Below are 72089 nucleotides of genomic sequence, written 5' to 3'. Positions count from 1 at the left end.
GGGGCAGATATTTTTAGCCAGGGGGGGCCAATAACCATGGACCCTCTCCAGGCTATTAATATCTGCCATCAGTCACTGGCTTTACTACTCTGGCGGAGAAAATTGCGCGGGAGCCCACGCCAATTTTTTCCGCCATTTAACCCTTTAATTTAGTAGATAGAACGGCCAAATTTTGCAGATACACACTACTGACATTAGTAGTGTGGAATCTGCAAAAAAAATGGAGAGAAGACATGGTTTACTGTATGTAAACCATGTCTCAAATCATGTCGGGTTTAGGAAGGAGAAAGAAAAAGCCGGTAATTGAATTACCGGCTTTCAAGCTGTATAGCGCTATATATATATACCTATTCCATGTGTACACATTTATTCTACCTATTCTATTGTAAGCTGTCAGTGTGATTTTACTGTACACCGCACTGAATTGCCGGTTTTTCTCTCTAACACCGCTGTGTATTTCTCGCAAGTCACACTGCTGGTCCGTGTGTAATCCGTATTTTTCACGCTTCCATAGACTTTCATTGGCGTATTTCTTGCGCAGTACGGTGACAAACGCAGCATGCTGCGATTTTGTACGGCCGTAGAAAGCCGTATAATACTGATCAGTTTAATACGGCAGATAGGAGCAGGGGCATAGAGAATAATTGTGCCGTATGTTTTGCGAGTTTTACGGACGTAGTTTCTGCGCTCTTATGTCCGTAAAACTCGCAAGTGTGACGCCGGCCTTAGGGTGCGTCGCCGAGTTGTAATCAAGGTTACCTGATTAGGGGCCCACTCAGAAGTGTCGCCCCCCCGAACCAAAACCCCAGCTACACCTCTGATCTGTGCCCATCATTGTTCCTCAGCCGGTGTAAAGAAGAGACTTCAATATTGTCGATCACGCTTGTTTAATGGCCTGAACTCAGCGCTGGTAAATTCAACCGAAATGTTGCTGTGTGATGGTGCAATATGTTCAAATTTGGGGCCCCACTTTGTGTAAAAGCGGTCCTGCTTGGGGCCTCCGTTCAATGCCCACACATTTTACAGCGCACATTTGAGATCTGGCTGCAAATACGCTCTGCAATTACTGTATATTCTGGTCACTATCATTATTTACTTTAACTCTAAAAATAGGGGACATGGGACACCTCTCAACACCTCACACACACGCACACTCTGACTGGCTGAGCGTGCATGCGTTAAGACCTAGGGGAAAGGAGTTAGGCTATGTTCACATGTCTGGTAATCATCAGCAGTCTGCTCAAAAAAAGGAGTGTAGAGACAGCTTTTTTGTATGCCTGAAAAAAAACAACCTGATTTCAATTTGATCCTTTTTTTAACATTGAAGTCTATGGAGAACGGATCCGTTAAATAGCAATCTGTTTTTATCCCATTTGAAAAGGATCCATTTTATTATTCTAATGTGTGTTATATCAGATCACATATTTCTTTTATAGAGCTGTTGCCAGATCCTGCAGCCTAATAACCTCTCCAACGATACTGAACGCTCATTTCGCCAATCGCGTCACTAAATGATCCACCTCCGTCCTGGCAATCATCGGAGCAGAACATTCTGATCGTTCACTCTTAGAGATTAAGTGCTCTTCATTTACAGCATATCCCACCGATCATCATTCAGGGACCAATTACTGAGTGGATAAACCACAGAGGTGGCACTGGGGGGCTACAATTCACATACATTATAACCGTACTCCCACTGCACACATTACCTCTAGCAGTATTGATCCGTGGTACAGTCAGCGCGGTTATGTACACCGGAGAGGTCAAGTGGTTGCAGTTTATTATTATGTTTCCTTGCCTGTTAGTAGTATCGCTTCTGAATCAATCAATAAAACCGCCATCTATCTCAAGTAACGTAAAACTGTTCTAATCTGATTACAGAGGACTTGTCACTATTAGGCCGGGATCACACACAGCGAGATACGGCCGAGTCCCGCTGGCTAAAAACAAGCTCTGGTAGCGGCACTCCGGAGCGGAGCGTGCGGCCGCATAGCAATACATGGAGCTGCACGCTCCGCTCCGGAGTGCCGCTGCCAGAGCTTGTTTTTAGCCAGCGGGACTCGGCCGTATCTCGCTGTAGTGTGACTCCGGCCTTAAATGGGCTGTCCACTACTAGGACAACCCCTTCTTGATCTAAATGTTTGGCCCCGATAAAAAAGAAAAACCTATACTCACCTCCTGTGCCGGCACCATTCCAGTGGTGTTGGCACTCGCGGTCCATCAGTGCTGGCGTCACTGTCTCCGCCTTGGTACGGATTGAACATGAAGAGATATCCCTGACTTCCTCTTCCTCATTCCGTACGAAAGCGGAGACAGTGATGTCAGTGCTGATTGGGCACCGGGGTCACGTGACACAGCACCACGCAAGAGCCCTGAGACCGCGAGTGCTGACACCACTGGAACTGCGCCGGCACGGGAGGGGAGTATAGGTCTTTTATTTTATCGGAGCCAAACCTTTTGTTCAAGAAGGGGTTGTCCTAGTAGTGGATAGCGTCTTTAACACGTGATGATTCATGGGAAAACAGAGAATCCTGTGAGCAACAACCACATGTAAAGAACATAAAATTAGCACTAATACTATAGAGTTTGGAGGATTAAAAAACAAACAAACTGATTAGTCAGGAAAATAAGAGCCAGAACTGTCCTCTTTGGACCTGGGCACAGGTCCTCTAGTATGTGGATGAACTTGCGTTTTTGGTGCAGATTTTTCCCTTCTCGTTACTATGGGTGAAATCTGGAGCAAAAATCCTGAAAGAGTTAATATGCTGTAGATTTAATTCTGCACGTCACAAATAAGCAACGTGCGCACGAGACCTCAGGATTCTCATCCACTTTGCTGGCACCAGGAAACGCTTCAGTTTTTGTGACAAATTGGCACTGAAAAAAAATGCAGCAAAACGCCACATGTGCACACAGCCGTAATGTTATGTGTGCACGACCTCTTTTACACACTGGCGTACCAGGTGGTTTTCTAAGAAGAACACATAAAAATTGCTCAATGGTATTGTTAGATATTAACTAATATTTTAAATCCAATAGTGAAAGGCCAAAAAATAATCCCATATTAACCGATCCCAAATAAAATATAACTTTTAAATGAATCAGACACCTGCTGCCCAATCCATGGCTACCGTGTATCATGCAGTGGCTCCATGATCTCAGCCAGGTACGTTTTATTTGGAAACATTGCGGGGTCTGAGAGGTGGTCCCCGGCTGCTTCTCCACGTCTGCTGCCAGTGACTGGCAGGTGTTTGCCAATGTGTCTGTATGGGCAGAGACCGATCAGTCACAGGCAGTGGGCAGGGAGAACCTGACGGCGCCGTCTACATTATGTATATATCTGAAGCGCCACACCAGGAATAGCTGATCGGCAGGGGTGTCGGGTGTTACCTAGACCATCAATGTAAAAGTCATGGGCAACTCCTTCAATGTTGGTTAATTCATAGTGAAATTAGTTTCTTTCTAATTAACATCTAAATCTATTTAAAAATAATCAACATATTCAACATATTCTTCTGCAGATGAGAGCAGTCTGAGCTGCACCTGACGCCAGGATCACGTTACACATTTGTAGCGCATTTTCCATGCATGAAATCTGCAGAGTTTTACGGTACTTTTTTTGTTTAGGTGTGAAATCTGCACAAAAAAGTGACTATTTTGTAGTTTTTTTTTAAATCCATTTTTTTTTTGTGAATTTTAATTAATTTCAATGGGGAACCTTCTAAACTGTGTATTTATGAAGGTAGGTGAAAGAAAGTTGAATAAAACGATTCTTTGATATCTGATATCTTATCCCAGAGAAGTTCACATTTTTGTAATATGTAAATGAGCTGTTAAGATCTATGGGCCAGACATAGATCTCCCTGAAAATCTGCCTCCAGAGCTTATTACAAATGAAGGCAGAGCTGCCATCAGGGCATTACTGATATTACTGATTTATGGGGCCCTGCAAGGAGAAGTATAGAGGGAGGCCTGGACTGGGTGAGGCAGCACAGCCGAGCCACTGTATATATGAGCTGGTAGACTGCGTGGCACGCTGGAGCATGGGCTAATTATTTTGCTTTATTAAGCTCCAGGGACCCAGTCACTCACAGCAGCAGTTACATTCTACGGCCGCAGCAGAAGGTGCCGGCCGCATCTGACATCAGTGATGCCAGACACTGCCTGCCCACTCTCTGTTCCTAAGCTGCTGGCGCACCCTGGGCCCTTGCGGCATTTTATATGCAGAAGTTGAGGGCCCGAAGGTGATGATGTTGCGTGCTCACCCACCCACTCGTCCTTCTGACCTCCTATTCTCCCATCTGACCTCCCATTCGCCCACCCGCTGGCCCATCCACCTGTTACTCTTCTTGTGCCCCTCTCCCTGCTCGTGTAGTGTGAATTTGGAGGCTGTCTATGTCTGCTGCCTGTCATTTTTAATAGGTTAGAGTAGAGCAGGGCCCTCCATAATAGTCTACCTTGTCGTGGTGGCAGCTTAAAAAATCTTATAGTCAAAAGAAAAGCTGATGGCTATGTGTGTGATCTGGTGTTTGATGGGAACTGTTAATGTTTGATTGGTGAGAAAGAGGTGCAGAAGTGGAGGTTTTCCAAGAGTGGGCGGTGGGACTGTGGAAAGTTTGAGGGGTGATGGTGGAGCTGGGGTGGATCCTGGGCGGAGTCTCAAGAGGGATCGAAAATTTTGCCAGTACGGGGCCCTGAAATTCCTGGTGGCAGCCCTGAATGAATGAGATAGTTACCAGTGTGAGGCATGTAATGTAGATCAGGAGCGCAGACTGTCAGTCATTACATGTCTCATACTGGTAACGCCCCATTTCCTTTAAAATAATCTCTGGCAGAGTCTTGTAATGACCAGAGGTCCGACTAAGATCCAGTGAGTCACAAACTGTGACAGAGACAGAAATAACAACACTTACTGGAATAGGAGTTGAAGTGAAATTCAATATTGTATGATGTATTGTAACAGCCTGAGATTCCCCTATTATTTACAATCATTCAGCCAGGGCTGAAATCAATGTGCCAATCCCAAAGTTCCCGTTTTAAGTGTATTACACTGAGGTTTTTAGAAGAAATTTACCTAATGAAAGGTCAAACAAGGTACTAAGAAAACAGGTGTAAATCGAATGAGGTGGTATTATGGGACGCCCTGGGATGGTACACTGAGTATAAATTGATCAAAACCTACAATAACAATACATATAGCTATAACAGAAGCTCTTTTAACACTTAATCTGGGGATACCCAGGTATCTGTTAATACGGTACCATTAACCTGAGGGAAGTCTCTACTCGGGAATATCATTTGCATTGGCTGCAGCCAGTCACAAATTCTTCTGAGCCAAAACAGCTAGATCAAAACAAGGCTCCGCGTCATGTCGGCCGATGCCGAGCCCACACACCGGGGACTTACAGTTCTGTAGAATCAGGATACGGTACGGGATAGCACTTCAACGGGGCTTGTTGGGATCCCTCTCAATACGGATGGTACAGGATACCGTCTCTCTTCCAGCAGTCACTCACAACTTCTCTGAAAGCAACCCGCCTGGGTCTGCACAGGATCAATGTCTTCTGTTGCTTTTCAGTTCAGCACAGCAGGGATTCCACAGAGCTCTGAAGTCACACCGCTCTCATGGTTAACACGCCGTCTCCTACAAACACACTGGCAGCAAACAGTCCTTACAAACTCCCCACATCTTATCAGCTGCCTCACAGTGCGTCTCACATGGCAGTCTCTCTGCTTCCAGCAGCATCACTTCTCAGCATCCTAAACAGCAGACACTAGGCCCCACTCCCCAGCACACACACTTTCATGGCTTTTGCTCTCAGCTCACAGCTCGCGTGATGTTATCACAGTTCACCCTCTTCTCAGGGAGATGTATGTCTGGACCATAGACCTTAATAGCTGTTAAAAAAAATGTAAGTTAAAACTTATTTACTTTGCCGATACTATAAAGTGCTGTGGATTTTACATGTGGAAAATGTTCGCATAAAATCTGCCCAAAATACATAATGTGTGATCCTAGCTTCGCTGAAGGTGTTACTGGTTGGCGCTTCAACATAGTAGACAAGAACCACAACGGACTACTGCTAGCTTTATTACCTTCACACATAGCACAGCAAGTCACATTGCAAAAAAACAATAACTACCTCAGCCATCTGTCCACAAACCTAACTTTACTGTAAGCCCAAGAGTGTAATAATCGCGGTCGTGGAGAGTGAGACTGGGTCCGTGCAGGAGGGCGGCCCATCAACGCACAGCTGGAATATGCATCACCGGTCTATCAGCAGCTGCCCATCACAGCAGTGACATTATGCTTCAACAGTGTCTGGCACACTGGAGTCACCTTCTGACCTGCCCCGGCTAAGGAATGGGACGCTGCACAATGTGGGTGTGGGGGAAGGTGAGAAGAGTTGTTAATTTTTTTAATGTATTGAAAAAGAGCAGCAGAACGTGGGACAATATGATAGGAAAGGCCCAGAATGGGGGACATTAAACAAAGAAGGGGCCCAAAATGGGGGACATTATACCAAGAAAGGGCCCAGAATGGGGTACCTTATACCAGGAAGCAGCCCTGGATGTGAGTGACATTATACTAGGAAGGGGCCCAGGATGGAAGACATTATTACAGGAAGGGGCCCAGAATGGAGGACATTATTACAGGAAGGGGCCCAGGATGGAGGACATTATTACAGGAAGGGGCCCAGGATGGAGGACTTTATTACGAGAAGGGGCCCAGGATGGAGGAGATTCTTACATGAAGGGTCCCAGGATGGAGGACATTGTTACATGAAGGGGTCCAGGATGGAGGACTTTATTACAGGAAGGGGCCCAGGATGGAGGACTTTATTACAGGAAGGGACCCAGGATGGAGGACTTTATTGCAGAAAGGGGTCCAGGATGGAGGACATTATTACATGAAGGGGCCCAGGCTGGAAGATCTTATTACCGGAAGGGGCCCAGGATGGAGGACATTACTACAGGAAGGGGCCCAGGAATGGGGGACATCATTACATTTAGGGCAAGTACATACAGTATGTCTTTATAGGATATAGAATGCTGCAAGGGCCTCTGCATTTGACTAGCATGCAGATGGGGGCGCAGGTCCAATTGTTGCACAGGGGTCCACTGGCCTATAGTTATGCCACTGTTAAGACAACAGAAGCAGAGGTCAATTCAAAATCTGGAGCAGGCTCCCTCTTACCTTTTAAAACTTCCAATTCATCAAGTGGGGCAATAGGCGTCTTCGGATCCCAGGTCAAACTTCTGACTCGGCTACATCTACAGTACGCCTGCTGATCAGATTAATACTAACAGGCTGTATTTGGATAGTGGGATGTAATGGTTGAATAGTCTTTATCAGACAACCATAGATGTTGGATAATTGCCAACCAAAACGAACAATTTTGGATATGACGTTTTGCCTGGCTTCTGCTCCTGTGCCAGACACTGTGTTGCAGGGTCACCAACCATCCAGAATTTCCAGGACAGTCCGGAAGAATAGGACAATTTTTACCCTTTCCATTAAAAAAAAAAATTGAAGGTGTCAGTGATTTTTTTTTAAGCTGAAGAAACTAACTCAGATTATTTTACTTGTAATTATCATAATTTTACAGTTAACAGTGAATGCGCCTGATGCCCTCATATGAGAATTATGGGCTGTAGACGTGTATTGCTGATAATCATAATGATTTCTTATAGGTTTTCCGATGTGTCCATAAAATATATTGTCTGTCCCAGACATTTTTGTTAAGCTGGCCAGAGAAAATAAAACCTGTTTTTGATAGCATGGCCAGTCACCTGTTTTTGATAGCATGGTCAGTCACCTGTTTTTGATAGCATGGCCAGTCACCTGTTTTCATGGCATGGCCAGTCACCTGTTTTTGATAGCATGGCCAGTCACCTGTTTCTTTTTATAGCATGGCCAGTCACCTGTTTTTTATAGCATGGCCAGTCACCTGTTTTTGATAGCATGTCCAGTCACCTGTTTTTGATAGCAAGACTAGTCACCTGTTTTTGATAGCATGGCCAGTCACCTGTTTTTGATAGCATGGCCAGTCACCTGTTTTTGATAGCATGGCCAGTCACCTGTTTTTGATAGCATGGCGGCTGTTGTGAATTCTGTTGTCGGGCTCCCTCCTGTGGTCATGAATGGTACTTCGGCTGGTTCTGTCCATGGACTTCCTCTCGTGGGTGTTTCTGAGTTTCCTTCCACAGGTGACGAGGTTAATTCGTTAGCTGGCTGCTCTATTTAACTCCACTTAGATCTTTGCTCCATGCCACCTGTCAATGTTCCAGTATTGGTCTAGTTCCCTCCTGGATCGTTCTTGTGACCTGTCTTCCCAGCAGAAGCTAAGTTCCTGCTTGTATTTTCTTTGGTTTGCTATTTTTCTGTCCAGATTGCTATTTTTATTGTTGTCTTGCTTGCTGGAAGCTCTGGGACGCAGAGGGAGCGCCTCCGCACCGTGAGTCGGAATGACCTGATAGTTACTGATAATAAAGGACGAGCTCTGGGACGTGGGAACTCTGCTGACCGCAATCCCTAATCCTATTACACACACTAGAAATAGCCGTGGATTGCTCCTAACGCTCCCTATGCAACTTGGCACAGCCTAAGGAACTAGCTAGCCCTGAAGATAGAAAAATAAAGCCTACCTTGCCTCAGAGAAATTCCCCAAAGGAAAAGGCAGCCCCCCACATATAATGACTGTAAGTAAAGATGAAAATACAAATACAGAGATGAAATAGATTTAGCAAAGTGAGGCCCGACTTACTGAACAGACTGAGGATAGGAAAGGTTGCTTTGCGGTCAGCACAAAAACCTACAAAAAGACCATGCAGAGGGCGCAAAAAGACCCTCCGCACCGACGCACGGTGCGGAGGCGCTCCCTCTGCGTGCCAGAGCTTCCAGCAAGCAAGACAACAATAAAAATAGCAAGCTGGACAGAAAAATAGCAAACCAAAGAAAATACAAGCAGGAACTTAGCTTCTGCTGGGAAGACAGGTCACAAGAACGATCCAGGAGTGAACTAGACCAATACTGGAACATTGACAGGTGGCATGGAGCAAAGATCTAAGTGGAGTTAAATAGAGCAGCCAGCTAACGAATTAACCTCGTCACCTGTGGAAGGAAACTCAGAAACACCCACCAGAGGAAGTCCATGGATAGAACCAGCCGAAGTACCATTCATGATCACAGGAGGGAGCCCGACAACAGAATTTACAACAGTACCCCCCCTTGAGGAGGGGTCACCGATCCCTCACCAGAGCCCCCAGGCCGACCAGGATGAGCCAAATGAAAGGCACGAACCAGATCGCCAGCATGAACATCAAAGGCAAAAACCCAGGAATTATCTTCCTGACCATAACCCTTCCACTTGACCAGGTACTGGAGTTTCCGTTTCGAAATACGAGAATCCAAAATCTTCTCCACCACATACTCCAACTCCCCCTCAACCAACACCGGGGCAGGAGGATCAACGGATGGAACCACAGGCGCCACGTATCTCCGCAATAACGACCTATGGAACACATTATGGATGGCAAAAGAAGCAGGAAGGGCCAAACGAAATGACACAGGATTGATAACCTCAGAAATTTTATACGGACCAATGAAACGAGGCTTAAACTTAGGAGAGGAAACCTTCATAGGAACATAACGAGACGACAACCAAACCAAATCCCCAACACGAAGTCGGGGACCCACACAGCGCTGGCGGTTAGCGAAATGTTGAGCCTTCTCCTGGGACAATGTCAAATTGTCCACCACATGAGTCCAAATCTGCTGCAACCTATCCACCACAGTATCTACACCAGGACAGTCCGAAGACTCAACCTGCCCTGAAGAGAAACGAAGATGGAAACCAGAATTGCAGAAAAACGGCGAAACCAAAGTAGCCGAGCTGGCCCGATTATTAAGGGCGAACTCAGCCAACGGCAAAAAGGACACCCAATCATCCTGATCAGCAGAAACAAAGCATCTCAGATATGTTTCCAAAGTTTGATTAGTTCGTTCGGTTTGGCCATTTGTCTGAGGATGGAAAGCCGAGGAAAAAGACAAATCAATGCCCATCCTAGCACAAAAGGATCGCCAAAACCTCGAAACAAACTGGGAACCTCTGTCAGAAACGATGTTCTCCGGGATACCATGTAAACGAACCACATGCTGGAAAAATAATGGCACCAAATCAGAGGAGGAAGGCAATTTAGACAAAGGTACCAAATGGACCATCTTAGAAAAGCGATCACAAACCACCCAAATGACCGACATCTTTTGAGAGATGGGGAGATCCGAAATAAAATCCATAGAAATATGCGTCCAGGGCCTCTTCGGGACCGGCTGTTGTGAATTCTGTGGCCAAGCTCCCTCCTGTGGTCGTGAGTGGTACTTCGGCTGGTTCTGTCTATGAGCTTCCTTTGGTGGATGAGAGTGGTACTGCGGCTTCTGAGTTTCCTTCCTCAGGTGATGAGGTTAAGTCGTTAGGTGCTGCTCTATTTAACTCCACCTAGTGCTTTGATCCTGGCCTCCAGTCAATGTTCTAGTATTGGTCTTGCTTCCTCCAGGATCGATCCTGTGGCCTGTCTATCCTGCATAAGCTAAGTTTTGCTTGTGTCATTTTTGTTTGCTATTTTTTCTGTCCAGCTTGCTATATTGGTTTTTCTTGCTTGCTGGAAGCTCTGGGACGCAGAGGGAGCACCTCCGTACCATTAGTCGGTGCGGAGGGTCTTTTTGCCCCCTCTGCGTGGTTGTTTGTAGGGTTTTGTGTTGACCGCAAAGCAATCTTTCCTATCTTCGGTCTGTTCAGTAAGTTGGGCCTCACTTTGCTAAATCTATTTAATCTCTGCGTTTGTATTTTCATCTCAACTCACAGTCATTATATGTGGGGGGCTGCCTTTTCCTTTGGGGTATTTCTCTGAGGCAAGGTAGGCTTATTTTTCTTTCTTAGGGCTAGCTAGTTTCTCAGGCTGTGCTCGAGGCGCATAGGACTGGTCAGGAGCGCTCCACGGCTACCTTTAGTGTGGTTGGATAGGATTAGGGATTGCGGTCAGCAGAGTTCCCACGTCTCAGAGCTCGTCCTATGTTTTTGGTAATTGTCAGGTCACTTTGTGTGCTCTGAACTTCAAGGTCCATTGTGGTTCTGAATTACCTGTTCATAACAGTACTGGAGGCCCAAAGTACTAATGCTTCTCAATAGAGGGAAAAGAGAAATTCTGAGACCATTTTTTTTTCTTTGCACTGTGTTCTGTCTTTCTTTTCCCCTTTACATCAGGGTGGTTCAGAACACAGGTGTGGACATGGACATTCAGGGTCTGTTCTCTTTGATGGATAATCTCGCTATAAATGTACAGAATATTCAAGATTTAGTGGTTCAGAATCCTATGTTAGAACCTAAGATTCCTATTCCTGAGTTATTTTCTGGAGATAGAGCTAAGTTTTTGAATTTTAAAAATAATTGTAAACTATTTCTGGCTTTGAAACCCCGCTCCTCTGGTGACCCAGTTCAACAAGTTAAGATCATTATTTCTTTATTACGTGGCGACCCTCAAGACTGGGCATTTTCCCTTGCGCCAGGAGATCCTGCATTATGTAATATTGATGCGTTTTTTCTGGCGCTCGGATTGCTGTACGATGAACCTAATTCAGTGGATCAGGCAGAGAAAAATTTGCTGGCTCTGTGTCAGGGTCAGGATGAGATAGAGATTTATTGTCAGAAGTTTAGAAAGTGGTCCGTGCTCACTCAATGGAATGAATGTGCGCTGGCAGCTATTTTCAGAAAGGGTCTCTCTGAAGCCCTTAAGGATGTCATGGTGGGATTTCCTATGCCTGCTGGTCTGAATGAGTCTATGTCTTTGGCCATTCAAATCGGTCGACGCTTGCGTGAGCGTAAATTTGTGCACCATTTGGCGGTATTATCTGAGCATAAACCTGAGCCTATGCAGTGCGATAGAACTTTGACCAGAGCTGAAAGGCAAGAACACAGACGTCAGAATGGGCTGTGTTTCTACTGTGGTGATTCCACTCATGCTATCTCCGATTGTCCTAAGCGTACTAAGCGGTTCGCTAGGTCTGCCACCATTGGTACGGTACAGTCGAAATTTCTTTTGTCCGTTACTTTGATCTGCTCTTTGTCTTCCTATTATGTCATGGCATTTGTGGATTCAGGCGCTGCCCTGAATTTGATGGACTTGGAGTTTGCTAGGCGCTGTGGGTTTGTCTTGGAGCCCTTGCAGTGTCCTATTCCATTGAGAGGAATTGATGCTACGCCTTTGGCCAAGAATAAGCCTCAGTATTGGACCCAGCTGACCATGTGCATGGCTCCTGCGCACCAGGAGGATATTCGCTTTCTGGTGTTGCATAATCTGCATGATGTGGTCGTGTTTGGGTTGCCATGGCTACAAGTCCACAACCCAGTATTAGATTGGAAATCAATGTCTGTGTCCAGCTGGGGTTGTCAGGGGGTACATGGTGATGTTCCATTTCTGTCTATCTCATCATCCACCCCTTCTGAGGTCCCAGAGTTCTTGTCTGATTACCGGGATGTATTCGATGAGCCCAAGTCCAATGCCCTACCTCCGCATAGGGATTGTGATTGTGCTATCGATTTGATTCCTGGTAGTAAGTTTCCTAAGGGTCGACTGTTTAATTTATCTGTACCTGAGCACGCCGCTATGCGGAGTTACGTGAAGGAGTCTTTGGAGAAGGGTCATATTCGCCCGTCATCGTCGCCATTGGGAGCGGGGTTCTTTTTTGTGGCCAAGAAGGATGGTTCGCTGAGACCTTGTATTGATTACCGCCTTCTAAATAAAATTACGGTCAAATTTCAGTACCCCTTGCCGCTGCTGTCTGATTTGTTTGCTCGGATTAAGGGGGCTTGTTGGTTCACCAAGATAGATCTTCGTGGTGCATATAATCTTGTGCGTATTAAACGGGGCGATGAATGGAAAACAGCATTTAATACGCCCGAAGGCCATTTTGAGTACCTGGTTATGCCATTTGGGCTTTGTAATGCTCCATCAGTGTTTCAGTCCTTTATGCATGACATCTTCCGAGAGTACCTGGATAAATTCCTGATTGTATACTTGGATGATATTTTGGTCTTCTCGGATGATTGGGAGTCTCATGTGAAGCAGGTCAGAATGGTGTTCCAGGTTCTGCGTGCTAATTCTTTGTTTGTGAAGGGGTCAAAGTGTCTCTTTGGTGTTCAGAAGGTTTCATTTTTGGGGTTCATTTTTTCTCCTTCTACTATCGAGATGGACCCTGTTAAAGTTCAGGCCATTTATGATTGGACTCAGCCAACATCTCTGAAGAGTCTGCAGAAGTTCCTGGGCTTTGCTAATTTTTATCGTCGCTTCATCAATAATTTTTCTAGTGTTGCTAAACCGTTGACTGATTTGACCAAGAAGGGTGCTGATGTGGTCAATTGGTCTTCTGCTGCTGTGGAAGCTTTTCAGGAGTTGAAGCGTCGTTTTTCTTCTGCCCCTGTGTTGTGCCAACCAGATGTTTCGCTTCCGTTCCAGGTCGAGGTTGATGCTTCTGAAATTGGAGCAGGGGCTGTTTTGTCGCAGAGAAGTTCTGATTGCTCGGTGATGAAACCATGCGCCTTCTTTTCCAGGAAATTTTCGCCTGCTGAGCGAAATTATGATGTTGGCAATCGAGAGTTGCTAGCCATGAAGTGGGCATTCGAGGAGTGGCGTCATTGGCTTGAAGGAGCTAAGCATCGCGTGGTGGTCTTGACTGATCACAAGAACTTGACTTATCTCGAGTCTGCCAAACGGTTGAATCCTAGACAGGCTCGTTGGTCGCTGTTTTTCTCCCGTTTTGACTTTGTGGTTTCGTACCTTCCGGGCTCTAAAAATGTGAAGGCGGATGCCCTGTCTAGGAGTTTTGTGCCCGATTCTCCGGGTTTGCCTGAGCCGGCGGGTATTCTCAAAGAGGGGGTAATTTTGTCTGCCATCTCCCCTGATTTGCGGCGGGTGCTGCAAAAAGTTCAGGCTAATAGACCTGACCGTTGCCCAGCGGAGAAACTGTTTGTCCCTGATAGGTGGACGAATAAAGTTATCTCTGAGGTTCATTGTTCGGTGTTGGCTGGTCATCCTGGAATCTTTGGTAGCAGAGATTTGGTGGCTAGATCCTTTTGGTGGCCGTCTCTGTCGCGGGATGTGCGTTCTTTTGTGCAGTCCTGTGGGATTTGTGCTCGGGCTAAGCCCCGCTGTTCTCGTGCCAGTGGGTTGCTTTTGCCCTTGCCGGTCCCGAAGAGGCCTTGGACACATATCTCTATGGATTTTATTTTGGATCTCCCCGTCTCTCAAAGAATGTCGGTCATTTGGGTGGTTTGTGATCGCTTCTCTAAGATGGTCCATTTGGTACCCTTTTCTAAATTGCCTTCCTCCTCTGATTTGGTGCCATTGTTTTTCCAGCATGTGGTTCGTTTACATGGCATTCCAGAGAACATCGTTTCTGACAGAGGTTCCCAGTTTGTTTCGAGGTTTTGGCGAGCCTTTTGTGTTAGGATGGGCATTGATTTGTCATTTTCCTCGGCTTTCCATCCTCAGACAAATGGCCAGACTGAAAGAACCAATCAGACCTTGGAAACATATCTGAGATGTTTTGTTTCTGCTGATCAGGATGATTGGGTGTCCTTTTCGCCTTTGGCTGAGTTCGCCCTTTATAATCGGGCCTGCTCGGCTACTTTGGTTTCGCCGTTTTTCTGCAATTCTGGGTTCCACCCTCGTTTCTCTTCAGGGCAGGTTGAGTCTTCGGACTGTCCTGGTGTGGATACTGTGGTGGATAGGTTGCAGCAGATTTGGACTCATGTAGTGGACAATTTGACTTTGTCCCAGGAGAAGGCTCAACGTTTCGCTAACCGCAGGTGCTGTGTGGGTCCCCGACTTCGTGTTGGGGATTTGGTTTGGTTGTCATCTCGTTATATTCCTATGAAGGTTTCCTCTCCTAAGTTTAAGCCTCGTTTCATTGGTCCATATAGGATTTCTGAGGTTCTTAATCCTGTGTCTTTTCGTTTGACTCTTCCAGCTTCTTTTTCCATCCATAACGTGTTCCATAGGTCATTGTTGCGGAGGTACGTGGCACCTGTGGTTCCATCTATTGATCCTCCTGCTCCGGTTTTGGTTGAAGGGGAGTTGGAGTATATAGTGAAGATTTTGGATTCTCGTGTTTCGAGACGGAAACTCCAGTATCTGGTTAAGTAGAAAGGTTATGGTCAGGAAGATAATTCCTGGGTCTTTGCCTCTGATGTCCATGCTGCCGATCTGGTTCGTGCCTTTCATGTGGCTCATCCTGGTCGGCCTGGGGGCTCTGGTGAGGGTTCGGTGACCCCTCCTCAAGGGGGGGGGTACTGTTGTGAATTCTGTGGCCAAGCTCCCTCCTGTGGTCGTGAGTGGTACTTCGGCTGGTTCTGTCTATGAGCTTCCTTTGGTGGATGAGAGTGGTACTGCGGCTTCTGAGTTTCCTTCCTCAGGTGATGAGGTTAAGTCGTTAGGTGCTGCTCTATTTAACTCCACCTAGTGCTTTGATCCTGGCCTCCAGTCAATGTTCTAGTATTGGTCTTGCTTCCTCCTGGATCGTTCCTGTGGCCTGTCTATCCTGCATGAGCTAGGTTTTGCTTGTGTCATTTTTGTTTGCTATTTTTTCTGTCCAGCTTGCTATATTGGTTTTTCTTGCTTGCTGGAAGCTCTGGGACGCAGAGGGAGCACCTCCGTACCGTTAGTCGGTGCGGAGGGTCTTTTTGCCCCCTCTGCGTGGTTGTTTGTAGGGTTTTGTGTTGACCGCAAAGCAATCTTTCCTATCTTCGGTCTGTTCAGTAAGTTGGGCCTCACTTTGCTAAATCTATTTCATCTCTGCGTTTGTATTTTCATCTCAACTCACAGTCATTATATGTGGGGGGCTGCCTTTTCCTTTGGGGTATTTCTCTGAGGCAAGGTAGGCTTATTTTTCTTTCTTAGGGCTAGCTAGTTTCTCAGGCTGTGCTCGAGGCGCATAGGACTGGTCAGGAGCGCTCCACGGCTACCTTTAGTGTGGTTGGATAGGATTAGGGATTGCGGTCAGCAGAGTTCCCACGTCTCAGAGCTCGTCCTATGTTTTTGGTAATTGTCAGGTCACTTTGTGTGCTCTGAACTTCAAGGTCCATTGTGGTTCTGAATTACCTGTTCATAACAACTGGCAAGGGCAAAAGCAACCCACTGGCACGAGAACAGCAGGGCTTAGCCCGAGCACAAGTCCCACAGGACTGCACAAAAGAACGCACATCCCGTGACAAAGACAGCCACCAAAAGGATCTAACCACCAAATCTCTGCTACCAAAGATTCCAGGATGCCCAGCCAACACTGAACAATGAATCTCAGAGATAACTCTACTAGTCCATCTATCAGGGACAAACAGTTTCTCCGCTGGGCAACGGTCAGGTCTATCAGCCTGAAATTTTTGCAGCACCCGCCGCAAATCAGGGGAGATGGCAGACAAAATGACCCCCTCTTTGAGAATACCCGCCGGCTCAGGAACACCCGGAGAGTCAGGCACAAAACTCCTTGACAGGGCATCAGCCTTCACATTCTTAGAGCCCGGAAGGTACGAAACCACAAAATCAAAACGGGAGAAAAATAACGACCATCGAGCCTGTCTCGGATTCAACCGTTTGGCAGACTCAAGATAAGTCAATTTCTTGTGATCTGTCAAGACCACCACGCGATGCTTGGCTCCTTCAAGCCAATGACGCCACTCCTCGAATGCCCACTTCATGGCCAACAACTCTCTATTACCAACATCATAATTACGCTCAGCAGGCGAAAACTTTCTAGAAAAGAAAGCACATGGCTTCATCACCGATCCATCAGAACTTCTTTGCGACAAAGCAGCCCCTGCTCCAATCTCAGAAGCATCAACCTCAACCTGAAACGGGAGCGAAACATCTGGCTGGCACAACACAGGGGCAGAAGAAAAACAACGCTTCAACTCCTGAAAAGCCTCTACAGCTGCAGAAGACCAATTGACCACATCAGCACCCTTCTTGGTCAAATCAGTCAACGGTTTAGCAACACTAGAAAAATTAGCGATGAAGCGCCGATAAAAATTAGCAAAGCCCAGGAACTTTTGCAGGCTCTTCACAGATGTCGGCTGAGTCCAATCGTAAATGGCCTGGACTTTAACAGGGTCCATCTCGATAGTAGAAGGGGAAAAAATGAACCCCAAAAATTAAACCTTCTGAACTCCAAAGAGACACTTTGACCCCTTCACAAACAAGGAATTCGCACGAAGGACCTGGAACACCATTCTGACCTGCTTCACATGAGACTCCCAATCATCCGAAAAGACCAAAATGTCATCCAAATATACAATCAGGAATTTATCCAGGTACTCTCGGAAGATGTGATGCATAAAGGACTGAAATACTAATGGAGCATTGGAAAGCCCGAATGGCATAACCAGGTACTCAAAATGGCCCTCGGGCGTATTAAATGCTTTTTTCCATTCATCGCCTTGTTTAATACGCACAAGATTATACGCCCCTCGAAGATCTATCTTGGTGAACCAACTAGCCTCTTTAATACGAGCAAACAAATCAGACAGCAACGGCAAAGGATACTGAAATTTCACTGTAATTTTATTAAGAAGGCGGTAATCAATACAAGGGCGTCGGGAGAGCACAGCCACACGTCCCCTCGCAGTTACATGATCCCAGGGCACTGGCCTCCAACTCCTCTACAGAACCATCCAGGTAACATAACTTTCACTACATTCCCTACGTGCTTATCTCTATCATAGCCTGTACATGGGGTTCCTTACTACCAGCTTCTGAGTAGCTGTAATTATATAGCACCAGCTGGTTGAGATATTTAGGAAATCTCTTCCCTGTGTACGCACTCCTTATCCTTATAATTGGTAATAGAGATTAACTTTAAGTAAGGGAAGAGAAAAAGCATTTTTTGCCTGTATTTTTCCAACAGCCACAATATTTGGCAGCCACACTTGTGCACGTTTGAAATTTTATATGTTCTGTTTTGCAGGGGACTCCTCTCATGTAACGAATAATCTACCTCATTATATTGAATATTCTTATTAGATGATTGTTGGCTCATCTCTCCCGTTACCATTTGGAGGTCCCTATTTTGTCTCATATATTCTCCATCCCCCCGCCCCCTGTTTTTAACAATTGTATTAATAAACAGTTATTTTTAATCTCCAAATATGGTTCATTTCACTTCTTATCCTCTCAATATACTCCGTAGAGGATTATGTATGTTTCTAGGTAATCAATACAAGGTCTCAAAGAACCATCCTTCTTGGCCACAAAAAAAGAACCCTGCTCCTAACGGTGATGACGACGGGCGAATATGGCCTTTCTCCAAGGATTCCTTTATAAAACTCCGCATAACGGCGTGTTCTGGCACAGATAAATTGAACAATCGGCCCTTAGGAAACTTACTACCAGGAATCAAATTAATTGCACAATCGCAATCCCTATGAGGAGGTAGGGCACTGGCTTTGGGCTCATCAAATACATCCCGATAATCCGACAAAAACTCTGGAACTGCAGAAGGAGTGGAAGACGAAATAGACAAAAATGGAACATCACCATGTACCCCCTGGCAACCCCAGCTGGACACAGACATAGATTTCCAGTCCAATACTGGATTATGAACCTGTAGCCATGGCACCCCCAAAACGACCACATCATGCAGATTATGCAACACCAGAAAGCGGATATCCTCCTGATGTGCAGGAGCCATGCACATGGTCAATTGGGTCCAGTACTGAGGCTTATTCTTGGCCAAAGGCGTAGCATCAATTCCTCTCAATGGAATATGAAACTGCAAGGGCTCCAAGAAAAAACCACAGCGCCTAGCATACTCCAAGTCCATCAAATTCAGGGCAGCGCCTGAATCCACAAATGCCATAACAGAATAGGATGACAAAGAGCAAATCAGAGTAACGGACAATAGATATTTAGACTGTACCGTACCAATGGTGGCAGACCTAGCGAACCGCTTAGTGCGCTTAGGACAATCGGAGATAGCATGAGTGGAATCACCACAGTAAAAACATAGCCCATTCCGACGTCTGTGTTCTCGCCGTTCAGCTCTGGTCAAAGTCCTATCACATTGCATAGGCTCAGGCCCATGCTCAGATAGTACCGCCAAATGGTGCACAGCTTTACGCTCACGCAAGCGTCGATCGATCTGAATGGCCAAAGACATAGACTCATTCAGACCAGCAGGCATTGGAAATCCCACCATGACATCCTTAAGGGCTTCAGAGAGACCCTTTCTGAAGATTGCTGCCAGGGCACATTCATTCCACTGAGTGAGCACAGACCACTTTCTAAACTTCTGACAATATATCTCCGCTTCATCCTGACCCTGACACAGAGCCAGCAAGATTTTCTCTGCCTGATCCACTGAATTAGGTTCGTCATAAAGCAATCCAAGCGCCAGGAAAAACGCATCAACATCACGCAATGCCGGATCTCCTGGCGCAAGGGAAAATGCCCAGTCTTGAGGGTCACCACGTAACAAAGAAATAATGATCTTTACTTGTTGAACAGGGTCACCTGAGGAGCGAGGTTTCAAGGCAAGAAACAATTTACAATTATTTCTGAAATTCAAGAACTTAGATCTATCACCAAAAAACAAATCAGGAATTGGAATCCTAGGCTCTGACATCGGATTCTGAACCACAAAATCTTGAATGTTTTGTACCCTTGTAGTGAGATTATCTATCCAAGAGGACAGACCTTGAATGTCCATGTTTACACCTGTGTCCTGAACCACCCAGAGGTAAAGGGGAAAAGAGAGACAAAACACACTGCAAAGAAAAATAAATGGTCTCAGAACTTCTCTTATCCCTCTATTGAGATGCATTAGTACTTTGGGCCACTTGTACTGTTATGACCTGGTGGTCAGGACAATAATGGACCTGGTGGTTAAGAGCACCTGATAGTTACTGATAATAAAGGACGAGCTCTGGGACGTGGGAACTCTGCTGACCGCAATCCCTAATCCTATCACACACACTAGAAATAGCCGTGGATTGCTCCTAACGCTCCCTATGCAACTCGGCACAGCCTAAGGAACTAGCTAGCCCTGAAGGTAGAAAAATAAAGCCTACCTTGCCTCAGAGAAATTCCCCAATGGAAAAGGCAGCCCCCCACATATAATGACTGTGAGTAAAGATGAAAATACAAACACAGAGATGAAATAGATTTAGCAAAGTGAGGCCCGACTTACTGAACAGACTGAGGATAGGAAAGGTTGCTTTGCGGTCAGCACAAAAACCTACAAAAAGACCACGCAGAGGGCGCAAAAAGACCCTCCGCACCGATTCATGGTGCGGAGGCGCTCCCTCTGCGTCCCAGAGCTTCGAGCAAGCAAGACAACAATAAAAATAGCAAGCTGGACAGAAAAATAGCAAACCAAAGAAAATACAAGCAGGAACTTAGCTTCTGCTGGGAAGACAGGTCACAAGAACGATCCAGGAGTGAACTAGACCAATACTGGAACATTGACAGGTGGCATGGAGCAAAGATCCAAGTGGAGTTAAATAGAGCAGCAGCTAACGAATTAACCTTGTCACCTGTGGAAGGAAACTCAGAAACACCCACCAGAGGAAGTCCATGGACAGAACCAGCCGAAGTACCATTCATGACCACAGGAGGGAGCCCGACAACAGAATTCACAACAGGAGACGCCATCTGGCTTTTTGGATGCAAGGTCCCAAGATTTTCACTTTTATCCATCTTGTAGACTTTGTTGCTTTGTAGGCACCACATTTGTTCCTGAGATCACCAGATGAGTGCACATTACCCTCAGTCTGTCCTATGAAAGACTGAATCTTAGAGGCCTGCATTACTTAACAGTCCTTAAATGCACAGCGCTGTCATTGTTGCAGCATGTATCAGCGCTATATTTAGCCTCCTTTATCTCTTCTACAGTAGGTAGCGTTAATGTACCAGGGGGCTCTCCTGGGATTAGCAGGCTCCATTAGGCTTGTCATAGAAAGTCTGCAGTTGTGCTTTTCATTGACAGTTAATGGCAATACATTCGCTAGTCTCAGCTAACAATGGAGCACATTTACTGGTAGCTTATATCTGTGCATTTTTATTTTATCTTTAAATTTTCATTTTTTATTCATGCAGCCATTATGATTGTTTTATTAATTTTACTCCACGAGTTAACTCAATTCCAAAGTTGCTTTTGCAGCCAATACTATGAGGCTTATCATGAGCAAAATTTGAGTTTTGGACATTATAAGACAGTGACCAGTGTCACAGGTAGGGCTCACTGTATGTTCTCCCCAGAATGCGCACGGAGGTGTATTGAAGCCATGGGGTGCATTGCAGTCACAGGTGTAGCTGTGATTGCAATTGTGAGGCAGTGACCTATGTCACAGGTAGGGGGTCACTGAGTTTTCTCCCCAAAATGTGCACTGAGGCGTATGGAGGACATGAGAGTGCATTGCAGTCACAGGCGTAGCTGTGATTGAAATGCAGATAAAAATAAGTGTTAGTCTTGGGCATGCTAGTGTCCAAGGCAGATTTAGGGAAAACCTGCCCTGGGTTTTGTATTTTGAAACAGACTGCAGGATGATAGTCATGCAGTCCTTTTCATTCCAGGCCCAGGTTCTCTATGTGGCTGAAGGCCACAGATCCCAGTTAAAATCCCTGCAGTAAAGGGTATGGGTGTGTCAAGGCCAGAGTCAGCTGGTACTTGATAGTGTGCAGAGCAGTCGGCATTGTAGAGCTCCACCTGTGTGAGGCAACACACGCCAGCGGAGCCAAAATGGCCAAGGCAGCTGAATAGCCTGGCACCCACAGCTTACACAGTGGTGCAGTCGCCCACGGTAACTGGTCTCGGAGGTGGACGGTCTTGTGCCCGGAGGTGAACCAGAAGTAGACTGTCCTGTGCCTGATGGAGGACTAGCGCGTGTAACGGCTGCAAACTGATTGATATCGTGTACTGTGGAAAAGCTGTGAGTAAAGAGACATTAACACGGCGGTCATGATGGTGGACCGGCGTGTTCAGTGACTGTGTAATACGGAGGATATGTGCTTGGCTGCGATCCACAGGATACTGGGTATTGTGTAGTGCTGTGATCTGGACATTAATGCTATGCACCTGTGAATTGGACATTTAATGCTGTGAAGTAACGCATTAAAGAGACTTTTTGTTGAAACTTTGTTGGGTCACTGCCTCCTCATTTCATAAGTGTGCTACTGTTGCACTACAACATATAGTTATAAAACTTAGTGCAAGGAAGAAGGTGATAAAGTCCATAGGTTAAAAGGATTGCCTGGCGTAGAAGAAAAAAAAATTGCAGTAGTTACAAAGAGTATCTTGCTGTAGAAAACAGCATGTTCACGCATTACATTGATTTAAATGTGTGTTATGCTTAAAGAGGTGGTCCGGTTAAAACAAGCTATCACCTATCCACATGAGACCCAAAGAGAATGAATGCAACAGTGGCCGCTCGGACATCCAACCTGCTGTGCCTTTTTTTTTAGCAGGGATAGAAAGTCTCCGTCGAGGATAAAAATTCCTTGTTCTGTCAATCGTTTCAGGTTTCAGTGCTCAGGCCTCCATCGATCAACAAGTTATTATCTATTTTTTGGGATAGGTGATAACTTATTTTAACCGGACAACCCCTTTAATTTGTCCTCTCCCCTCCCTTTCCCTCTTCCAAAAATAATTGTCTTTTCTAATGAGCTAGGTCAATACGCCAAGAATAAAATGAACCGGATGATATTTTCCTTCCTAAGGTACTCTTACACCTTCAATGGATGTAGGCCAAAAGCTATTCCTCCCAACACCCCCATACACATGCGTTTCCGGTTCGGTTGAGTGTAAATGAGCCTTGAATGGGGAAAGTTAAGTGGGCAGTTGTCAGTCACCTCTGGTGATGGCTTATCACCAGGTAGTTGGATTTCTGAAGGCCCCAATTCATATCAGATAGTTGGCCAGTCCTACCGAAAATGGTGTGTCCAGATGACTTTGTTCCAATGTGTATGGACACCATAAAGGGGTATTCCCATCAAATACATTTATGGCATATATGCACAGCATATGCCATTAATGTATAGTAGATTAGGATCCCATCAATGGGACCTGCATCTATCTCGAAATTGGAGTTCTCTTGTGTGCTGCTGTCAGTGAAGAGATGGCTGGAATTTCCAAACAACACGTCTCAAGAACCTGTTCTCAAGATAGATGTAGGTCCCACTGGAGGGAACCTCATCTACTATGTATTTACAGCCTACAGCTGTGGATATGCCATATTAGTATGGGATGATAATGCCCGTATAAATCCATACCACAAACTGAACAGACTCAATCTTTCAGGGAACATCATTATATTTCATAATTATTAGGTCTTTTGACCTTTCTTTTTCAAGTCTGTGTTGCATTTCTTGATGACTAAATCTTTTGTTCTTAAAAGGAGTTGTCTCGTGTTAACAGCTCCTTTCTATTTACCTCTCTATTTATTAGGGTAAAGGGACCTTATAGAAAATGTTACCCCATCAGAATTTCTCCCTATGAGCCACAGCAGAAAGAAGCTCTCATGTAATGGCTATCACTCAGGTGGATCTCTTCAGTCTTTGTCCTGTGCTGATAGACCTCTTCAGCCTTTGTCCCACTCTGTTAAATCTCTTCTATCCTAGTCCCGCTCTGATGAACCTCATCAGCCCTTGTCCTCCACTGGTGGACTTTTTCAGCCCTTTTTCTGTTGGCTCTCTTCAGCTATTGCCTTGCTCTGGTGGACTTCTTCTACCCCTGTCCTACTCTGGTGGACCCCTTCTGCCCTTGCACCACTTTGATGGACCTCATTAGCACATCTCCTATGCTGGTGGACCTCTTCAGTCCTTGTGCTATGCTAGTTGACTTCTTCAACCTTTGTCCCACTCTGTTGGATGTGTTCAGTCCTTGTCCTGCTCTGGTGAACCACTTTTGTCCTTGTCCCACTTTGGTGGACCTCTTCAGTCTTTGTTCCGCTCTGCTGGACATCTTCTGTCCTTACCCCACTCTGTTGGATGTCTTCAGTTCTTGTTGCACTCTGGTGGACCTCTTCTGTCCTTGTCTCGCTCTGGTGGACCTCTTCAGACCCTGTCCTACTCTAGTGGACCTCTTCTCTGTTTATCCCTCTCTTTATCCCACTTTGGTGGACCTCTCTTATTGAAGTGTTGTCAGTGATGTGACAATCCCTAACCTTATATGAAACCTGATTAGTTGCTTAGACCTTATTTTTTTATTTTGCGCATGTAAAGGGTCTCTAGAACTGCGTTCTCCTACAAATTCGTAAAATGCCCAGTCTTGTGCATGGATCATATTCTAATTTACAGGTTTCCTGCACAAGACTTTTTAGCATCTGCCAATCATATTTATTGGGTTTCTCTATGCCCAATGTCAGATTGGGAAGGAAAGGGCACTTACACAAACATTTCTTTTGTAAATGCCTTCCAATATGTCTTAGTCTCCTAAACAATGATACCCAAATACCGGGTTAACCTCATCAAGTACAGTATGTAAAGTCTGGAATTTCCTGTAATTTAACCCACTAATAGGATATTATGTATGTTCAGAAGATTAAAACTGTGTGTGTGTTCTATCCTAGTAATACCCTTACACTGGTTTACGTCTTTGGACATGCTCATAGCCTCATCTGACACGCTGGTAGTAATATGTCCAATTCTATTTCATAGTTTAGGTATCCGATGTCACCATCTCCACATGGTAATATAATCTGAAACAGTTGATGAAAAGCAGAATATATCTCTGGCCCCTCAAAGCCACAAAGTAAGCTAGAGGCAGGAACGTAGTGTAATGACTCGTTTATTGGTCGCTGCTTTAGGGTTGGTTCTGCTTAACACTTCAGGCTCGTTCAATGGTAACTCATTCTTCTATCTAAAGGCAGCAGAAGAAAACATAAGTCTAAGACACAAAATGAGAAAAAGGTATTCGCTCATACTGTGCAGAGGTAGCCATCTGGAGGGGACCCAAAGGCTGCTCTGCCCCATAATAAATGGCACATGCGGATTGAGCCCTGATACAGATTTTGCATTAAATCTTTAAATTTCTATGAATATATGAAGATGCATGAGAAATGTTGTATCCAATTGGGTTCATTCTGATGTTAACCCCTTCACCCTCTTGTGGTTTTCCATTTTTTTTTTTAGTACTCCAGAGTAGAAGCTGATTTTCACGGTGGTGTTCGGACTATGAGCGCTAGCCAGGTCCCTAAAACTAGGGGCACCCTAGTCCATCCCTGTCCCCTAGATTACTCCTGAAGGTGGAGACACCAGGTTTTTGTGCCTTGCAGTGTTCGTATAACAACCCCTATCTGCTCCCCCCCTCCAGTGTAGTGGGAAGCTGAAGTGTATAGGAACATACTAATTAGACAAACAAAGGAAGAAGGACAGGGATAAATGAAAATACCAACCATACAAAACTCCTGAACAATCTCCAAACGCCACCTTCAACAGGAACTACACCTCCAACTCAATAATCAGGCAGTAAGAACTAACACTGGCAATCCCTAAGTGACAGAGGTGAGACTATATAATAGAGGGGAGTGGCCAACACTGAACAGCTGAGGCAATCCAAGTAGGAAAGCTCCAGAAACTTCAACTTAACAGATTAACCCTTGCTCTGCTAGCAAGGAAAAAACCTGCACAGTTTAATATGATGGTGAAGTACTTCTAACCAGTGCAGGACTACGTGAAACCAGTCACTTCTGTCTTCTGCTTCCTCTCTGTTGCGTTATCTCTATGACACCGATATTTTCTAAGTCCTCTACTCCAGATTAGCCTTTTAATTTTTTTATCAGGTCATATGAGCAGGGTTATTCTAATAGGAATCCCCTTATATAGCACATCTCCAATCAATTGAGACATTTCTACGTTTCAATCCAGTACCGTAAATTTCCATCTTCCTTTATTTTTCTGCCTAAATAACATTACTGAGGTCCAGGAACCAGAAATGTGGTCTGTAGCATGGAAGCATGACAAGATGTATAGCTAGGAGGGGTCCACAGGGAAATGTGTTAGATGCCAAGCGGTAATACAAGCTGTTGTACCTTGGCATATCCAAGCTGTAGGACATATTTTTTTATGAACACGAACATTCCCTTTAAGCCATCATAGACATTAGATGTCTGTTAATCTTTCTTATACAAGATCTGCATGCAGACTCTGAGCATGAGAGTCCGAGCATTGTCCTTCACCAGGAGGAACCCAGGGCTCACGATACTAGCATAAGATCCGAAAATGGGTAGGATTTTATCCCAGTTCCTAACAGCTGTCAGGATCCCACTGGCTATCATATGAAAATGTACGTGACCCTCCAAGGATATAACTTCCTAGACCATCAGTGACCCACTGCCAAGCCAGCTATGCTGGATGATGTTGCATTCACCACAATGTTCCCTGCCTATCCAGATTGTTTTTAGTCTGTCGCATGTGCTCAGTGTGTGAGAAGCTTTAGGGTGTCAGGCCCTAATGCCACCCTCAAGAAGTCCATTTCTAGTCAGACAAATACGCACCAGTAGGTGCTAGAGGTTATTTTTTTGGGTTCTGGCAGTGTTCTTCCCATTTATTCTCCCTCTAAGGAGTAGATACCGGTCCTGGTGCGGAGTTGATGCCCATCTACACTCCCTGACAGAAGTTATGTCCCTTATCCATGTTATGTAAATAAAATTATGTAAATAAATTATTTCTGCATTAATGCCAATTTATTTTTTTAACCTAGACCACATTTCGGAGGGTTTCAGCTTTCAAAAGAATAATTTATACAACCAATGGAAGAATTTAACGTCAGGTTATAAGCTTTTATTTACTTAACATGTATAAGCGGCATAACTTCTGTCGGTGTATACAGACCTGTTTGACTCTCCTTGTGTCTTGGTTTCTGCACCATGCTCTTAAGACTGTGTTTGACAGACCTTCTTATGACGGCACATATGTAAAAGTCTGGACGTACCATCCTGGAGAAGCTGGACTACCCATGCAACCTGAATGTCCTGCAGGTACCATCACATGCTACCAGTAGTAACAAGGACATTACAAAATGCATCAATAAAGAAGAATCATTCATATTGTGATGTGCAATTGTTATCTTTATTTTTTGGAGCAGAGTATATATTTTTTTATATTGAGCAATAGCAAGTTGATGAATGAACGATCTGTAGGAAGATTGATCTTGTGCAAGCCTAAATAGATCCACCAGGATCTTCCCTGACGTTATGTTGACAGTATCAAGCCAACGGGTTGCTGATCTTCTTCCTTCTATTCTTCTGACGATTATGTCCTTCTTTAGTGATTGCTATCTTCGTATGATGTTTCCAAAGTCATAGCTTGGTGATCCTTGGTTCGTGTGACATGTCTGGCATGGTTTGTTCCAAAATTGATTTGTTTGTTCTTCTTGCCTTCCATGGTACTGATAACATCCTTCTCCAGCATGACATTTCGAAGATGTTGATTCTTCTTCTGTCTTGTTTCTTTGGTCCAGGTTTCGCATTCGTATGTTACCACAGGAAAAAAAAACTATGTACGAGCCATGTCTTTGTCGCCAGTGAAATGTTTCTTGATTTGAAGACCTTCTCCAGTGACTTCATTGTTGACTTGCCGATAGCTATTCTCCTATTGTCATCACTGCATCTTGAGTGACCATTCATCCGATTAGGTTGAAGTCTTTTACAACTTCCAGTTCATCGCTGTCCATTATAAATGTCTCAGTCGTATCTGGCAGTAGTCAATATCTTTGTCATCTTTTTGTTGTGTAGCAGTCCCATGACCAATATTTCCATGTTGACAAGTGTATATAGAAGTGACTTATACGGAGTGATGGATTACCCTGCACCACTCCCATACTTTGACATAAGGGCTTCTAATAAATAAATTGCCACTTGCTCTGTTAGAAAGCCGGCAGTACAGCAGGGGTAAATTCAATATTGACCGTACCTCTATTGCCATCGTATTGTATGCTCAGTGTAAAGTCAATACAATTAGCAAACATACCAGACAAATAATATGACCCTGTCCCTGGCCTTTCTAAGAGCTAAAAACACAGCCTGATGAAGGCGTACTGATTACTTAGAGTGGAGGGGGAGTTTACAGGTTGTTAGGTCTTATTTATCTCCAGAGGCTTTCAGTCATGATAAAAGTGAGACAGGCCACTCCGGACTATTACATTATCAAGGTGCTCCACCGAAGTTTACAATCATAAGAAGCCATGTGTACCGAGAGCTTAGGGTGGGTTTACACTACATGACGTGCAGCGGAAAACAACCGCCAGTCTCCTACATGTAAACCAATGTTTAGACAGGCCGACAACACTTCTAAGCACACAGAACGATCATTAATACAATCATTCTGGGCATACAAAATTACATTGTTCTCGGCAGCACATATCCTGTCTTGTGCTGTCGAGAATGATGATTCTTAAGCTGCTTAAAAATAATTTCACCCAGTAGCGTAGCTACCGGGGGGTAGAGGGGGCGGTCGTCCAGTGCCCCGCGCTCTGAGGGGGCCCACCCAGAGCTACACTACTGTAACTGTATCGGCGTGCACAGCGCGCTGTCAGGAGATGAGCGGGCGCTCAGAGCAGCGCAGGAACCAGGAAGAAGAGGGGTGAGTATTTATTTTGTTATGGGGTGTGTTATGATCTGGTGACCTAGGAGCAGCATAAGACGGACTCTGGAGAAGGTGGTCCCTCTACTGACCGCAAACCCTGAACCTAGCAGCGCAACTAGAAGTAGCCGTGGGGGGTACCTAACACTCCCTAGACCCCTCGGCACAGCCTAAGATCTAACTACCCCTAAAGACAGAAACAGGAAACCTATCTTGCCTCAGAGAAAATCCCCAAAGGATAGATAGCCCCCCACAAATATTGACTGTGAGAGGAGAGGGAAATAACATACGCAGATATGAAATCAGATTTTAGCATAGGAGGCCATACTAGCTAAAAAGAAAGAATAGAACAGAGTACTATGCGGTCAGTATAAAAACACTAGAAAATATCCACCACAGAAAATACGAAACACCACATCTGACTAAAGACATGGGGGGTATATCTGCATCTCCAGAGAAATAGATAGGCTGCAAAAAATCCTTCACAGACTAAGCTGGACAAGACAAAAACATGAAAATGCACAGAACTATAAGGTCCACAGCAGGTGGACAGCAAAAACAAAGCCAGGACTTATCTTTGTAGAAAAGCACAGCAAACTGGAGAGACCAGCAGGGAAGTGAATCCTTCAAAAACAATGGACAACTGGCACTGACTAAAGGATCCTGCAAAGCTATATACCCCAGTCAGTTTTGCAATTAGTAGATACACCTCTCCACTCCTGCAGTCCAGGCACAACTGCATTACCCTCCACAACCACCGGAGGGAGCCCAAAAGCTGAATTCACAACAGGGGTGCTGCCTAATACTACAGGGTCTGCCTACAGGATAGTCTGCCTAATACTACAGGGTCTGCCTATAGAGGGTCTGCCTAATACTACAGGGCTGCCTATAGGGGGGTCTGCCTAATACTACAGGGTCTGCCTATAGGGGGGTCTGCCTAATACTACAGGGTCTGCCTATAGGGGGTGCTGCCTAATACTACAGGGTCTGCCTATAGGGGTGCTGCCTTGTAGTACAGGGTCTGATTATAGAGGTGCTGCCTTATAGTACAGGGTCTGCCTATAGGGGGATCTGCCTTAAACTACAGGATGTGCCTATGGGAGTACTGTCTTAAACTACAGGATCTGCTTATAGGGGTGCTGCCTTATAGTACAGGGTCTGCCTTATACTACAGGGTCTGCCTATAGGGGGGTCTGCCTAATACTACAGGGTCTGCCTATAGGGGGTGCTGCCTAATACTACAGGGTCTGCCTATAGGGGTGCTGCCTTATAGTACAGGGTCTGCCTATAGGGGTGCTGCCTTGTAGTACAGGGTCTGATTATAGAGGTGCTGCCTTATAGTACAGGGTCTGCCTATAGGGGTGTTGGCTTAAAGTACAGGGTCTGCCTATAGGGGTGCTGCCTTAAAGTACAGGGTCTGCCTATTGGGGGATCTGCCTTAAACTACAGGATGTGCCTATGGGAGTACTGTCTTAAACTACAGGATCTGCTTATAGGGGTGCTGCCTTATAGTACAGGGTCTGCCTAATACTACAGGGTCTGCCTATGGGGTGCTGCCTTATACTACAGTGTCTGCCTATGGGGTGCTGCCTTATACTACAGAGTCTGCCTATGGGTGCTGCCTTGTGCTATAGAGTCTGCCTATGGGGGGTGCATTATACAATATAAAGTAGGCCTATGGGGAGTGCATGATACTATATTGAGGACTATCTGGTGCATTATACTATATTGAGGACTATCTGGTGCATTATACTATATGGAGGCTATCTAGGGGGCATCATAGAATGTGGAGATTACAGTGAGGGGGCCATCATACAGTGTTCGAGCCATCAAACAGTTTGGAGGCTACTAGGGGGTCAGTATACTGTGTGGGAGGTACTATACATTGATGGGGCATTATACTGTGTATAAGAGAGCATCATACTGTGTATAGGGGAGCTGTACAAGGGGGAGACTCGGGACATTATTAAATGTAAAGTGGGCACTTATTGTTATAGGGGAACTCAGGTTACTGTGACTATTAAAGGTGCACACGGGGCAATATTACTTTCTAGGGGGCAAAATGTGGGCACTGTTTTCTAGGGCGCTTGCACCCAGCATTACTATATTATAGAGGGTTGCTGTAGAATTTAGAGGGCACAGAGAACCACACAGCAGGAGCAGTAATAGGGTCACATATGGCAGCAGCGGCTCAGTTTTGGGGTATCAGGTGCAGTGATAGGGTCACATACGGCAGCAGTGGCTCAGTATGGGGGTATCAGGTGCAGTAATAGGGACACATACGGCAGCAGCAGCTGCTCAGTATTGGGGTATCAGCAGGATGAGGAGTTTGTGCAGGTCGGGAATAGATGGTGATGGGGCTGGAATATGAGAAGTGAAACGTGTCTTTGTTGTATTCTCTGCAGGTGAGTCCTGGCTGGAAGAAGTTGTCATGTCGGTCTGGGCCAGATGGAAAAATGAACGATTCTATCATAAAGAGCGTCAGCGGTAAGACATTATCTGTAAGGCCAGTCTCACACATCCAGATAATTCCACTACCGAAAAAATCGGTACCGGAGTTATCCGTGTCCGTGAGCTCACGTAGGCCATCCGTGTGGCACACGTGCGGCATCACGTGTGCCGCCCATGTGCCGACTTGGTACCACACGGAGCGTGCAGGAGACAGCGCTAGAGATAAGCGCTGTCCCCTGCATCTGGTGCTGAAGCCGCCATTCATATCTTCTCTCCAGCAGCGTTCGCTGGAAAGAAGATATGAAAAATCCTTTTTTTTTTTTTTGTGTGTTTTAAATAAAGATCCCTGTCCCCACCCCCCTCCCACCCCCTGTGCGCCCGCCTGCTGGTAATAAAATACTCATGCAAAGCAAAAAAAAAAAGGGAAGAAGCCAGCACTGCTTATGGTCAGAACGCAATAACTGAAGTGCAATTGCACATAAATTCTAACTGTATTTCAAATATGAGACATTTAGCAAACAATTGATCAATTCTTTGAGCTACCCCGCCACTTCACGGCAATCTCATAATGGGGCAGTCCTAATCTTCGTATTTTATTTACGTTGTGCCATTATGGCTTCCTGAATGTATAAAAAAAAAAAAAAAAAAAAAAGTTAATTGTGCACCTGTGTCTCAGCCTGTCTCACCCTTCATCTTTGGTGCGGGTTTGGCAGTGTGGAAGCCAGATCTGAAATGTCCGCACTGGACCTGATCGGCCTTTACCTGCGCTTGCCTTTCCTGGCACCAAGGGAGTGATTCTGAAAATGCTCCAGGTACAGTTAGCATTTAATGTGGTCCTTTTTTTTTTTTTTTTTATACTCTTTATACATTCAGGAGGCCATAATGGCACAACGTAAATAAAATACGAAGATTAGGACTGCCCCATTATGAGATTGCCGTGAAGTGGCGGGGTAGCTCAAAGAATTGATCAATTGTTTGCTAAATGTCTCATATTTGAAATACAGTTAGAATTTATGTGCAATTGCACTTCAGTTATTGCGTTCTGACCATAAGCAGTGCTGGCTTCTTCCCTCTTTTTTGCTTAATAAAATACTCACCTGGCTCCCTCGCAGCGTCCTGTCCTCGCCGCAGCTTCTCCTGTATGAGCGGTCACGTGGTGCCGCCCATTACAGTCATGAATATGCGGCTCCACCCCTATGGGAGGTGAAGCCGCATATTCATTACTGTAATGGTCGGCACCACGTGACCGCTCATACAGGAGAAGGTGCGGCGAGGACAGGACGCTGTGAGGGAGCGGGGTGAGTATTTTAGTAACAGCGGGCGGGCACACAGGGGGTGGGAGGGGGTGGGGACAGGGATCTTTATTTAAAACACGAAAAAACAAAAAAATAAAAGGATTTTTAATATCTTCTTTCCAGCGAACGCTGCTGGAAAGAAGATATGAATGGCGGCTTCAGCACCACGTGCGGGGGACAGCGCTTACTGTAGCGCTGTCTCCTGCATGGCACACGGAGTGCACACAGACAGCATCCGTGTGCGGTACGTGTTTTACACGGACTTATTGACTTTAATGGGTCCGTGTAATCCGTGCGCTCCCACGAACACTGACATGTCTCCGTGTTTTGCACACTGACACACGGTCCGTGAAAACACGCTGACATATGCAGAGACACATTGATTTCAATGTGTCTACGTGAGTCAGTGTCTCCGGTACGTGAGGAAACTGTCACCTCACGTACCGGAGCCACTGACGTGTGAAACCGGCCTAACTGTGCTGTGATCTCTTATATGTTCTGTCGGACTGACCATATGGCGGTAATATCCATGCTGGTCTTTATATAGAGATTATTTTCAGTAACAGCGCGGTCATCTGCTGAGGGTCTCCTCCACTATTAGGGGGCGTCACCGAGTTGTAATCAAGTTTACCTGATTAGGGGCCCACCCAGAAGCTTCGGCCCCTCCCCCCTCCCGAGCCAAAGCCGTAGCTACGCCTCTGATTTCACCCGAAGGACAAGCATCTTGCTCGTTCATTGTCTGATTATCAGTCTGTTTATATTGGCTGATTATTGGGAAACAAGCATTCCTAGGAACAATCTTTCAAGCTAATCGGCTACAGTAAATGTGCTCATCCGGCTGGGATATGCATGGACATTCCCATTTTGTCCTCATTTCTTGGTCTGTGTATGACAGTCATTTTCTTTGAATCGCATTACTTGGGTTCGCATAGTTTAAAGGCATACTTGCCAAGTTTTAGAATTTTTCCTCCTGAACAAACAACATAACTTCCACCCAAGAAAAACGAACAGCAATACAAAACTTCAATGAAAGTGGTATCAAAAAGATTTTTTCTTTATTGCATGAAACATGATAAAAGGAAGTGAAATTTTGTCTCTTATATGAGGCTTTAATGGAGATGTTGGTAATGGTTGATGGTGTCTGTTCTGACCCCAAATCGGCTCCGCAACCTTTATAATAGCAGGATGCCGATGGCATTGTTATGGCAACTTGAGGGTCTATCAAAAACACGAGTCTGCCATGTTTGTACATCTACGAAGATAGCTGTAGTGTATTGTACACGTGATCAAGTGATTCCAGGTTCAAGTCCGCTAGGGGGACCAATAAATACTGTAAAAAAAAAAACACAAAAAACACCCAAAAACCTAATAATAGTTATATATATATATATATATATATATATATATATATATATATATATATATACACATATATATATATAGTTTATTTCCCCCATTGCCCTCCTTTTCCTGGAAAGTAAATGCAAACAATAATATAGACAAACAGCATATATGGTATCGTCTAGCGAATGTGTGAATGTGGCTGGCAAACAGAACCCCTGCAAACTGCCTCCTACTTGCCGACATCCCCAGCTCCTCTTTTGATGCTGTGACCTCATCATTGCCGGCAAGTTACAGGAATTTTGTAGGGCTCCCATTCATATTTCTATAGTTTTTTAGGTTGAAGGTAGACATAAGTCCATCAGATTTAACCTGTAGCCTAACATGTCAATGCCAACAGGCAGATGCTAATAGCCCTTGTGCTAGATCGGCACAATTGGCTGCACATAGAGGTAGACACAAAAACACTGTCTCTTTAAATCTTTCACTGGTTTATTAAAAAAAACTGCATAAACCAGTGCAACGTTAGCAAAAACAAAAAAGGAGTCTAAGTTCAGGGTAGCAAACCCATGCTAGTATTAGTAGAAGTGCATATCCTTAGGAGGATGACCACCAAAAAAAGGCACATCCTAGCCATAAATTTATTATAAATATGTAGGGAGGCACGTGTGTGTATAAGGGTACATACCAGGAAGCTGCTGTGCTGTATGAGGGACCTGCAACTCCATACCCCGACGCGTGTTTCGGACCAGTCCTGATATTTTGAAACTAAAATATCTAACCGTGTCTTGGTTTATTTTTCTTTTTTTGGGTTCTCTCGTTATCCAAGTGTTTTTTTTTCCAGTTTTGGTCCATACTGACACCACTGAATACTTATAACTTTGATGTACTAATATATTACAGTTTTTCTGGGGTCTCCCTTATCCTTGTACACTTATATCTGATCCATACCCCATATTAGGCTACGTTCTTACGATCCGGAATGAGCAGCACTATTTTTGCTGTGTCCAAAACACTATCTTCTTCTGAACGCAGGTAAATCCACATGTGTTCACTAAATACATTCTGTTGATTACATTTTTGCTGCGGAGACTAGTATCTCCGCAAGACAAATTGACATGCTGCTGTCCTGAAAGATGCGCCTCATGTCAGTATCCACGGTGATCAACACTTGCAGATACACGTATAGTGGACATGGGATTTTTAGAAAAGTTCCTTCCCAACTCCACAAACGGCAATCAGACTAGTTCCGTGGATCAATGTCCCATCGGCCTCAAAATACTTAAAAGGTCACAGGACAAGGGTCCTGCAAATCAATCTGCTAATTTCTAGCATCATCATACGCCTGACTATCCAAACTAATAAAACATAATTTATTCCATATGGTCAAGAAAATACCTAAATGATATGATCGCTGCTCTTTGGTTATTTTACCTCTCCGAAAAATTGAATAAATTAGATCAAAAAGTCATATGGACCCCAAAATGGTAATGATAAAAATTATACCCTACAAAAAAAAAAAGTCGTCATACAACTTGAGATAAAAAAAAATCACAAACTATAGCGTTTGGAAGTCAAGGAAGAAAAATCGGAAGCGGACAGAGTCCCACTAGGCTTTTGTCTTCCAACTGACCGCAGAATTGAACTGTCTTTTTGGTGAAGTACCGGTAATATTCTCGACCCTTAATAATGACCCAACCCTTGTGCAAAAACTGTTCTGGACAAGCTGAGTGACTCTGAAATGTAAAAAGATTAGGGGAAAAAGTGTCTGCCAGATATGTCCACTTATCTCTGGAAAAAAAAACAACCAATGTAAACGATCTGATGGATGGACATGCCAAGGGATCGAAAAGGCTCTATACATATTATACTGTCGTTAGGAAAGTTGTTTTTTTCTTAGGCTATGGGCACATAGAGTTTTTCAAGGAGTTTTTGATGTAGAAACTGAGTGGAAACTCTAAAAATCCTCCTCCAAATCTCCAAACTGCTCAAAAACTTAAAGTTTCTGCTCATTTTCTTCTTTAAAAAACTCAGCAACAAGACTGTATGCGCAAAGCCTAGTTCCAATAACCCGTTCTCATAGTGCTGTATCATTGAACTTTCTATGACGTTCTTTGGCCATACCTGGGTAATAATGCCTCATATTCTACAAGTGGATGATGACTGATGCACATGTAGCAGCTGATGATTTCCATACAGTCATTACCCAGTTCTCCTTAGTCACTTTGGCCACGGTCTCTTTCGCTATGAGATCTAAGAATAAATCGTGATGACAACATGGAGTCACCCAAACTATTTAAGTTGGTCACATTTTTTTCAGCCTGACAATCTCAGTGACCACGGATGCCTCTCTGGGCAGCCTGCATGTACAGAGCGGAAAAATAGTATTTAGTAGGGTTGAGCGAAACGGGTCGAACATTTTCAAAAGTCGCCGACTTTTGGCTAAGTCGGGGTTTCATGAAACCCGATCCGACCCCTGTGCGGGGTCGGCCATGCGGTACGCGACTTTCGCGCCAAAGTCGCGTTTCAATGACGCGAAAAGCGCCATTTCTCAGCCAATGAAGGTAAACGCAGAGTGTGGGCAGCGTGATGACATAGGTCCTGGTCCCCACCATCTTTGAGAAGGGCATTGCAGTGATTGGCTTGCTGTCTGCGACGTCACAGGGGCTATAAAGAGGCGTTCCCGCCGACCGCCATCTTACTGCTGCTGATCTGAGCTTAGGGAGAGGTTGCTGCCGCTTTGTCAGAAGCAGGGATAGCGTTAGGCAGGGTCCATTAACCACAAAACCGCTTGTGCTGCAGCGATTTGCACTGTCCAACACCACCCTCGGTGTACAGGGACAGTGGAAGTTTTTTTTTTTTTTTTTTTCCCCTCAGCGCTGTAGCTCATTGGGCTGCCCTAGAAGGCTCCCTGATAGCTGCATTGCTGTGTGTACGCCGCTGTGCAAACCAACTGCTTTTTTCAAAGCACAAATCCTCTTGTTCCTTCCTTTCTGCACAGCTATCTTTTTTGTTTGTCCACACTTTTTATTTGATTTGTGCATCAGTCCACTCCTTATTGCTGCCTGCCATACCTGGCTGAGATTACTGCAGGCAGGGAGATAGTAATTGTAGGACATTCCCTGTTTTTTTTTTTTTTTGGTGGGAGATTAAGATTGGCAATTTGGCATTTCTGCTAGAGTGCCATCCCTGTGTGTGCCATCTCTCTCACATAGTGGGCCATAGAAAGCCTTTTCATTTTTCTGTATTTTTTTTTGTGGGGTGTATAAATTCTCCCTGATAAAAATACAGTGGGAGATTAATATTAGCCTTTGGGCTTGTGTGCCAGTCCTGAGTGTGCCATCTCTCTCACAAATAGTGGGCCATAGAAAGCCTATTTAATTTTTTTTTGGGTTTTATAAATTTTCCCTGAAAAAAGGGAGATTAATATTGGCCTCTGGGCTTGTGTGCCAGTTGTGAGCGTGCCATCTGTGCCAGCCCTGAGCGTGCCATCTCTCTCACAAATAGTGGGCCATAGAAAGCCTATTTAATTTTTTTTTGGGTTTTATAAATTTTCCCTGAAAAAAGGGAGATTAATATTGGCCTCTGGGCTTGTGTGCCAGTTGTGAGCGTGCCATCTGTGCCAGCCCTGAGCGTGCCATCTCTCTCACAAATAGTGGGCCATAGAAAGCCTATTTAATTTTTTTTTTTGGTTTTATAAATTCTCCCTGAAAAAAAGGGAGATTAATATTGGCCTCTGGGGTTGTGTGCCAGTTGTGAGCGTGCCATCTGTGCCAGTCCTGAGCGTGCCATCTCTCTCACAAATAGTGGGCCATAGAAAGCCTATTTAATTTTTTTTTTGGTTTTATAAATTTTCCCTGAAAAAAGGGAGATTAATATTGGCCTCTGGGCTTGTGTGCCAGTTGTGAGCGTGCCATCTGTGCCAGTCCTGAGCGTGCCATCTCTCTCACAAATAGTGGGCCATAGAAAGCCTATTTAATTTTTTTTTTGGTTTTATAAATTCTCCCTGAAAAAAAGGGAGATTAATATTGGCCTCTGGGCTTGTGTGCCAGTTGTGAGCGTGCCATCTGTGCCAGTCCTGAGCGTGCCATCTCTCTCACAAATAGTGGTCCATAGAAAGCCTATTTAAATATTTTTTTGGTTTTATAAATTCTCCCAGAAAAAAAGGGAGATTAATATTGGCCTCTGGGCTTCTGTGCCAGTCCTGAGCGTGCCATCTGTGCCAGTCCTGAGCGTGCCATCTCTCTCACAAATAGTGGGCCATAGAAAGCCTATTTAAATATTTTTTTGGTTTTATAAATTCTCCCAGAAAAAAAGGGAGATTAATATTGGCCTCTGGGCTTGTGTGCCAGTTGTGAGCGTGCCATCTGTGCCAGTCCTGAGCGTGCCATCTCTCTCACAAATAGTGGGCCATAGAAAGCCTATTTAATTTTTTTTTTGGTTTTATAAATTCTCCCTGAAAAAAAGGGAGATTAATATTGGCCTCTGGGCTTGTGTGCCAGTTGTGAGCGTGCCATCTGTGCCAGTCCTGAGCGTGCCATCTCTCTCACAAATAGTGGGCCATAGAAAGCCTATTTAAATATTTTTTTGGTTTTATAAATTCTCCCAGAAAAAAAGGGAGATTAATATTGGCCTCTGGGCTTCTGTGCCAGTCCTGAGCGTGCCATCTGTGCCAGTCCTGAGCGTCCCATCTCTCTCACAAATAGTGGGCCATAGAAAGCCTATTTTTTTTTTTTTTGGGGTTTTAGAAATTCTCCCTGAAAAAAAAAGGGAGATTAATATTGCCCTTTGGGCTTGTGTGCCAGTACTAAGCGTGCCATCTCTCTCTCTCTCTCTCTCAGTCAGTGGGCCATAGAACGCCTATTTTTGGTTTTATTTGTTTTCTAAATTCTCCCTGAAAAAATCATTATATTTTATTTGGTTTCTAAATTCTTCCTGATAAAATCATATTTTTTTTATTATTTTTTTTCTAAAGTCTCCCTGAAAAAAACAAAACAAAAAAAAAAACAAACAAAAAAAAAAAACAAACAAAAAAAACAGTGGGGGATTAATATTGGCCTTTCTGCTTGTGTGCCAGTCTTGACTCCTGTGTGCGTCATCTCTCACTCAGTGGGCCATAGAACGCCTATTTTTTGTTTTATTAGTTTTATAAATTCTCCCTGAAAAAATCATTTTATTTTATTTGGTTTCTAAATTCTTCCTGATAAAATCATATTCTTTTTATTATTTTTTTTTCTAAAGTCTCCCTGAAAAAAAAAAAAAAAACAACCAAAAAAAACAGTGGGAGATTAATATTGGCCTTTCTGCTTGTGTGCCAGTCTTGACTCCTGGGTGTGCCATCTCTCTCTCTCTCTCTCTCTCCAATTGTGGTCCATAGAAAGCCTATATTTTTTTTCCTTGATTTGGGTTCCAAAATCTACCAGAGAAAATAACTACATCAATCATTGGTAGAAAAATATTGGCCTCTGGGCTTGTGTGCCACTCCTGACTCCTGTGTGCGTCATCTCTCAGTCAGTGGGCCATAGAACGCCTATTTTTGTTTTTATTTGTTTTATAAATTCTCCCTGAAAAAATCATTTTATTTTATTTGGTTTCTAAATTCTTCCTGATAAAATCATATTTTTTTTATTATTTTTTTTTCTAAAGTCTCCCTGAAAAAAAAAAAAAAAAAACAGTGGGAGATTAATATTGGCCTTTCTGCTTGTGTGCCAGTCTTGACTCCTGTGTGCGTCATCTCTCAGTCAGTGGGCCATAGAACGCCTATTTTTGGTTTTATTTGTTTTATAAATTCTTCCTGAAAAAATCATTTTATTTTATTTGGTTTCTAAATTCTTCCTGATAAAATCATATTTTTTTTATTATTTTTTTTTCTAAAGTCTCCCTGAAAAAAAAAAAAAAAAACAACCAAAAAAAACAGTGGGAGATTAATATTGGCCTTTCTGCTTGTGTGCCAGTCTTGACTCCTGGGTGTGCCATCTCTCTCTCTCTCTCTCTCTCCAATTGTGGTCCATAGAAAGCCTATATTTTTTTTCCTTGATTTGGGTTCCAAAATCTACCAGAGAAAATAACTACATCAATCATTGGTAGAAAAATATTGGCCTCTGGGCTTGTGTGCCACTCCTGATTCCTGTGTGCGTCATCTCTCACTCAGTGGCCCATAGAAAGCATATAGTTTGTTACATTTGTTTTCTAAATTCTCCCTGCAAAAATCTATTTTTTTTTTTTTTTTTGGTGTTTCTAAAGTGTTCCTGAAAAAAATAAAAATAAAAAAAAAATAATAGTGTGACATTAATATTAACATTTGTGCTTCAGTGACAGTCCTGCGTGTGGGGCATCTCTCTAATTTGCAGCCACCAAAAACAGAGTGTGTAACATTGGGCCTGATTTTCGCTGTGGTCTCACCAACCTGTAAAGGGGTAGCTAAATCATACTGAAGTTATAGCTCACCGTGTAAGTTGTGTGACTGCAACAAATAACGTTAGTTTGGTTACGTTTTTAAAACAATGAGGAAGTCTAGTGGAAGAGGTCGTGGCCGGGGGCGTTCATTGTCAGCTGGTAATGAGGGTAGTGGTAGTGGTGGAGCATCAGGTGGTCGTGGGGAAAAAAATATTGCACCTAAGTCTGGAGCTGTGGAGCCAGGTTCGTCGTCCGGCTACACAAGGCCTCGAACGCTCCCTTTTCTGGGATTAGGAAAACCGCTTTTAAAGCCGGAGCAGCAAGAGCAAGTTTTGGCTTATCTTGCTGACTCAGCCTCTAGCTCTTTTGCCTCCTCTCGTGAAACTGGTAAAAGTAAAAGCAGCGCGTCGTTAGTGGATGTTCACGGTCAGGGACAAGTCACTTCCTTGTCCTCTTCAGCAAAAACAACAACAGAGAAGAATGCAGCAGGCGACACAACGGGTTACTCCATGGAGCTCTTTACACATACCGTCCCTGGCTTAGAAAGTGAAGCAGTTAACAGTCCATGCCCATTACAAGTTGAATCTGACATGGAGTGCACTGACGCACAGCCACAGCCAGACTACTATGCTGGTCCTTTGACTCAGACCACAACATTGCCCTCGCAGGGTGCTGATCAAGAATCAGACCCTGATGAGACTATGTTGCCCCATCACGAACGCTATACCACCAAACGACACGGTGACACAGACGAAGTTGCGCAGGAGGTACAAGAAGAGTTATTAGATGACCCAGTTCTTGACCCCGATAGGCAGCCATTGGGGGAACAGGGTGCAGGCGGCAGCAGTTCTGAAGCAGAGGAGGAGGAGGGGCCGCAGCAGGCATCAACATCGCCACAGGTTCCATCTGCCGGGCCCGTATCTTGCCCAAAACGCGTGGCAAAGCCAAAACCTGGTGGAGGACAGCGTGGCCATCCGGTTAAAGCTCAGTCTGCAATGCCTGAAAAGGTATCCGATGCTAGAAAGAGTGCAGTCTGGCATTTTTTTAAACAACATCCAATTGATCAGCGCAAAGTCATCTGTCAAAAATGTTCTACTTCCTTAAGCAGAGGTCAGAATCTGAAAAGTCTCAATACTAGTTGCATGCATAGACATTTAACCACCATGCATTTGAAAGCTTGGACTAACTACCAAACGTCCCTTAAGGTTGTTGCACCCTCGGCCAATGAAGCTAGTCATCAACGCAACATCCCTTCCGGCAGTGTAGGACCACCATTTAGCGCACCACCTGCTGTATCTGTGCAGGTATCTTTGCCAGGCCAAAGCAGTCAGGGTCAGGGAATCACCAGTTTCGTAGTAGGAAACACTGCATCTAGGGCACCGGCGGCAACAATACCATCTCCCACCGTCTCTCAGTCTGCCATGTCCACCGGCACCCCCGCTAGTTCCACGATCTCCAGCTCTCCAGTCCAGCTCACCCTACATGAGACTATGGTTAGAAAAAGGAAATACTTAGCCTCGCATCCGCGTACACAGGGTTTGAACGCCCACATAGCTAGACTAATCTCGTTAGAGATGATGCCCTACCGGTTAGTTGAAAGCGAAGCTTTCAAAGACCTGATGGACTACGCTGTACCACGCTACGAGCTACCCAGTCGACACTTTTTTTCCAGAAAAGCCATCCCAGCCCTCCACCAGCATGTTAAAGAGCGCATCGTCCATGCACTCAGGCAATCTGTGAGCACAAAGGTGCACCTGACAACAGATGCATGGACCAGTAGGCATGGCCAGGGACGTTACGTGTCCATCACGGCACACTGGGTAAATGTGGTGGATTCAGGGTCCACAGGGGACAGCAAGTTTGGGACAGTTCTGCCTAGCCCACGGTCTAGTAAACAGTTGTCTGTAGCCGTTCGCACCCCCTCCTCCTCCTCCTCCTCCTCGTCCTCCTGCAGAAGCAAGAGCTCGTCCACAGACCGCAGTCGCACAAACACTCCATCCGCACCTGCCACTGTTGCACACCAGGTCTCCCATTATGGGGCAGCTACTGGCAAACGTCAGCAGGCTGTATTGGCTATGAAGTGTTTGGGCGACAATAGACACACCGCGGAAGTTCTGTCCGAGTTCTTGCAGCAAGAAACGCAGTCGTGGCTGGGCACTGTAGATCTTGAGGCAGGCAAGGTAGTGAGTGATAACGGAAGGAATTTCATGGCTGCCATCTCCCTTTCCCAACTGAAACACATTCCTTGCCTGGCTCACACCTTAAACCTGGTGGTGCAGTGCTTCCTGAAAAGTTATCCGGGGTTATCCGACCTGCTCCTCAAAGTGCGTGGACTTTGCGCACATATCCGCCGTTCGCCTGTACACTCCAGCCGTATGCAGACCTATCAGCGTTCTTTGAACCTTCCCCAGCATCGCCTAATCATAGACGTTGCAACAAGGTGGAACTCAACACTGCACATGCTTCAGAGACTGTGCGAACAGAGGCGGGCTGTTATGTTTTTGTGGGAGGATACACATACACGGGCAGGCAGTAGGATGGCAGACATGGAGTTGTCAGGTGTGCAGTGGTCGAAGATTCAAGACATGTGTCAAGTCCTTCAGTGTTTTGAGGAATGCACACGGCTGGTTAGTGCAGACAACGCCATAATAAGCATGAGCATCCCCCTAATGCGTCTGCTGATGCAAAGTTTGACGCACATAAAGGATCAGGCGTCTGCACCAGAGGAAGAGGAAAGCCTTGATGACAGTCAGCGATTGTCTGGTCAGGGCAGTGTACATGACGAGGTACCGGGCGAAGAGGAGGTGGAGGATGAGGAGGATGATGGGGATGAGTATATTTTTAATGAGGAAGCTTTCCCGGGGGCACGGGAAATTGGTGGCGTGGCAAGGCCGGGTTCTGGTTTTTTGAGGGACACAAGTGACGTAGATTTGCCTGCAACTGCCCCTCAACCAAGCACAACCGCAGATTTGACAACGGGAACTTTGGCCCACATGGCGGATTATGCCTTGCGTATCCTCAAAAGGGACACACGCATTACAAAAATGATGAACGATGACGATTACTGGTTGGCCTGCCTCCTTGATCCTCGCTATAAAGGCAAATTGCAAAATATTATGCCACATGAGAACTTGGAACTAATATTAGCAACAAAACAATCAACTCTTGTTGACCGTTTGCTTCTGGCATTCCCTGCACACAGCGCCCGTGATCGTTCTCACACGAGCTCCAGGGGCCAGCAGACCAGAGGTGTTAGAGGGGCAGAAATCAGAAGTGGCGTTGGCCAGAGGGGTTTTCTGACCAGGTTGTGGAGTGATTTTTCTATGACCGCAGACAGGACAGGTACTGCAGCATCAATTCAAAGTGACAGGAGACAACATTTGTCCAGTATGGTTACAAACTATTTTTCATCCCTTATCGACGTTCTCCCTCAACCGTCATTCCCATTTGATTACTGGGCATCCAAATTAGACACCTGGCCAGAATTGGCAGAATATGCATTGCAGGAGCTTGCTTGCCCGGCAGCTAGTGTCCTATCAGAAAGAGTATTCAGTGCTGCAGGTTCAATACTAACAGAAAAAAGGACTCGTCTGGCTACCCAAAATGTAGATGATCTAACCTTCATTAAAATGAACCACAACTGGATTTCAAAATCTTTTGCCCCACCCTGCCCGGCTGACACCTAGCTTTCCTATGAAAAGGTCTTGCCTGTGGACTATTCTGAATGACTTTTCCAATCTCGTAATTTTCTTCACCTGATTGTCCAGCATACGACATGTTTCCACCTCACGAAATGGCCAAACTCCCCACACGGGGCCGTGCTATCGCCACTTTGCGCTTGGACCCTTGAGAGTGCTGTTTGTCTGAAGAGGTGGGTGTGGCCGCTTTTGGTCGACGGCACTGCCACTGGGTCCCTCATAGTACAATAAAGTGTCTCTGGCGGTGGTGGTGCGCACCCAACGTCAGACACACCGTTGTAATATGAGGGGCCCTGTGCCTGTACCGCCGGCCACAAGACAGTTCCCCCCCCCAGCTCAAACAGTGCTCTACCACTAGCAAAATTATCTCTCACAGCTTCACCAATGTGTAGTCTAGGCGCTGACATCCTTCAATGCCTGGCACTGACAATACCATTGTTTTGACATTTTTGTTATGTTAGGCCTTCGAAGCCTGTCTGCGGTCCCTTCTTTCTACAACTACTACACTGACCAGGCCACTGCTGGCCGTGTTACCCTGGAACCAATTTAAAAGTGCCTACAGCCAGCCCAAGTTTGTTATGTTAGGCCTTCGAAGCCTGTCTGCGGTCACTCCTTCCACTAGACTTCCACTGACCAGACCACTGCTGCCCGTGTACCCCTGGAACCAATTTAAAAGTGCCTACAGCCAGCCCAAGTTTGTTATGTTAGGCCTTCGAAGCCTGTCTGCGGTCACTCCTTCCACTAGACTTCCACAGACCAGACCACTGCTGCCCGTGTACCCCTGGAACCAATTTAAAAGTGCCTACAGCCAGCCCAAGTTTGTTATGTTAGGCCTTGGAAGCCTGTCTGCGGTCACTCCTTCCACTAGACTTCCACTGACCATACACTGCTGCCCATGTACCCCTGGAACCAATTTAAAAGTGCCTACAGCCAGCCCAAGTTTGTTATGTTAGGCCTTCGAAGCCTGTCTGCGGTCACTCCTTCCACTAGACTTCCACTGACCAGACCACTGCTGCCCGTGTACCCCTGGAACCAATTTAAAAGTGCCTACAGCCAGCCCAAGTTTGTTATGTTAGGCCTTCGAAGCCTGTCTGCGGTCACTCCTTCCACTAGACTTCCACAGACCAGACCACTGCTGCCCGTGTACCCCTGGAACCAATTTAAAAGTGCCTACAGCCAGCCCAAGTTTGTTATGTTAGGCCTTGGAAGCCTGTCTGCGGTCACTCCTTCCACTAGACTTCCACTGACCATACACTGCTGCCCATGTACCCCTGGAACAAATTTAAAAGTGCCTACAGCCAGCCCAAGTTTGTTATGTTAGGCCTTCGAAGCCTGTCTGCGTCCCGTTCTTTCAACTACAACTACACTGACCAGGCCACTGATGGCCGTGTTCCCCTGGAACCAATTTTAACTTGCCTACAGCCAGCCCTATGTTATTATGTTAGGCCTTCGAAGCCTGTCTGCGTCCCGTTCTTTCAACTACAACTACACTGACCAGGCCACTGATGGCCGTGTTCCCCTGGAACCAATTTTAACTTGCCTACAGCCAGCCCAATGTTAGGCCTTTGATGCCTGTCTGCCGTCACTCCTTCCACTAGGCCTCCACTGACCTGTCTATTGCTGCCCGTGTACCCCTTGAACCAACATCATTAAATATAAAAAAAATTAATTTGATTATAAAAAATAAGATCGTGTTGAGATCTCAAATGCAGACATTTTAACAATCAAAACAAACACACAACAAATATCTGGAACTGTACTACAAAGGTCCAACAGCTACAATTTCTTTCTCCTGCAAGAAGTTAACTGAAAGTTTTTTGGAGTTGTTAACACAGATATGGCATCCACCGAGTGTTGTCCTGTCGCGTCTCCTTTAAATTATTTCCAATAAGATGTTAAACTATTAATTTAATAAAATCAATAATTAAAAAAATAATTGAGTAAGTCAAAAGCACATTGCAAATAAACATTAATTACAAATCAAGAAGCATGGCGCGTCCGAGGGTGAGTAGATACCGAATAAGAATATAATCACCCTCGGACGCGCAATGCTTATTTACAACAGCCTTCCTTCCTAAGAATCAGCCCTTCCGTGGTGTAGAGAGAGGTTGTGTTACACTCCAAGGTGTTCCCCAGGTTGCCTTTCCTGAGCTTCGATCTTCCGGCTCTCGTTTAGTAGCTGTTGGAAACTACGCTGCATTAGGCCTACTAATTGTGTATGGGTGAAACAGTGGCGCATCTGCGGTCCCTCCTTCCACTAGGCCTCCACTGACCTGTCTACTGCGGCCCGTGTACCCCTTGAACCAACCTAATAAAATATTTAAAAAATTAATTTGATTATAAAAAATAAGATCGTGTTGAGATCTCAAATGCAGACATTTTAACAATCAAAACAAACACACAACAAATATCTGGAACTGTACTACAAAGGTCCAACAGCTACAATTTCTTTCTCCTGCAAGAAGTTAACTGAAAGTTTTTTGGAGTTGTTAACACAGATATGGCATCCACCGAGTGTTGTCCTGTCGCGTCTCCTTTAAATTATTTCCAATAAGATGTTAAACTATTAATTTAATAAAATCAATAATTAAAAAAATAATTGAGTAAGTCAAAAGCACATTGCAAATAAACATTAATTACAAATCAAGAAGCATGGCGCGTCCGAGGGTGAGTAGATACCGAATAAGAATATAATCACCCTCGGACGCGCAATGCTTATTTACAACAGCCTTCCTTCCTAAGAATCAGCCCTTTCGTGGTGTAGAGAGAGGTTGTGTTACACTCCAAGGTGTTCCCCGGGTTGCCTTTCATGAGCTTCGATCTTCCGGCTCTCGTTTAGTAGTTGGTGGAAACTACGCTGCATTAGGCCTACAAATTTGGTATGGGGTGTAGAGACAGGTTGTGTTACACTCCAAGGTTTTCACCAGGTTGCCTTTCCTGAGCTTCTATCTTCAGGCTCTCATTAAATTGTGGTTAAATGGAACAACTGCATTTGGCGTACTAGTTGGTTTGGGGCCTACTATCGGTGTCTGCCGCTCCTTGCTGTTCTCCTGGTTTCCTGTCCTGAAATTCCATTTTCAGCCTCTCGTTAAGTAGTTGTTAATGTTAAACTGCATTTGGCCTACTAGTTGGGTTGGGGCCTACTATCGGTGTCTGCCACTCCTTGCTGTTCTCCTCCACTGAACAAAGCTGTGCCGCCTGTTTACTACGGTTGCCAATTTTGAACTGCATTTCGACTACTTACTGATTTGGCCCTACTCTCTGTGTCAGCCTCTCATTCCAGTTGTCCTCCACTGCAATGCCCCCTGGTTATTCCTGTGTTACCAATTTTGAACTGCATTTAGCCCACTTTCTTCTTTGGGCCTATATCTGTGTTTCCACTTCATCGTGCCCATTGCCCAGCCAGTGATAGATGAGTCTGCTGGTACATTGACCCATAACGCAACATTCCCCGTGCACGCTACACAACAACATTGTGACCCTGCTGAAAGTCAGGTTGCTCTTCCCGCATACCATACCACCTTACACGGGGACAAAGAGGAAGGTGCAGATGAAAGTGCAGGTTCCTTCATCAGGTGGGGGGAGGAATACTAGTTGGCGACGTCACTGGCACAGGGCCTCTCATAGTACGCAAAAGTGTTGCTGCCGGTGGGAGGCGCCCCCGCCGTGCAAACACACCGCTGTACTTTGAGGGGCCCTGTGCCAGTGCCAATGCCAACGAGTGGGCCCCCCCTGCTTGCTCAGGTTCACAGCACTTGCAAAGTTGAAATACTTACCTCTCCCTGCTCCACTGCCGTGACGTGGTCCAGATTTCCTGGGCCCACTAATTACTTGAACCAGCCCTACCCCCCACAACTTTAGCCAAATGACCCCCAATTTCAAATGCCTTCCAATTATTATAAGGTAAATTACGCTTGACAAGCTTCATTAAGAAGAATGGATGGTTTTGACATTAAAATGGGCACTCTAGGTGTTTTCCTGGCCCCCACTCACTGCCGACTATGCTGCCCCATTGACTTGCATTGGGTTTCGTGTTTCCGTCGATCCCGACTTTACGTCATAATCGGCCGATTTCACTCGACCCGACTTTGGACATAGTCGGGTTTCGCAAAACCCGGCTCGACTCTAAAAAGGTCAAGGTCGCTCAACTCTAGTATTTAGTCAGCCCCCAATTGTGCAAGTTCTCCCACTTAAAAAGGTGAGAGAGGCCTGTAATTGACATCATAGGTAGACCACAACTATGAGAGTCAAAATGAGAAAACAAATCCAGAAAATCACCTTGTCTGATTTGGCAAGATTTATTTAGCAAATTATGGTGGAGAATAAGTATTTGGTCATAAACAAAAGTTCATCTCAATATTTTGTAATATATTCTTTGTTGGCAATGACAGAGGTCAAATGTTTTCTGTAAGTCTTTGCAAGGTTGGCACAAACTGTTGGTGGTATGTTGGCCCGTTCCTCCATGCAGATCTCCTCTAGAGCAGTGATGTTTTGGGCCTGGCACAGGACAGAGGAGCCTCTTAACCCCTTAATCCCATATGACGTACTATCCCGTCGAGGTGACATGGGACTTAATTCCCTGTGATGTGATAGTACGTCATATGTGATCGGCCGCGCTCACGGGGGGAGAGCGGCTGATCGTGGCCGGGTGTCAGCTGGCTATCGCAGCTGACATCCGGCATTATGTGCCAGGAGCAGTCACGGACCGCCCCTGGCACATTAACCCCCGGCACACTGCGATCAAACATGATCGCAGTGTTCCGGCAGCATAGGGAAGCATCGCGCAGGGAGGGGGCTCCCTGCGTGCTTCCCTGAGACCCTCGGAGCAACACGATGTGATCACGTTGTTCCGAACGTCTCCTCCCTGCAGGCCCCGGATCCAAAATGGCCGCAGGGCTACATCTGGGTCCTGCAGGGAGGTGGTTACCAGTGCCTGCTCAGAGCAAGCGCTGGTAAGCCTGCAGCCCTGTATGTCAGATCGCTGATCTGACACAGTGCATTGCAAAGTGTCAGATCAGCGATCTGACCCTATAACATGATGCCCCCCCGGGGCAATGTTGTAAAGTGAAAAAAAAAATATTCACATGTGCAAAAAAATAAAAATAAAAAATAATTCCTAAATAAAGAAAAAAAATATTGTTCCCATAAATACATTTCTTTATCTAAATAATAAAAAAAACAATAAAAGTACACATATTTAGTATTGCCGCGTCCGTAACGACCCCACCTATAAAACTGTACTGCTAGTTAACCCCTTCAGTGAACGCGGTTAAAAAAAAAAAAAAACAAGGCAAAAAACGACGCTTTATTATCATACCACCGAACAAAAAGTGGAATAACACACGATCAAAGAGACAGATATAAATAACCATGGTACCAATGAAAACGTCATCTTGTCCCGCAAAAAAACGAGCCACCATACAGCATCATCAGCAAAATATAAAAAAGTTATAGTCCTCAGAATAAAGCGATGCAAAAAAATGTATTTTTTCTATAAAATAGTTTTTATCGTATAAAAGCGCCAAAACATAAAAAAATGATATAAATGAGGTATCGCTGTAATCGTACTGATCCAAAGAATAAAATTGCTTTATCAATTTTACCAAACGTGGAACGGTATAAACGCCTCCCCAAAAAGAAATTCATAAATAGCAGGTTTTTGGTCATTTTGCCTCACAAAAATCGGAATAAAAAGCGATCAAAAAATGTCATGTGCCCGAAAATGTTACCAATAAAAACGTCAACTCGTCCCGCAAAAAACAAGACCTCACATGACTCTGTGGACCAAAATATGGAAAAATTATAGCTCTCAAAATGTGGAGACGCAAAAACTATTTTTTGCAATAAATAGCGTCTTTTAATCTGTGACGGCTGCCAATCATAAGAATCCACTAAAAAAACTATATAAAAGTAAATCAAACCCCCCTTCATCACCCCCTTAGTTAGGGAAAAATAATAAAATTAAAAAAATGCATTTATTTCAATTTTCTCATTAGGGTTAGGATTAGGGCTAGGGTTAGTGGTAGGGTTAGGGGTAGGGCTAGGGTTAGTGTCGGGACTTGGGTTAGGGTTTCAGTTATAATTGGGGGGTTTCTACTGTTTAGGCACATCAGGGGCTCTCCAAACACGACATGGCGTCCGATCTCAATTCCAGCTAATTCTGCGTTGAAAAAGTAAAACAGTGCTCCTTCCCTTCCGAGCTCTCCCGTGCGCCCAAAGAGGGGTATCAGCATACTCAGGACTCATTGGACAACTACTTTTGGGGTCCAATTTCTCTTGTGAACACTGGGAAAAAATACAAATTTGGGGGCTAAAAAACCATTTTTGTGGGGAAAAAAATATTTTTTATTTTCACGGCTCTGCGTTATAAACTGCACTGAAAGACTTAGGGGTTCAAAGTTCCCACAACACATCTAGATAAGTTCCTTGGGGGGGTCTAGTTTCCAATATGGGGTCACTTGTGGGGGGTTTCTACTGTTTAGGTACATCAGGGGCTCTGCAAATGCAACGTGACGACTGCAGACCATTCCATCTAAGTCTGCATTCCAAATGGCACTCCTTCCCTTCCGAGCTCTGCCGTGCGCCCAAACAGTGGTCCCCCCCATATATGGGGTATCAGCGTACTCAGGACAAATTGCACAACAACTCTTGTCATCCATTTTCTCCTGTTACCCTTGGTAAAATAAATCAAATTGGAGTTGAAGTAAATTTTGTGTGAAAAAAATGTTCATTTTTATTTAAACATTCCAAAAATTCCTGTGAAACACCTGAAGGGTTAATAAACTTCTTGAATGTGGTTTTGAGCACCTTGAAGGGTGCAGTTTTTAGAATGGTGTCACACTTGGGTATTTTCTATCATATAGACCCCTCAAAATGACTTCAAAGTAGATGTGGTCCCTAAAAAAAAATGGTGTTGTAAAAATGAGAAATTGCTGGTCAACTTTTAACCCTTATAACTCACTAGCAAAAAAAAATGTTGGTTCCAAAATTGTGCTGATGTAAAGTAGACATGTGGGAAATGTTATTTATTAAGTATTTTGTGTGACATATCTCTGTGATTTAAGGGCATAAAAATTCAAAGTTGGAAAATAGTGAAATTTTCAAAAATGTTGCCAAATTTCTATTTTTTTCACAAATAAACCCAAGTCTTATCGAAGAAATTTTACCACTATCATGAAGTACAATATGTCACGAGAAAACAATGTCAGAATCACCAGGATCCGTTGAAGCGTTCCAGAGTTATAACCTCATAAAGTGACAGTGGTCAGAATTGTAAAAATTGGCCTGGTCATTAACGTGCAAACCACCCTTGGAGCTTAACCCCTCTGTGACCTTAGACGTACTATCCCGTCGAGGTGCCCTGGGCTTATCTGACCCTGGACGGGATAGTACGTCATAGCCGATCGGCCGCGCTCACGGGGGGAGCGCGGCCGATCGCGGCCGGGTGTCAGCTGCTTATCGCAGCTGACATCCGGCACTATGTGCCAGGAGCGGTCACGGACCGCCCCCGGCACATTAACCCCTGGCACACCGCGATCAAAGATGATCGCGATGTGCCGGCGGTGCAGGGAAGCACCGCGCAGGGAGGGGGCTCCCTGCGGGCTTCCCTGAGACCCCCGGAGCAACGCGATGTGATCGCGTTGCTGCGGGGGTCTTACCTCCCTCCCTGCTCCCTCCAGCCCCGGATCCAAGATGGCCGCGGATCCGGGTCCTGCAGGGAGGGAGGTGGCTTCACAGAGCCTGCTCAGAGCAGGCACTGTGAAGCCTGCAGCGCTGCATGTCAGATCAGTGATCTGACAGAGTGCTGTGCAAACTGTCAGATCACTGATCTGTGATGTCCCCCCCTGGGACAAAGTAAAAAAGTAAAAAAAAAAATTTCCAAATGTGTAAAAAAAATTAAAAAAAATATTCCAAAATAATGAAAAAAAAAAAAAATATTATTCCCATAAATACATTTCTTCATCTAAATAAAAAAAAAAACCAATAAAAGTACACATATTTAGTATCGCCGTGTCCGTAACGACCCGACCTATAAAACTGTCCCACTAGTTAACCCCTTCAGTAAACACCGTAAAAAAAAAACGAGGCAAAAAACAACGCTTTATTATCATACCGCCGAACAAAAAGTGGAATAACACGCGATCAAAAAGACAGATATAAATACCCATGGTACCGCTGAAAGCGTCATATTGTCCCGCAAAAAAAGAGCCGCCATACAGCATCATCAGCAAAAAAATAAAAAAGTTATAGTCCTGAGAATAAAGCGATGCAAAAATAATTATTTTTTCTGTAAAATAGTTTTTATCGTATAAAAGCGCCAAACCATAAAAAAATGATATAAATGAGGTATCGCTGTAATCGCACTGACCCGAAGAATAAAACTGATTTATCAATTTTACCAAACGCGGAACGGTATAAACGCCTCCCCCAATAGAAATTCATGAATAGCTGGCATTTGGTCATTCTTCCTCACAAAAATCGGAATAAAAAGCGATCAAAAAATGTCACGTGCCCAAAAATGTTTTCAATAAAAACGTCAACTCGTCCCGCAAAAAACAAGACCTCACATGACTCTGTGGACCAAAATATGGAAAAATTATAGCTCTCAAAATGTGGTATTGCAAAAAATATTTTTTGCAATAAAAAGGGTCTTTCAGTGTGTGACGGCTGCCAATCATAAAAATCCGCTAAAAAACTCGCTATAAAAGTAAATCAAACCCCCCTTCATCACCCCCTTAGTTAGGGAAAAATAAAAAAAAATGTATTTATTTCCATTTTCCCATTAGGGCTAGGGTTAGGGCTAGGGTTAGGGCTAGGGCTAGGGTTAGGGTTAGGGCTAGGGTTAGGGCTAGGGTTAGGGCTAGGGTTAGGGTTAGGGCTAGGGTTAGGGCTAGGGTTAGGGCTAGGGTTAGGGTTAGGGTTGGGGCTACAGTTAGGGTTGGGGCTAAAGTTAGGGTTAGGGTTTAGATTACATTTACAGTTGGGAATAGGGTTGGGATTAGGGTTAGGGGTGTGTCAGGGTTAGAGGTGTGGTTAGGGTTACCGTTGGAATTAGGGTTAGGGGTGTGTTTAGATTAGGGTTTCAGTTATAATTGGAGGGTTTCCACTGTTTCGGCACATCAGGGGCTCTCCAAACACGACATGGCGTCCGATCTCAATTCCAGCCAATTCTGCGTTGAAAAAGTAAAACAGTGCTCCTTCCCTTCCGAGCTCTCCTGTGTGCCCAAACAGGAGTTTACCCCAACATATGGGGTATCAGCGTACTCAGGACAAATTGGACAACAACTTTTGTGAACCAATTTCTCCTGTTACCCTTGGGAAAATACAAAACTGGGGGCTAAAAAATAATTTTTGTGGGAAAACAAAAAGATTTTTTATTTTCACGGCTCTGCGTTATAAACTGTAGTGAAACACTTGGGGGTTCAAAGTTCTCACAACACATCTAGATAAGTTCATTGAGGGGTCTAGTTTCCAATATGGGGTCACTTGTGGGGGGTTTCTACTGTTTAGGTACATTAGGGGCTCTGCAAACGCAATGTGACGCCTGCAGACCAATCCATCTAAGTCTGCATTCCAAATGATGCTCCTTCCCTTCCGAGCCCTCCCATGCGCCCAAACGGTGGTTCCCCCCCACATATCGGGTATCAGCGTACTCAGGACAAATTGGACAACAACATTTAGGGTCCAATTTCTCCTGCTAACCTTGGAAAAATACAAAACTGGGGGCTAAAATATAATTTTTGTGGAAAAAAAAATATTTTTTATTTGCATGGCTTTTATTTGCATGGCTTTATTTGCATGCATTATAAACTGTAGTGAAATACTTGGGGGTTCAAAGCTCTCACAACACATCAAGATGAGTTCCTTAGGGGGTCTACTTTCCAAAATGGTGTCACTTGTGGGGGGTTTCTACTGTTTAGGTACATTAGGGGCTCTGCAAACGCAATGTGACGCCTGCAGACCATTCCATCTAAGTCTGCATTCCAAATGGCGCTCCTTCCCTTCCGAGCCCTCCCATGCGCCCAAACGGTGGTTCCCCCCCACATATGGGGTATCAGCGTACTCAGGACAAATTGGACAACAACTTTTGTGGACCAATTTCTCCTGTTACCCTTGGGAAAATACAAAACTGGGGGCTAAAAAATTATTTTTGTGGGAAAACAAAAAGATTTTTTATTTTCACGGCTCTGCGTTATAAACTGTAGTGAAACACTTGGGGGTTCAAAGTTCTCACAACACATCTAGATAAGTTCATTGAGGGGTCTAGTTTCCAATATGGGGTCACTTGTGGGGGGTTTCTACTGTTTAGGTACATTAGGGGCTCTGCAAACGCAATGTGACGCCTGCAGACCAATCCATCTAAGTCTGCATTCCAAATGATGCTCCTTCCCTTCCGAGCCCTCCCATGCGCCCAAACGGTGGTTCCCCCCCACATATCGGGTATCAGTGTACTCAGGACAAATTGGACAACAACATTTAGGGTCCAATTTCTCCTGCTAACCTTGGAAAAATACAAAACTGGGGGCTAAAATATAATTTTTGTGGAAAAAAAAATATTTTTTATTTGCATGGCTCTGCGTTATAAACTGTAGTGAAATACTTGGGGGTTCAAAGCTCTCACAACACATCAAGATGAGTTCCTTAGGGGGTCTACTTTCCAAAATGGTGTCACTTGTGGGGGGTTTCTACTGTTTAGGTACATTAGGGGCTCTGCAAACGCAATGTGACGCCTGCAGACCATTCCATCTAAGTCTGCATTCCAAATGGCGCTCCTTCCCTTCCGAGCCCTCCCATGCGCCCAAACGGTGGTTCCCCCCCACATATGGGGTATCAGCGTACTCAGGACAAATTGGACAACAACTTTTGGGGTCCAATTTCTCCTGTTACCCTAGGGAAAATACAAAACTGGGGGCTAAAAAATAATTTTTGTGGGAAAAAAATTTTGTTTTATTTTTATGGCTCTGCATTATAAACTTCTGTGAAGCCCTTGGTGGGTCAAAGTGCTCACCACACATCCAGATAAGTTCCTTAGGGGGTCTACTTTCCAAAATGGTGTCACTTGTGGGGGGTTTCAATGTTTAGGCACATCAGTGGCTCTCCAAACGCAACATGGCGTCCCATCTCAATTTCTGTCAATTTTGCATTGAAAAGTCAAACGGCGCTCCTTCCCTTCCGAGCTCTCCCATGCGCCCAAACAGTGGTTTACTGCCACATATGGGGTATCAGCGTACTCAGGACAAATTGTACAACAACTTTTGAGGTCCAATTTCTTCTCTTACCCTTGGAAAAATAAAAAATTGGGGGCAAAAATATAATTTTTGTGAAAAAATATGATTTTTTATTTTTACGGTTCTGCATTATAAACTTCTGTGAAGCACTTGGTGGGTCAAAGTGCTCACCACACCTCTAGATAAGTTCCTTAGGGGGTCTACTTTCCAAAATGGTGTCACTTGTGGGGGGTTTCAATGTTTAGGCACATCAGTGGCTCTCCAAACGCAACATGGCGTCCCATCTCAATTTCTGTCAATTTTGCATTGAAAAGTCAAACTGCGCTCCTTCCCTTCCGAGCTCTCCCATGCGCCCAAACAGTGGTTTACTGCCACATGTGGGGTATCAGCGTACTCAGGACAAATTGGACAACAACTTTTGAGGTCCAATTTCTTCTCTTACCCTTGGAAAAATAAAAAATTGGGGGCAAAAATATAATTTTTGTGAAAAAATATGATTTTTTATTTTTACGGTTCTGCATTATAAACTTCTGTGAAGCACTTGGTGGGTCAAAGTGGTCACCACACATCCAGATAAGTTCCTTAGGGGGTCTACTTTCCAAAATGGTGTCACTTGTGGGGGGTTTCAATGTTTAGGCACATCAGTGGCTCTCCAAACGCAACATGGCGTCCCATCTCAATTCCTGTCAATTTTGCATTGAAAAGTCAAATAGCGCTCCTTCCCTTCCGAGCTCTCCCATGCGCCCAAACAGTGGTTTACTGCCACATATGGGGTATCAGTGTACTCAGGACAAATTGGACAACAACTTTCTGGGTCCAATTTCTCCTGTTACCCTTGGTAAAATAAAACAAATTGGAGCTGAAGTAAATTTTTTGTGTAAAAAAGTTAAATGTTCATTTTTATTTAAACATTCCAAAAATTCCTATTAAACACCTGAAGGGTTAATAAACTTCTTGAATGTGGTTTTGAGCACCTTGAGGGGTGCAGTTTTTAGAATGGTGTCACACTTGGGCATTTTCTATCATATAGACCCCTCAAAATGACTTCAAATGAGACGTGGTCCCTAAAAAAAAATGGTGTTGTAAAAATGAGAAATTGCTGGTCAACTTTTAACCCTTATAACTCCCTAACAAAAAAAAAAATTGGTTCCAAAATTATGCTGATGTAAAGTAGACATGTGGGAAATGTTACTTATTAAGTATTTTGTGTGACATATCTCTGTGATTTAATTGCATAAAAATTCAAAGTTTGAAAATTGCGAAATTTTCAAAATTTTCGCCAAATTTCCGTTTTTTTCACAAATAAACGCAGGTACTATCAAAGAAATTTTACCACTATCATGAAGTACAATATGTCACGAGAAAACAATGTCAGAATCACCAGGATCCGTTGAAGCGTTTCGGAGTTATAACCTCATAAAGGGACAGTGGTCAGAATTGTAAAAATTGGCCTGGTCATTAACGTGCAAACCACCCTTGGGGGTAAAGGGGTTAAGGGGTTATAGAAGAAGTTACGTCCGATGGCAGAGCCCCCGCTTTGATGCAGGGCTCTGGTGGTGAGCCTGCATCAAAGCCGGGACATGTCAGCGGTTTTGAACAGCTGACATGTGCCCGCAATAGGCGTGGGCGGAAACGCGATCCGTCCGCACCTATTAACTAGTTAAATGCCGCTGTCAAACTCTGACAGCAGCATTTAACAAGCGCTTCCGCCCATCCGGCCAGAAATGCACGCACTGGTGACCCCCGTCACATGATCGGGGTCATCGGTGCATCGGCATAGCAACCAGAGGTCTCCTGCAGACCTCTATGGTTGTTGATGCTGGATTGCTATGAGCGCTACCCTGTGGTTGGTGCTCCTAGCAATGCTGCAATTCTACTACATAGGGGCGATCTGAGCATCGCCTCTATGTAGCAGAGCCGATCAAGTTGTGGCAACTTCTAGCCTCCCATAAAGGCTATTGAAGCATGACAAAATTTAAAAAAAAAATGTTTTTAAAAATATGAAAAAAAAAATAAAAAAAAAGTTTAAATCACCCCCCTTTCAAAAAAAAAAAAAAAAAGCAAACATATACATATTTGGTATCGCCGAATTCAGAATCGCCCGATATATCAATTAAAAAAAAGGATTAACCTGATCACTAAACGGCATAGTGAGAAAAAAAAGTCAAAACACCAGAATTATGTTTTTTGGTTGCCGCGACATTGCATTAAAATGCAATAATGGGTGATTAAAAGATCGTATCTGCACCAAAATGGTGTCATTAAAAATGTTAGCTCGGCACGCAAAAAATAAGCCCTCACCCGACCAGAGATCACAAAAAATGGAGACGCTATGGCTATCGAATAATTGAACAATTCCTTTTTTTTAAACAAAATTTGGAATTTTTTTTCACACTTAAATAAAAAATAACCTAGACATGTTTGGTGTCTATGAACTCTTAATGACCTGGAGAATCATAATGGCATATCAGTTTTAGCATTTAGTGAACCTAGCAAAAAAAAAGCCAAACAAAAAACAAGTATGGGATTGCACTTTTTTGCAATTTCACTGTACTTGGATTTTTTTCCCCGTTTTCTGGTACATGACATGGTAAAACCAATGGTGTCGTTCAAAAGTACAACTCATCCTGCAAAAAATAAGCCCTCACGTGGCCATATTGATGGAAAAATTAAAATAGCAGAGGATACATTTTGTGAGGTAAAATATTTTTTAAAAACAGTCAGTGAAATATTTTACCTCACAAAATGAATCCACTGTGATCACCTGCTGTAATGTCAGTATTGTCTTTTGCTTCCTCCCCTGCCCAGGAGATGTGGTATGCTCTGTACACAATCAGACACAGTCAATTTTTAAAATGAATTTTCGTTCGTGGGAAAACCCCTTTAATGTGACCGGCTTCCTCTGCCTGTAGAATGTTAACCCCCCCCCCCGTGTGAACCCAGAAGAAATACAGCGGGGGTCTCATGGCCTCATAGACCCTATAGGTTTTAATATGACAATTTTTCTATGGGTCATTTAGAGGTCAGGTCAGTCAGATGAGGTGAGGAGAAACTGGTTTTATCCAGTTCCTTCTGGTCTGCTTGGCGCCCAATTTTAACTGTTTTGATTGGTTATTGAAGTGCTGGGCGCCCAGATATTTATGTATGTTCTGCCTGTCGCCCAATTTTAACTGTTTTGATTGGTTATTGAAGTGCTGGGCGCCCAAATATTTGTGTATAAAAACCCTGGTTTTAGGGGATTTAGTCATTCTGCTGGTGAAGAAGAAAAGAAGAAGCCCGCCCTCCCTCCCCCTTTTTTAATGTTTGTAATGCACTGTCGTGTAGTTTAATTGTGGGAAAATCACCCATGTATGGGTGGATTGGTTTATTGGAGTAATATGGGAATTGAGTTTTAATTGAAGTATTTATTTATTGGTATTTATTTATTTAACTTATGTAACCCTGAATAAACTATACAGCCATTTTTATCCAAAAACTTAGTGTTTGTGTTTTCTGTGTATGAATGGGTTTTGTGAGGCCATGATTCACTGCACCTGTACGTAAATCGCACAAGCACAGATTTGTCGCCATCTTTGTGCAGACAGATAGCGGTGGTCACATTAAAACTGCACATGTGCTCCTCCTGTACAAAGATGGCGGCAGTTAGTGAATCATTCAGCTGATCCCGGCGGTGGCGTGTTCGCGAAGGTATTCTGCTGGTGGTACCGCGCAAGAGGCTGCGTGAGTGTGAGAGTGTGAATGTGAGTGTTTGAGAGTGTGAGTGTGGTGCGTACAGCGTATAGAGTGTGTGTGGTGCGACAGTGTTTCGCTGGTGGTACCGCACAATAGGTTGGTACCAGCAGCAGTATCCATATTGAGACACCCAATACTTGGGTGTCTCAATATGGCGGTCGGTGAACTTACAAGGCAATTATATAAATAGACTAGATGGTGGCCCGATTCTAACGCATCGGGTATTCTAGAATGCACAGGCATGTAGTATATAACACAGCCCACGCAGTATATAACACAGCCCATGTAGTATATAACACAGGCCACACCAGGGGTGGATTAAGGGTAGCCAGGGCCCCGGGCTGTTCACACACTGTGGGCCCCCCCGGTCATGTGACGGGGTCATGTGACGGGGGTCATGTGACGGGGGTCATGATATACCCGAACCAGGTTATTCCAGAAAAATGGCCGGGCCCTACTCTTCTGTAACCTATTCAATATTTGTTAAAATCTGCAATGCAATTTAGGTATATCTTGACCAATAATATCACATACAAGGAACAAATACCACCGTTCCATGACCAGACCACAAATTACAACCACAGTGATCGAATAATATCACATACAAGGAACAAATACCACCGCACCATGTCAAGACCACATATTACCACTTGGTGACCAAATAGCACATACAAGGGACAAATACCACAACACCATTTCCAGACCACATATTACCACCACATAGTGACTGAATACTACAATACTGATCAGTAAAAAACAAACAAAAAAAAAACACAATACTATCACCATAAGTGCCAGTATTCACAGGAGATCTGTACTTAGTATGCAGTGTCTGTGTAGAGGTAATACAGTGATCACTGGTGACAGTGTACACAGGACCTCTGTATATAGTATACAGTGTATAGTGTCAGTGTATAGGTAACACTGACTCACCTGTGACGTCTCTAGGTGAAGTCCTTCATCTTTCATCCAGCACAGACCGCCATCATTTCTTCCAGCCAGGACTCGTTTCTGCAGGAAATAACACAGTTATCTCGAGCTCCGCTTGTAGAACACATTACTTAATTTTTCACAACTTCTACATTACACCACATGAAGAGAAAAAGGCGATATAGTGTCACTCTGCACAGTAACAGGACCGCCCCCCCATTTAAAACAGTATACTAAAAAAATAAAATAAATACATCACTGCAGTAATAATATCCCTTAATTAGCCCCTATGGTAATACTATTCCCCACCCCATGTATCTCATTCCTCGCTCCAGCCATATGTTCTCCCATCCTGCACTCATGAGTATCCATCCTGCCCCATATGATCTCCCCATCCTGCCCCATCTGTCTCCATCCTGCCCCATGATCCAATCCTGCCCCATGTCTTTCATTCTACCCCGTGTCTCCAATCATGCCCCGTGTCTACATTCTGCCCATGCCTCCAGTCCTGCCCCCAGTGTGTCCAGCAATCTGCCCCACTGTCTCCAGCAATCTGCCCCACTGTCTCCAGCAATCTGCCCCACTGTCTCCAGCAATCTGCCCCACTGTCTCCAGCAATCTGCCCCACTGTCTCCAGCATTTCCCCCCAGTGTGTCCTCCAGCATTGCCCGCCAGTGTGTCATCCAGCATTGCCCGCCAGTGTGTCCTCCAGCAATCTGCCCCACTTGTTGTGGATTCTGTTTTTGGGCTCCCTCTGGTGGTTACAGATGGTACTGGGTGACTTGTGTTCTCTGCGGTCTCTGGTGTCCACCTGTTCTATCAGGATATGGGAGTTTCCTATTTAACCTGGCTTTCTTGTCATTTCCTCGCCGGCTATCAATGTAATCAGTGTGTCTTGTTACCTCTGCTTCCCGCTTCTGTATGCTTCAGGACAAGCTAAGTTTTTGATTTTCCTGTTCCACGTTTTGCTTAATTTTTGTCTTAGTCCAGCTTGCAGATATGTGATTCCTTTTTGCTGGTTGCTCTAGTGGGCTGATATTACTCCTCATGTTCCATGAGTTGGAACATGAGTTCAAGTAATTTCAGGATGGTTTTTTGTAGGGTTTTTCGCTGACCGCGCAGTTCACTTTTGTATCCTCTGCTATCTAGCTTTAGCGGGCCTCATTTTGCTGAATCTGTTTTCATAACTACGTATGTGCTTTCCTCTCATTTCACCGTCATTACATGTGGGGGGCTGGTATTTCTGTGGGGTGTTTCTCTGGAGGCAAGAGAGGTCTGTGTTTCTTCTAATAGGGAAAGTTAGTTCTTCGGCTGGCGCGAGACGTCTAGAATCATCGTAGGCACGTTCCCCGGCTACAGCTAGTTGTGTGTTGAGGTTCAGGATCGCGGTCAGCTCAGTTTCCGTCTCCCTAGAGCTTGTTTTGTTTTTTGTGCTTGTCCTTTTGTGATCCCCTGCCATTGGGATCATGACACCCACTGTCTTCAGCATTGCCCCCAGTGTGTCCTCCAGCATTGCCCCCCAGTGTGTCCTCCAGCAATCTGCCCCACTGTCTCCAGCATTGCCCAATCTCCAGCATTGCCCCACTGTCTCCAGCACTGCCCCACTGTCTCCAGCATTGCCCCACTTTCTCCAGCATTGCCCCACAGTCTCCAGCATTGCCCCACTGTCTCCAGCATTGCCCCACTGTCTCCAGCATTGCCCCACTGTCTCCAGCATTTCCCCACTGTCTCCAGCAATCTGCCCCACTGTGTCCAGCAATCTGCCCCCAGTGTGTCCTCCAATCTGCCCCAGTGTCTCCAGCATTTCCCCCCAGTGTGTCCTCCAGCATTGCCCCCCAGTGTGTCCTCCAGCAATCTGCCCCACTGTCTCCAGCATTGCCCCACAGTCTCCAGCATTGCCCCACAGTCTCCAGCATTGCCCCACAGTCTCCAGCATTGCCCCACTGTCCCCAGCATTGCCCCACTGTCTCCAGCATTGCCCCACTGTCCCCAGCATTGCCCCACTGTCCCCAGCATTGCCCCACTGTCCCCAGCATTGCCCCACTGTCCCCAGCATTGCCCTACTGTCTCCAGCAATCTGCCCCACTGTCTCCAGCAATCTGCCCCACTGTCTCCAGCAATCTGCCCCACTGTCTCCAGCATTGCCCCCAGTGTGTCCTCCAGCAATCTGCCCCAGTGTCTCCAGCATTGCCCCAGTGTGTCCTCCAGCATTGCCCTCAGTGTGTCCTCCAACCTGCCCCAGTGTGTCCAGCATTGCCCCCCAGTGTGTCCTCCAGCATTGCCCCCCAGTGTGTCCTCCAGCATTGCCCCCCAGTGTGTCCTCCAACCTGCCCCAGTGTCTCCAGCATTGCCCCCCAGTGTGTCCTCCCTCCAGCATTGCCCCCCAGTGTGTCCACAGTCCAGCGTTTAACTGATCAAAAAAAAAAAAAAAACAGTCTCCTCACCTGTCCACGCTCCCGGCGGCGAGCTCCCTTCAGCAGCGCACACTCGCCGGCGACTGACAATGACGTCAGACGCCGGCGACGTGTGCGCGCGGCCGACTTCAGCTGCCAGCCTCCAATTGGCTGGCGGCTGTTGTTGTTAACTATTGACGTGCGGGCGCGCGCCCGCACATCAATAGGAAACCGCCGCAGTGCCGGAAGGGGCCCGGTGAGCAGATGAGAAGGGGCCCTAAGCGGGCCCCCTCTCTCTGCCCACCGGGCCCGGGGGCACATAAACGCTGCCCGGCGGGCATTCACAGATGATTATCAGAGGGTTAATCTGTGCGGTAGCCCAGGGCCCCCCCAGACCACTGGGCCCTGGGCTACCGCCCATATTGACCCTCTGATAATCCGCCCCTGGGCCACACAGTATGTAACAAAGGCCATGCAGTATATACATTGGTGGATTAAGGGTAGCCAGGGCCCCAGGCTGTTCAGACACTGTGGGCCCCCCCGGTCATGTGACGGGGGTCATGTGACGGGGGTCATGTGACGGGGGTCATGTTATACCCGAATCAGATTATTCCAGAAAAATGGCCGGGCCCTACTCTACTGTAACCTATTAAATATTTGTTAAAATCAGCAATACAATTTAGGTATATTTTGACCAATAATATCACATACAAGGAACAAATACCACCGTACCATGACCAGACCACAAATTACAACCACAGTAATCGAATAATATCACAAACAAGGAACAAATACCACCGCACCATGTCAAGACCACATATTACCACCACTTGGTGACCAAATAGCACATACAAGGGACAAATACCACAACACCATTTCCAGAGCACATATTACCACCACATAGTGACTGAATACTACAATACCGATCAGAACAAAAAAAACACAATACTATCACCATAAGTGCCAGTATTCACAGGAGATCTATACTTAGTATGCAGTGTCTGTGTAGAGGTAATACAGAGATCACTGGTGGTATTATACACAGGAGCTCTGTATATAATGTATAGGTAATACAGAGATCACTGGTGACATTGTACACAGGAGCTCTATATAGTATACAGTGTATAGTGTCAGTGTATAGGTAACACTGACTCACCAGTGACGTCTCTAGGTGAAGTCCTTCATCTTTCATCCAGCACAGACCGCCATCATTCCTTCCAGCCAGGATTCGTTTCTGCAGGAAATAACACAATTATCTAGAGCTCCGCTTGCAGAACACATTACTTAATTTTTCGCAACTTCTACATTACACCACATGAAGAAAAAAAGGCGATATAGTGTCACTCTGCACAGTAACAGGACCGCCCCCCATTTAAAACAGTGTCCTCAAAAAATAAAATAAATACATCACTGCAGTAATAATATCCCTTAATTAGCCCCTATGGTAATAATATTCCCCATCCTGGCCCCGTTTATCTCATTCCTGGCTCCAGCCATATGTTCTCGCATCGTGCACTCATGAGTATCCATTCTACATTTCTACCCCATATGATCTCCCCATCCTGCCCCATCTATCTCGATCGTATCTATCCTGCCCCATGATCCAATCCTGCCCCATGTCTTTCATTCTGCCCAGTGTCTCCAATCATGCCCCGCATCTACATTCTGCCCATGCCTCCAGTCCTGCCCCCAGTGTGTCCAGCAATCTGCCCCAGTGTGTCCAGCAATTTGCCCCAGTGTGTCCAGCATTGCCCCCAGTGTGTCCGACTCCAGCATATTGCCCCAGTGTGTCCAGCATTGCCCCCAGACAGTGTGTCCAGCAATCTTCCCCAGTATGTCAAGCATATTGCCCCAGTGTGTCCAGCATTGCCCCCAGACAGTGTGTCCAGCAATCTGCCCCAGTGTGTCCAGCATATTACCACCAGTGTGTCCAGCAATCTGCCCCAGTATGTCCAGCATTGCCCCCAGTGTGTCCAGCAATCTGCCCCAGTATGTCCAATTGTCCAGCATTGCCCACAGTGTGTCCAGCAATCTGCCTCAGTGTGTCCAGCATTGCCCCAGTGTCTCCAGCATTGCCCCAGTGTCTCCAGCATTGCCCCAGTGTGTCCAGCATTGCCCCCAGTGTGTCCAGCAATCTACCTCAGTGTGTCCAGCATATTACCCCCAGTGTGTCCAGCAATCTGCCCCAGTGTGTCCAGCATATTACCCCCAGTGTGTCCAGCAATCTACCTCAGTGTGTCCAGCATATTACCCCCCAGTGTGTCCAGCAATCTGCCCCAGTATGTCCAGCATTGCCGTCAGTGTGTCCAGCAATCTGCCCCAGTGTCTCCAGCATTGCCCCAGTGTCTCCAGCATTGCCCCAGTGTCTCCAGCATTGCCCCAGTGTCTCCAGCATTGCCCAAGTGTCTCAAGCAATCATCTGCCCCCAGTGTGTCCAGCAATCTGCCCCAGTATGTCCAGCATTGCCGTCAGTGTGTCCAGCAATCTGCCCCAGTGTCTCCAGCATTGCCCCAGTGTCTCCAGCATTGCCCCAGTGTGTCCAGCAATCATCTGCCCCAGTGTGTCCAGCAATCTGCCCCAGTGTGTCCAGCAATCTGCCCCAGTGTGTCCCCCAGCATTGCCCCAGTGTGTCCAGCAATCTGCCCGTCTCCAGCATTGCCTCAGTGTGTCCAGCAATCATCTGCCCCAGTGTGTCCAGCAATCTGCCCCAGTGTGTCCAGCAATCTGCTCCAGTGTGTCCTCCAGCATTGCCCCAGTGTGTCCAGCAATCTGCCCCAGTGTCTCCAGCATTGCCCCAGTGTGTCCAGCAATCATCTGCCCCAGTGTGTCCTCCAGCATTGCCCCCAGTGTGTCCAGCAATCTGCCCCAGTGTCTCCAGCATTGCCCCAGTGTCTCCAGCAATCATCTGCCCCAGTGTGTCCAGCAATCTGCCCCAGTGTGTCCTCCAGCATTGCCCCCAGTGTGTCCAGCAATCTGCCCCAGTGTCTCCAGCATTGCCCCAGTGTGTCCTCCAGCATTGCCCCAAGTGTGTCCTCCAGCATTGCCCCCAGTGTGTCCACCGTTAGCTTACCAAAAGAAAACAAAAAAAACGAGTCTCCTCACCTGACCTGGCGCTCCAGCGGCGAGCTCCCTCCAGCAGCGCTCACTCGCCGGCGACTGACAATGACGTCAGACGCCGGCGACGTGTGCGCTGCACCAGCGGCCGACATCAGCCGCCAGCCTCCAATTGGCTGGCGTCTGTTGTTAACTATTGAAATGCGGGCGCGCGGCCGCACGTCAATAGGAAACCGCTGCAGCGCCGTAAGGGGCCCGGTGAGTAGATGAGACAGGGCCCGATGCGGGCCCCCTCTCTCTGCCCACCAGGTCCGGGGACACATAGATGCCAGCGGGCATTCACAGTCACACTCAAGGGCGGATTATCAGAGGGTCAATCTGTGCGGTAGCCCAGGGCTCCCCCACACCACTGGGCCCACCACTGCCCACCGGGTCTGGGGACACATAGATGCCAGCGGGCATTCACAGTCACACTCAAGGGCGGATTATCAGAGGGTCAATCTGTGCGGTAGCCCAGGGCTCCCCCACACCACTGGGCCCTGGGCTACCGCCCATATTGACCCTCTTATAATCCGCCCCTGAGTATATAGCTAGATGGTGGCCCGATTCTAACGCATAAGGTATTCTATAATGCACAGCCACGTGGTATATAACACACCCCACATAGTAAATAGCATAGCCAAGTAGTATATTGCACAGGCACATAGTATATAGCAAAGCCCACATAGTATATAACACAGGCCACGTAGTATATAACACAGCCACGTAGTATTTAGCACAGCCGACGTAGTATATAGCACAGCCACGTAGTATATAACACAGGCGCGTAGTATATAACACAGGCACGTAGTATATAGAACAGCCCACGCAGTATATAACACAGCCACGTAGTATATTGCACAGGAGCGTAGTATATAGCACAGACTACATAGTATATTGCACAGCCACGCAGTATATAACACAGCCCATGTCGTATATAACACAGCCCACGTAGTATATAACGCAGCCCACGCAGTATATAGCACAGCCACGTAGTATATTGCACAGGCACGTAGTATATAGCACAGCCACGTAGTATATTGCACCGCCACACAGTATATAACACAGCCCACGCAGTATATAACACAGCCATGTAGTATATAACACAGGCACGTTGTATATAGCACAGCCCACACAGTATATAACACAGCCACGTAGTATATTGCACAGGCGCGTAGTATATAGCACAGCCCATGTAGTATATTGCACAGCCACGTAGTAAATAACACAGCCCACATAGTATATAACGCACCCACGCAGTATATAACACAGGCCACGTAGTACATAACACAGCCCACGTAGTATATAGCAATGTGGGCACCATATCCCTGTTAAAAAAAAACAATTAAAATAAAAAAGAGTTATATACTCATCTTCCGTCGGCCCCTGGATCCAACCGAGGCCTTTACCGATGCTCCTCATGCTCTGGTCCCAAGAATGCATTGCGGCAATGAGTCGAGATCATGTAGCGGTCTCGCGAGACCGCTACGTCATCATCTCGCGAGACCGCTACGTGATCTCGAGTCAATGCCGCAATGCATTCTTGGGTCTGGAGCGCGAGGAGCGGGAAAGGCTATGGCGGACTTCGGAAGGTGAGACTATAATGTTTTTTTTTAATTATTATTTCTAACTTTCTATGTTTTTACTATTGATGCTGCATAGGCAGCATCTATAGTAAAAAGTGAAGTGGTGTTCAAATCCCACCCCAAGCTCGCTGATTGGTTGCGGCCGGCCGCGGCCAATCAGTGACCCAGGATTTCTGTTACGGAAGTTACAGACAAACAGACGGAAGTACCCCTTAGGCATTTATATATAGAGATGTATGTACGTCGCGCTTAACACAGCCACGTAGTATATAGCACAGCCACGTAGTATATAAGACAGCCACGTAGTATGTAAGACAGCCACGTAGTATATAACAGACCGCTACTTAGTATGTAACACAGCCACATAGTATATAACACAGACAGCCACGTAGTATATAGCACAGCCACGTAGTATATAGCAGCCACGTAGTATATAGCAGCCACATAATATATAGCACAGCCACGTAGTATATTGCACAGCCACACAGTATATAACACAGCTCACGCAGTATATAACACAGCCATGTAGTATATAACACATGCACGTAGTATATAGCACAGCCCACACAGTATATAACACAGCCACGTAGTATATTGCACAGGCGCGTAGTATATAGCACAGCCCATGTAGTATATTGCACAGCCACGTAGTATATAACACAGCCCACATAGTATATAACGCAGCCCACGCAGTATATAACACAGACCACGTAGTACATAACACAGCCCACGTAGTATATAGCAATGTGGGCACCATATCCCTGTTAAAAAAAACAATTAAAATAAAAAAGAGTTACTCACCTTCCGTCGGCCCCTGGATCCAACCGAGGCCTTTACCAATGCTCCTCGTGCTCCGGTCCCAAGAATGCATTGAGGCAATGAGTCGAGATCATGTAGCGGTCTCGCGAGACCGCTACGTCATCATCTCGCGAGATCGCTACATGATCTCGAGTCAATGCCGCAATGCATTCTTGGGTCTGGAGCGCGAGGAGCGGGAAAGGCTGTGGCGGACTTCGGAAGGTGAGAATATAATGGTTTTTTAAAATTATTATTTCTAACTTTCCATGTTTTTACTATTGATGCTGCATAGGAAGCATCTATAGTAAAAAGTGAAGTGGTGTTCAAATCCCACCCCAAGCTCGCTGATTGGTTGCGGCCGGCCGCGGCCAATCAGTGACCCAAGATTTCCGTTACGGAAGTTACAGACAAACAGACGGAAGTACCCCTTAGGCATTTATATATATAGATGTATGTACGTCGCGCTTAACACAGCCATGTAGTATATAGCACAGCCTCGTAGTATATAAGACAGCCACGTAGTATGTAAGACAGCCACGTAGTATATAACAGACCGCTACTTAGTATGTAACACAGCCACGTAGTATATAACACAGACAGCCACGTAGTATATAGCACAGCCACGTAGTATATAGCACAACCACATAGTATATAGCACAGCCACGTAGTATATAACACAGCCCACGTAGTATATAACACAGGCCACGCAGTATATAACACAGCCCACACAGTTATAACACAGCCCACGTAGTATATAGCAGTGTGGGCACCATATCCCTGTTAAAAAAAAATAAAATAAAAAATAGTTATATACTCACCCTCCTGCGTCCACCAAAGCTTTCCCGATGCGCGCAATGCTGCCGCCAGCTTCCATTCCCAGTGATACACTGCGAAATTACCCAGGTGACTTAGCGGTCTCGAGAGACCACTAAGTCATCTGGGTAATTTCGAAATGCATCACTGGGAACGGAAGCTGGCGGCAGCATCGCGCGCAACGGTGGAAGTTGGAAGGTGAGAATAGCACAATTTTTAAAAATTATTTTTAACCCCTTAATGACAGCCAATACGTCTTTTAACTGACCTGAGATATGAGAGACTAGCCTCCCCATACAGGTGACAATCCAGCAGCTGTCGGCTGTACACTATAGCTGACAACTTGCTGCATCAGCCACGATCAGTGTTTGCACCGTCCAAATCTGTTTAACCCCTTAGATGCTGCTGTCAATAGTGACTACATCATATAAATGGTTAACAGAGTGTGAGGGCTTCCTCTTTATCCAAATTGGTGCCCTCATATCATGATTTTGTGGTCCTGATGTTTGCCATGGCAATTCATAACCAAATAGCGGCCTTAGAGTCTGACGGCTGTTGTAACCTGTTCAGAAGTTAGAGACATTTAGGTGGTAAAAATACACATTTTTATTTCTGTCATGTCACTTTGCATTAATTCCTGTAAAGTACCTGAAGGGTTAATAAACTACCTGACAGCAGTTTTCAATATGTCAGGGGCGCTGTTTTTAAAATGGTATCACGTTTGGCGGTTTCCCAATATATGGGACCCCTAAAGTCACTTCAAACATAGATAAGTCCCTCAAGAAATAAATTTTGTAAATTTCCTTGAAAAAATGGAAAAATGCTGCTACATTTTTAAACCTCCTAAAATGCTAACAAAATAAAATAACATTTTACAAATGATGCTGATGTACAGCAGACATGTGGGAAATGTTATTTATTAATGGTTTGCTGTTGTATGACTATCGGGATTAAAGGGATAATCATTCAAATTTAGAAAATTGCAAATTTGTTATCATTTTTCTCAATTTTTTTTATAAATACACACAAAACATATTGACCTAAGTTTACCATTATCATAAAGTGTAATGTGTTAGGAAAAAACAGTCTCAAAATCACTGGGATTTGTTGAAGCGTTGCAGAGTTATTACCACATAAAGTGACACTGGTCAGATTTCAAAGATTTGGCTCCGTCACTAATTAACATTGTATCTTTTTACTATTGATGCTGCATAGGCAGCATCAATAGTAAAAAGTTGGTCCGGGATGGGGCGACACTGGCACTGACCGGAGGGGAGTAGGGAGGGGGCACTGACTTGAGGAGAGTAGGGAGGGGCCAATTCGCGACTGGACTAAGCTTGTCGCTGATTGGTCGTGCTCGGCCGGCCGCGACCAATCAGTGACGCGGGATTTCCGTTACGGAAGTTAGTTACAGACAAACAGACGGAAGTGACCCTTAGACAATTATATATATAGATGGTGGGTGCATATCTATATTCAGGTGTGTAATGTAGAAGAAAGGGAAAAAGAGGGGAATGTGCTCTGGAAGCCGTGCTCTAGGTAACTGTGTTATTTTATGCAGAGATGAGTCCTGACTGGAAGAAGTGATGGTGGTATGCGCTGCATGAAAAAGAAAAGCAAAGATGAAGACGTCACTGGTGAGTCAGTGTGTTACCTGTACACTGACACTATACACTGTATACTCTGTACAGAGCTCATGTGTATAATGTCACCAGTGATCACTATATTACCTGTACACTGACACTATATACAGAACTCCTGTGTATAATGTCACCAGTGATCACTGTATTACCTGTACACTGACACTGTATACTATGTACAGAGATTCTGTGTATAATGTCACTGGTGATCACTGTATTACCTGTACACTGACAGTAAATACATAGTTCCTGTGTATAACGTCACTATTGTGTTTTTTTCTTTTATTGATCAGTATTGTAGTATTCAGTCACTATGTGGTGGTAATATGTGGTCCGGTCATAGTGTGGTGGTATTGGATTCTTGTATGTGGTATTATTTGGTCATTATGTGGTGGTAATATGTGGTCTGGTCATGGTGTGATGGTATTTGTCCCTTGTATGTTGTATTAATGGTCATTTAAAAAAATGTATGTGACTCATTCCATTTAAGAAAAAGACATAAAAATATATTTATATTTAATAAATTAGAGTAGAGTAGGGTCCGGCCAAAGGAGTCTACCGTGTTGTGGGGGCGGCTTAAAAATTCTTTTGGCCAGAACAGAAGCTGCAGGCTATGTATGCGATCTGGTGTTTGATGGGAACTGTTAATATCTGATTGATGAGGACGTGATGGAGAAGTTGAGTTTTTCCAGAGTGAGCGGTGGGACTGTGGAAGGTTTGAAGGGTGGAGGCGGGGCTGGGGCGGAATCTCAAGGGGGCCCGAAAATGTTGCCAGTATGGGGCCTCGGAATTCCTAGTGGCAGCCCTGTGCATGTATGCCGACGCATCGGGCATACTAATCATAAGAGGTGCCGTGGATGACAGCAGGTAGAAGGCTTGCAGGGCTCTGCTCCGGAGGTCACGATGCACTTTTGTGGCCGCTGGACCGGTATACTGCACATCTAGTCGCTCAGCTCTAGAAACGACATCACTGTGGCACAAAAAAGACAGCTAAAGAAATCAGCACACACCACAATGGTGGTGGTTGGGAATAGACAGGGGAGCTGTAGCCCCCATATACTTTAATGTAAGCCAAGTGACACTTGTGGCTAACATACAACCTGTCTGCTATTTGAAAGTTTTTTTTTCCAGCCATGTCCCAACCGTAAAACAGTCACGTGACTGCAAATTGCACAAATGTTGTTAGTTGAGCAACTTCTGTGATAATTACTGACCTAGCCTTAAAGGGGTTGAGTGATGTGTTTTATACAGCAAACAAATGTTTATAATGTCCGTGATCAAATACAATCTCCGGTGCCAATAATGGCGACATATCGGTAAGCATCGGCTGCTGTATGGAGGACTCGCATGGGACCCCTAGTTTTTGTGTGCCCCCATTCACATAGGTAAGTACTGAAGAGCACAGGTACGAGCGCTGTCCGATTTGGATGTAAATGACTCTTGCCCTAAACCGGTGCAGATGGTGGCGCACGTATACGCTAGTCTGAACAGGCCCTAAGCAGTGATTGGCTGCAGCGGTCACACGCACCGGTACGTGAGGTCATCGCTGCAGAGCTGGCGGTGTAGGAAGTTATCAAATTGGTTTTGTGAGTAGAGACCTCCCTAAGGCCATGTTCACATATTGTGGATTTTTTTTCTGCAGGTAAAACCTGCTCTCTTGCTGCATTTTTGCCACGGTTTTTGCTGCGATTATTTCCTGTGCGAGCGGATACATTTTAGTACCTGTCGTTACTGAGTTTTCTGCACCACAATCTTCGGGTACGTTCACACATTGCATCTTTTTTTTTTACCGGAGGCAAAACCTGCTAAAAAAAAAATAAAAAAAAGCAGGCTTTGCTGATTTTTTTTTTTTTTTTTGCTGCGTTTTTATTGTCTCTTGTGGTCCCAAAAATCACGATTTAACTTTTTGCAGCTAAAAAAAATTGACACTTGCGGGTTTTTTTTTTTTTTTTTTGATGCTGCGGGTGAATGAAAAAACACTGCAACTATGCAGAAAATCCACTGAAAGGCTGTGCGCACACGTTCAGGATTTTTCGCTATAAAAACGCTTAAAAAACGCATCCTATCATTTA

This window comes from Ranitomeya imitator, chromosome 5 (genome assembly GCF_032444005.1).
Source record: "Ranitomeya imitator isolate aRanImi1 chromosome 5, aRanImi1.pri, whole genome shotgun sequence".
NCBI lineage: Eukaryota > Metazoa > Chordata > Amphibia > Anura > Dendrobatidae > Ranitomeya > Ranitomeya imitator.
The sequence above is the reverse complement of the archived record's forward strand: the minus strand, read 5'-3'. Positions refer to the sequence as shown.